This window comes from Helianthus annuus, chromosome 4, assembly GCF_002127325.2.
Source record: "Helianthus annuus cultivar XRQ/B chromosome 4, HanXRQr2.0-SUNRISE, whole genome shotgun sequence".
Taxonomy (NCBI): Eukaryota; Viridiplantae; Streptophyta; class Magnoliopsida; order Asterales; family Asteraceae; genus Helianthus; species Helianthus annuus.
The window spans coordinates 161,837,819-161,909,907 of record NC_035436.2 but is presented as its reverse complement, the minus strand read 5'-3'; the positions used below and the strand labels follow the sequence as shown (position 1 = coordinate 161,909,907).

The window sequence follows — 72,089 nt, the reverse complement described above, 5'->3', positions numbered from 1 at the left end:
CAAAAATTTCATCACAATTTTGAAATCAAAGGACCTGTTTTAAAATATATAATCATACAAAATGCAAATCTATTCTAGACTTGTAGTTTCGTATATATGTGAAAAACAGAAAATTACGAAACTAGAGTTTTGATTCTGGACTTGAACCTGATGAATATGATTCGAAACGAGAGAATCCGCCATAGATATAGTGCAACGGAGATCGAACTATGTGTTAACGCCGATTTGGTTTACTAAAATTAGACCAGAGATAAATGGTAAATGGCAACGGCGGCATCGACGGACGATCACCGGCGTGGAGAAAGGAATGCGTATGGGTAGAGTATCGCGATGTAAGGTCTAGAGGAAGCATCGACTGGGGAAGAGGGTAAACAGGGGTGCGTGTACAGTGACGTTACTCAAGTTACTTATTTAAATATCTTGAGTTACCAACATAAAAAAACAGGGGTTACGTGTAGATGTTCCTGGGTTTGTCCTAAACAATTCCTCGAACCTGCAGGATAACTAAAGGAAAAGACAATTTTACCCTCACATGCTATGCATGTGAGGGCATTTAACCAAGCTAACTAACGAGGTTAGTGATAAAAGATTAAACCCATACTAGAATAAAACTTAAAGGATGGTTTTGACATGTTTTAAACATAAAGGATAAAACCTGCAGATTTGATGAAACTTAAAGGACATTTTTTGCAGTTTACTCCCATTTTAATACAAAATACATACGTAATTGACGCCTAACAGAGACCCAGTAAGTGCCACACCTTTAGATATAAATATAGCTAGTCATAAGTAAATTATTTTTATCTATAACTTTGAAAATAATCCTTAGTTTATATTAAATATGAAACATAGAAAATCAAGGGCTTATCTATATAATGAGTAAGTTACTTTTTGGTTCTATGTATTTTAATAGCTTTAATTATTTGAGTTCAAAATAAAAAAGTTAACGTTCTAAGTCCCCAACCACTTATTTTGTAACAATTTGAGTCTAACTTTCAACACTTGTACTTTTTGCTTTGGACTTAAGTGGTTAAAATCACTAAAACACAAGGACTCAAAACGTTATAAAATGAACGGTTAGTAGTGACTCAAGAAGTTAAACTTTTTAATTTTGGACTCAAATAGTTAAAACAACTAAAAAAATTTATATACTATTAATTTTTAACATTATGGTGCATTAAAAGTGGTACTCTAAACATATATTCTTGGACAATGGTTTTTTTTTTTTTTACAAAACAACTAGCTTGTGTGGGTTATTGTTTTGGGCCAACTCTCTTTAATTGTACCGGTACCCACTTTCCCCGTTTTTCGGTACCGGTATCGGAACGGTACCAGCACCCACTTTTCCTGTTTTTGGATACTGGTATTTTGACCGGTACGGTTTGATACCGAACGGGTACCATGCTCATCCCTAATCAACATCAAGTATTTGTATTTCCCTCCACAAGACATTTGGAAACACAATGTGATCGTTTGGATATCTAACTTGATACAAAGATGTAGTAGTTAATCCTTAGGTTTGTGGTTTTAAAACGCAACGAACGGGTCGATAAAGAAGTATAAAATAGATTCACTGCGCCGTAATTTGTAAGGCCCTAGCAGTATAAAATAGATTCATTGTGTCGTAATTTGTAAGACCCTAGCCGCAATGCGACGGATCTTACATCTAGTTAAAATATTATTTTAGAGTGTACATGCTAATTTATATGAATTACATTATACTTTCTTTTAAACCTAGCCGCTATGGCCTAGCCAACCCAGCCAATGAGAGCCGGCCACGGAGGACCGCTAGGCATGCCCAACGCCCGGGTTGAAACTCCCGCCCAAATGGCCACGCCGAAACCCAAGCCCACCCGAGGTGGTAACTTGGGCATTTGTACCCAATCCACACCCCAACCCTCGCCCCATACCCCATAATCTAATAAATGAATATAACTTATTGCACAATATAAAAAAAGTCTCATAATAAAGAATTAAAAAAATCACAAATCACTAAAAATCTCATAATAAAGAATTAAAAAAATCAATAATCAGTGTTCATTCTGTTTTAATTTTATCATATACTAATAATAATTATATTATGTTTTCATGCATTTTATCTTTACAATTATCTAATCAAGCATTAAAATAAACGCCACACTTGGAATATAATGGAAGTTAAAACATTGAAGGATTGTTCCTAACGTTCGTAGTGTCCCAACTTTTCTTTTGAACGGCAAAAAAAAAAAAAAAAAAGAAAAATATTATTCCATCGAAACTAAAAAAGAAGCTAGAAACAAACAACTACCAAGAAAAAAATACTACATAACACAAAAGAACACCACACAAACTACCATATGAGCACAAACGCACCACCATACGACACCAACAAACCATCACACAAAACAAACCTAGAAAAACCCACTCGAATCATGGCGGGTTCACTTGAGGAAACATGAACACCAAAATCACAATGATCAACTATTTGTTTATTTATTTATTTTTTGTTAGTTACGTCGAGTTAAAAAAATGTGAAAATCCAGACTTATTTTCTAATCCAGCAAAAAAAAAAGTCGGTTATTATTCTAGTTCAGAGTTAAAAAGTAATTTAAAACCGGAGGAGCTATATATGTCAACTTTTAGAACTGAAATTAATTTTTAAATCCCTACGTGACTAATGGCTTCACCCCTACCTTCGGAATTACGTAGGCGACTTTTATAATAACTTTTACGGGATGGTCCTTCTAAATTTTTTAATATATTAATTTTAATTAATTTCAGGTGCGATGGCGGTTTATAGAAGCTTGTAAGTATGTATTGTCCGATTTCATAAAACAAAACTCATATTTGGAAGTTACTGGTTTATACTCCCACCTCATTTTCTTTATCTCACATGCAAAAAAGAAAAAAAAAATAGACAAAAAAAAAATAGATGCAAAATTAATTGTATGTCTTAAATAATCTAACATACGAAAAAATGTAGATGCGAAAGCGAAATTAAGAATGAGCAGCAAGCAAACAAATTAAATTAAATTAAATTATTATTGGGGTTTAAGGCCCAGGTCTCACGAGCCCAGATCAAGGATCTAACAGAATTTTGAATCTATAAACCGATTTCCATTACTATTTCTAAATAGAAAGAGAAAAGAGAGAGAGAGAGAGAGAGAGAGAGAGTAATGGTGGAAGAAGCAGGGGATCAAAAGACGACCGGTAAACACAAGGACGGAGGAGAAGAAGAAGAAGGAGGTAAGGACATTGTAAAACGGCATCCGCTTGAGCATTCATGGACCTTCTGGTTCGATAATCCTTCTGCTAAGTCTAAGCAGGTCGCCTGGGGTAGCTCCATCCGCCCTATTTACACTTTCTCCACCGTCGAAGAATTCTGGAGGTCTTCCTTTTATTCATTATGTTTTCGGCTTTATATTCCACGGTTATGGTTAAGTCGGTTACAATAATCTAGATAAACATTATTTCTAGAATCTAGCTTAAATAACAATCATTGATTTAATAATATCTTGTTTAGATTCTCTTCCCGGATATCTAAAAAGATCATTAAATTACATCTTGTTTATATTATATACATGATATATGTAACAATGCATGTATTCGAATAATGCAGCCTTTACAACAATATACATAGACCAAGCAGGTTGGCAGCTGGGGCAGACCTCCATTGTTTCAAAAACAGAATTGAGCCCAAATGGGAGGATCCCGTGTGCGCTGGTGGTGGAAAGTGGACTATGACCTTTCCCAAGTCGAAATCCGACACGTGTTGGCTATACACGGTACTAATTTGAGTGTTGTTCGATTGAGGGCTAATTTAGTTTTTATAATCTGATCTGTTTATATGTGATATGAAAGTTGCTAGCAATGATTGGAGAACAGTTTGATCATGGCGATGAGATATGCGGGGCAGTTGTTAATGTGAGATCAAGGCAGGAAAAAATAGCCCTATGGACAAAGAATGCTGCCAATGAGCCTGCACAGGTACACAAGATTGAAATGCAAATGTAAAAATTATGAGCATTGTTACATGATGATTTGTTTGTAGATGAGCATTGGGAAACAATGGAAGGAGTTTCTTGATTACAATGACATGATAGGCTTCATATTTCATGTATGCCTAAGATTTTTACAGTTAATACTGATCCATTTGGATATGATTTTGGACTCATACTTTGCATTATATACATCTCAGGAGGATGCTAAGAAACTTGACAGAGGTGCCAAAAATAAGTACACAACATGATGCGTTTTGTGTTTGTGTTTGTGTTCGTGTTCTGTCTACCCAAATGCAAGCTTTGTAGGGACTGCATGCATCCACTTGTTTAGTAGCTTTGCATGCATATCAACATTTGCAATGGACACCTCATTCTTATGTAGTTGATCCTAATAAATACCACTTATTTCGAATAAGAATGTCCAGCAGCCGCGAGCCTTCTTTTAGTGGTGGAATCATAACTTTTAAATCGGGTTGCAATAATGTTTTTGATTGGTTTCAACATGTAAAGGTGGGACACGCATCTCATAGGAAAACCATGAATGTTTCTATTAATAAAGGAATTTGTTGATGGTTCAAATATGGAAATCTGAATCATATGTATCGCTTCACAATTTATTATACATTTATACACATAAGCTAACATATATAAATATCACTAAACACTATTCACCTTCTGAACAATATTAATACATATCACTAAATAAATAATTACTTCCATTGAAAAGAAAAAAATTTTGGTACTAATATACAAGTACTCAATCTCATTATTATTTTAAAAACACATATCTTCTTTCTTATGTTACATCTTTTTATTTCAACATCATCACCACCTTTAAATTTTTCTTTCATAACTAAATTACTTCTAAAAATGTGTGTCACCCACACATTTATATGTAATTATGTATATGTAATATTTTTATTTAAATGTTCAAAATTTTTTTGCAAAACCTTTAAAAGTGATTATCTAGCAATCTGGTACAATGGAGAAAAAAGACATTACAAGAATACCCCACCTTTAGCGGCGCCACCGATAGCGGCGACATCTTATATGTCGCCGCTATTGCCTTTATCCGGACACGGTGTCTCTCTTGAAACCCTAGTCACACATTTCTTATTCTCATCCAACGGATAGGGTTTAACAGAACCAATAGCGGCGACATATAGATCAATAGCAACCTGCGGACTAGGGTGTAATGATTGTGAGCATATGATTGAATCGATTTGTATGTGATGCTAGGTCCAATGGCTTTCAAGTAATCACGTGAAGATCAGTGTGCATCGATTTTTAGAAAGTCAATTTCATAAAGTTTGTGTGCATCAGTGCATGTAATCAGATTTTTCTTTAAATGGCCCAATCATTCTATTGCATTCAATATGTGTTGTCATATCATCACATGAAAGGATTCCTGAATTGAAATTTTTTTTTTGAACGGCCGACAAAAATATTTTATTCCACTTGTAGCAAGGTGCTACCACCAACTATACAACAATTACATCGACACCAAGACAGTTACATGTTCGTTACAATCTAACCAAAATAAAAACGACTCCAAACCTCCCATGAAATAGCCAATTGTGACATCATAATCTCGATCCAATAGAATTGTAATAGGTTGGTGTTTGGTCAAATTAAAATCAAGACATGTGAAGTGATTAAGTGTATTGCATGAAAAATCTTGTCTAAGTGTATCGGTCCAATAATATTTGGATGCAATTAATAGATGTCGACCGATGTTAATCAGGGTTCTGTATGTTGCTGTATTGTTGATGCTGATGATGTACCAGACGAAAACACTTAAGTGTTTTCGCCAAAAACCATGAGTTCGATGAAAACCCCTTGGTTTTCGTCACATGTGATTTCGCCAGGCATGGTGTTTTCGCCACTAGGGGTTTTCGTCCAAAGCATTTTCACCACAAGTGTTTTCGCCGTGCATTGTGATTTCGCCCAGTGTCCGTGTCAGTTAACAATATTAATACATATCACTAAATAAATAATTACTTCCATTGAAAAGAAAAAAATTTTGGTACTAATATACAAGTACTCAATCTCATTATTATTTTAAAAACACATATCTTCTTTCTTATGTTACATCTTTTTATTTCAACATCATCACCACCTTTAAATTTTTCTTTCATAACTAAATTACTTCTAAAAATGTGTGTCACCCACACATTTATATGTAATTATGTATATGTAATATTTTTATTTAAATGTTCAAAATTTATTTGCAAAACCTTTAAAAGTGATTATCTAGCAATCTGGTACAATGGAGAAAAAAGACATTACAAGAATACCCCACCTTTAGCGGCGCCACCGATAGCGGCGACATCTTATATGTCGCCGCTATTGCCTTTATCCGGACACGGTGTCTCTCTTGAAACCCTAGTCACACATTTCTTATTCTCATCCAACGGATAGGGTTTAACAGAACCAATAGCGGCGACATATAGATCAATAGCAACCTGCGGACGTTGATGATGACATTTTTGACAACGATGAAGATGGCGATGACGTGATGTAGTTTTTCACGTTTTATGCAATTTTAGGATGTTATTGTGTGAATTAAACGAATAGCTTTCAAGTAATTTTAGTATGTACGTTCATATAATAATTGTGTTTATGTAGTTTGTTTGTGTGTTGCTGAAAACTTGAAATCGGTAGTGTATTTGTAAAAGCTGGGAAATATTGTAAAAGCAACAAAAAATGACTTTTAGCGGAGACATGTCGCCGCTAATGATCATCAAGTAAAAGCGACGAACAACTTTAGCGACGAAGTGTCGCCGGTAAAGGTGTTACATCAATAGCGGCGGCACGTACCTTAACGGTGACAATACGGTTATTAGCGTCCAAGCAATAGCGGCGCAGATCAGTATCATTAGCGGCACCAACTGTTGCCGCTATTGCCCCGTTTACTTGTAGTGAGAGTTTTCAATCAAATGGGTTACTCGTCACATAACAACAGAATATATCAAAAACATTTGTTTTGTTCTTACACTAGTATTAAACCCTTGCGTTGCAGCGGTTGTCATAAAACTGTGTTAAGTAGTAGCAATACTATATCATTGTCAGCGACCACAAACACCGGAAAAACTCGTAAAATCAAAATAAATAAAAACGGGAAAAAAATTACGCCGAGCGAAAAGCAGACGTAAAATCTTTGAATCACGCACGCTCGTTGCTGAGGAATTAAACCGAAACGTAAAACATATAAAAAATAACTAAGTCCATCCAGGACCCGCGTGTTGGACGCACTTGTCAAACGCAGAAAAATAGATGTGACGCGACTGGCCAGTCAAACGGGAAAAAAATATACGAAAAAATGTTGAACCCCACACGCACGTTGAGGTGCGTTAACTCACAAAATTTAGAACGAAATGAAAAACTTGGGAAAGATGAAAAGTATGGTGGACCAAAATTGAAAATAAAAAAGAGTTGGGATTATTGCAAAAGATAAAAAAAACTTTAGGTTAAAAGTAAAAAAAAAAAAATAACGGGTCTAAATTGCAAAATTAAAGTTATTTATTAATTTTAGATAAAGATAATGATAAAAATAAGTGATATCTATTAATATTAATATTAAAAGAAATTTATTAAACAAATATAAATAAAATTTATGAGATTGAAGAAGAGAATGACATGAGACATTATTTGCAGTCTTTTATTATAAGTTAGATAATTTGTGACACAACTAATGACCAATCTGAATTGTCACTTATTCTGATATAGTCTTCAAATCATTTAGTGACTAATTTTACTTTGTCACTAAAGAACTGTTGTGTGCTAGTAGATTTGTTTAGAGACGGTCTATATGTTAGCCACAGATTTCATCGAGTCCAGTCACTAACTAGTGATGATTTTGTTTCTGTCACAAAAGTGAAAGGCTTTAAGGGTTTTTCTAAGATTTTTCATGTGTATCAAATGATTCTTGTTTGCTATTACTTATAGAAACGCGCTGTGGATCAAACGGAAGTACGAAACGAAGAAATTGGTGAAATATATATATAGAACCCAGTAAGGAGCTGGAACAAAGCAAACTTATAACAAACACAAAACAAAGCCAAAAGGAAAATACGACATTACAACAACCCAATAATAATATCAAAATAAGATTATATGTGAATAGTCACAACCAAACCATCACAATTGGTAACTACCATATGAACCATCATGTGCCTTTGAATAGACATCTTTTATGAATAGTCATGTTGGATTATTGGTATCCACCAATTGAAATGTCACAAACCTTTGGACCATCACAATTACACAATCACAACTCTCTATGGAACCATTTATACGTTTCCCTCTTCTTATTTTTCCTAAGACTTAATTAACCAAAAAAAAAAAAAAATTACACATTAATTTGTTATTTTGAAAATATTCCCAACGGGTTTGTCGTGACATTATTATCGAAGTAATAACAACATAAACTTCATTGAGTAATTTCAAGGTAAACAATGATTAAATAGCTATTATACAAATTCTATAAGAGAATTGCAAGACTTATTTTAACTGAAATAGAAGAGTTGGACAATTGATCAACTTTCTTTCATGGGTTTCATCTTCAAGCTTTATTTTCTCTCGAGAAATGTCTTTCCATTCAGCTTACCCGAGAAGAATTGCTTGAGATGCTATCAGAAAACTGCCTACTTTGTGACAGCCAAATTTGTAGCAGATTTGTAGAAAATTGGTCTTACCTACAGATTTGCTACAAAAAGTTTCGTGCAAAATAAGCTTGTCGAAAATAAGGTAAGGTACAAAATTATGACAAAATTTCCTACAAATTTTCGACAAAAATCTATCGTCACAAACGTTGCCACAAAATACCTACAAACTGGTTTTTTTTATGTTTTTCCTACAATTCTTTCACAATTATGCCTATTTTTGTATTTTATTCGATGATATTTTACTTTTAAATTTAATAACACTAATGAGAATGCGGCAAATGTTTTATACAACGGTTGGTTTCCGGTATTCATTAGGAGGCTCTTTGCAGGTCCAACCTCAGCTTCAAGCTTTGGATTGAAGAACGCGGCAAATGAAATCCTCTTGTTCGTTGCATTTATAGTCGCCCTATGCAAGTACTGTTGTATATTTGTATTCACCATTGCTCATTATCTGTAAATCCATTAAAACAATATAGCTAGTGAATTTAATAAAGGCTAAATTGCACTTTTCGTCCTTATGTTTCAGGGTTTTTGCAGGCACTGTCCTTTAAGTTTAAAAATTACACTCTATGTCCTTTATGTTTGCAACCTATAACAGGTGGTGTCCTTTCTTATAAACCCAGTTAACTTTTTTATGTTAAAACCCCTCACCTTAACAACAGGGACCATATGTGTAACTTTGTAAACATGAGGGACCTTTAATGTTAAAACCCCTTGTCTCTCCCATTTTTCTTTCGGAACAAACCCTAGCCTACTAGAAATATCCACAGCCGCACAACTCAGTCTCTTCTCCCTCTCCATCAGATCCGGCGACCAGAGCCGGGTACGGCCATTTTTGTTTTCGGGTACATTTTTCTTTGGAAGGAGTTGCGGAATTTGGTTCCTGATGTGCGGCAAATATTGTTTTCAGGTACAGGGTCAGAAAAGAACAGATTGGCGAGCACATGTGGCAAATAAGATATTCGTAAGGTGAGAGAGTTAAAGGTCCCTCATGTTTACAAAGTTACACATATGGTCCCTACAGTTAAGGTGAGGAGTTTTAACATAAAAAAGTTAACTGGGTTTATGAGAAAGGACACCGCCTGTTATAGGTTGCAAACATAAATGACATAGAGTGTAATTTTTAAACTTAAAGGACAGCGCCTGCAAAAACCCTGAAACATAAAGGACGAAAAGTGCAATTTAGCCTTTAATAAATGTTCGTTATCTCTTGTATGCATTTTCTCATTATATATTTGGAAAATCAAATCAAATAACTAATATAACAATACAAAAATACACCTATGTGGCCAATTGTTTTCTTAAAATAAGTTCACAATCAACCACACACTACTAGAAAATAGGGTTTTTGTCACAACATATTCGGTCACAAAACGGTAGCAGTTGCCTTGTTGCCACCGTTTAGCAACCGAAAATGCGGTGGCAAAACACCCGTGTCAATTGCCCTAATGTCACCGAATAGCGACCATTTTGCTACCAAATTTCTGCCACCACAAAAGCGGTCAAAATTAAATAATCAGAATTGGTTGGTTATCGTGATTTTAGTTAATCGATTTTGAAGGTTATAGCGAGTCGGTTATGGGTGGTTAACTGTGAATTTAGGACTAGGTAAAAATAACTCAATTTTTTTAATCCTAGATTAAAATGTTATTACACATTTCTATACATTACTATATTAAATAGTATGATAAATACACATAATTAATAATATTAATACTGATTATCACCAAATATTCAAACAAAGTGATATGATATATTCATATAAATTCAAATAAACATTTAACCAAAACAATATGAAATAACCCCTAAATACTAAAAATATTCAATCAAAAACATCAAATATTAAAAAAATGGTGAAAAGTCCTAAATCCTACTAAGATTTACTATATGTTGGTTCGGTTTGGTTATGGTGAGTATGGAAGTACTGATAACCATAGCCGACCTGCTACTTTTAGTTTTCAGAAAAACCATTAACCGACCCATCAGTTGTTATTCGGTTTGGTTTTTTCGGTTCGTTTTGTTGATTAATTGGTTACGGGTTGGTTAATTTGGGATTTTTACACACCCCTAGCTAAACATACCCCCTTTGTTACATTTATTACCCTTTTTTAAAATCATCAATTTCACTCTCTTAATATCCTTATCATTATTAAAACATTTCTTGTATACATGCATCATCTATCTACTATAATAAAAGAAACCAACTTTGGGACATATTGGACCCAGTATGGCCTAAACAACTTCTTTTCACGTAATATGGCAAGTGATTTCAGTAGATATGAAAAAGATGTGTGGAAATGGAAATCAGACTTTCAGAAACAAGACCTACAGAATTATCAAGCTTATATCACTTTGAAACAAAATAGTTTACAAGGTGATTGTAAGATTATTATCTAATACAAATGAATCTTGAATTCTGTGGGTGAGAAGGGCAATGGAGTTTGTGTGTTGTATATGAATGCTAAGCTTCAAACTCAATTGTCTTCTGCTGGTTGGGCCTTCTATTTATAGAAGGCTGGGTACATGAATAAACAATAGTTTATTCATGTAACACCCCGAAATTGGAAATTTGGTAATTAAACCATGTTAATAATAATGAACGGGTAAAATACCGTTAGTGGTAAAAGTAAACCCGGTGAATATTGATCGGAGTGTCGCGCTCCAGTCAAAGATAATATTTATAAGCCTTAATTACCCTTAACAATGTGTTAGTGGTAGCAAGGGGTCGATCCACGAAGAGTATGTGGTTTGTGTGTGGATTCGATTGAATTAGAACAATTGTCACAGATTATGAAGCTTGCCAAATATTTTTGTAGTTTTGTTTAATTGAAAGATGTGAATTTGAACTAATGGGATTGATTTAATTAATTAACAACTAATGATTAACGATTGAAAGAAAATTGATTAGTAAACAATAATAAGAAAAAAGGGTTCACACCCGGTTTCGGTAATTGCCAACCTAAGGTTTCTACACGTTTTTAGATTCAACTCAATTGCATACGATTAGCGGATTTAGTGTACCGTGACTTAGGTGCCAATAACTATCAACGTTTCGAAAAACGGACAAGAATGCACTTTATAATCAACACAAGTAAAACCTAACCACGACAATGCACAATTACATATAACCATTTCGTAAAGTCATAACTTTTAACATCGTTCGACAATTTACGAATTCGCAACAAATGTAACACTATTATCAATGGTTTCAAAAATCAAACACAGTTTGTCACAAAGTTTAAGCAATAAACAGTTCGAAACCCTAAATTAAACAACTACCTACGCCGGGGTGAAACCGAGATGATTAGCCGCTCATGGTTGAAGAAGCTTGATCACCGGATGATTGGAACTTGATGGAGATCATCTTGAATCTTGAAGGATGGAGGATGGTGGATGCTTAGGGTTTTTGGTGAATGATGATGATGGTGGAAGGATTAGGGTTTGTAGATGATTGATTGGTGAGATGGTGATTGATGATGATCTTGATGTGATTCCGATGATGTTGTGAGTAGTAGATGGATTAGAGATGAATGATTGGTGAATGTTGGCTCCCAGATCAAAGTTCCAACTCCCCAAAACATGTAACTTACGAATTGAATGCCTCCTCAACCAATGAGAACCGATTTTAGCCACAAAACCCAAAAATTCGCGTAATGGAAATCTGCTACCCGTCGCCGACGGGTCCCACCCCGTCGCCGACGGGCTCTCAAAAACATAAAAGTGGCTGACGGGTTAATTGACTGGTTATGGATTAAATTGGCCGACAGGGTCATTTAGAAGCTGTCGCCGATGGCTTGGGACCTGTCGGCGACGGGCTCTCCAGCCTACTTCTCCGATTTCTTCGTTTCGTACTTCCGTTTGATCCACAGCGCGTTCCGGTGCTCCGGTTTTCGACCTGGTGACTCGTAAAGCTCCCGAAAAGCTCCTTAAACTTCATCAAACCTGCAAAACACATATTTGATTAAACGTAGGCTATCCGAATTTAAAACCCATGTAAAAACATCAGGTTATGCAATAACGAACACCGGTTTTCAACCACGTATCAAATATTAGGAATTTAATAAATAAACCTTATATTAAATAAAAAGTGAATAAAAGCTATTGAGGAAATAAAGATTATAAGAGGCCCGATTTAACGGGACTTAAAACAAAACAAAGTAGTATCTCCCAGAACCCGCTAAGTAAACTAGGAATGTTTAACTTAGTTAAAAAGGGGTAAATAATATTGAAAATAAGTAAGTCATGGCCTACTTAATAACTAACTAAACATAAGGCACCAAAATGGAAAACTTGGAAGTTTAGTTATTAAAAAAAAAGAAACAAAACAAAACACACACAAAGTGTGTGTTCTGGAATGAACGACCAGGAGAAGCAAAGGGTGCCAAACCCTAGTTGTTGTGACCGCCCCTATTTTGCTACCGAGTTGTGACGGTTTTTTGCCACCAATTTGTTACCATTTAGCCCACTTTAACCACCGCTTTTATTGAAAACTTACACCTTTTTATCACCCTTTTGCCACCATTTTGGTACCAATATTGCCACAATTTAGCCAGACTTCCATTACCATTTTGGTACCATTTTTCTATTTGAATTAAATAATTGCCACCATATTGGTGTCCCTGTTTTCATATTTTACAGTTTCCCGCTTTTCATGAAAACTACATTTCAATAAAATTACAAATTTATATAAAACATTCCATAAAATTACAAAATCATAAACTTCTGTTTCAGTTTTTCCTATTTCAAAGTCATAAAACATTAAAACAAAAATACAAACTAAAATATCAAATAATCGAAATTATCGTTATCTTCGAATCGAAACTTTAACATGGCTTCAATTTATGACATCCTATTGAGCATAACATCTTCATCCACTTTATCTTTTTCAGCCAACAATTTCATTTTACATTTCTTTTTCTTCATTATTTTCCTTAGCGAGCTCCTTGATAATCAAGTTCGACGTTTCAATCTACAAAACAACCAATGAATAGAATTAATAGGGCTATTACAATGGAGTTTATAAAGACTGGTTGCAGGTTTAATATGACAAAATAAAGGATTTTGTGATAGAGCAAATAGAAATACTTGCAATAGTTAGTTCCGGCTTTAACTTTCCCAAAGGGCACAGTGCTTACATAACTAATAGTTACCAACATTCTAGTAAAGAGGCTCATATTCATAGTAATCAACAAACAAACTTTTTTTAGTTATCATCATAATGGGTTAATCCAAGCACTTTAAATCAACTAAAAAACCAGATAATTTGTCTGAACAGTTGACTCTCTTTATGGTATTAAAATAAATTTGTTACACTTTGTATCCAACGAGTTGACGCTAACCCGCGCTTTGCCGCGGGATGTTGATAGCTAATGTTTTTAGTATCAATATATGATGTACGGAAATTGTTAAGTTTACGCAAAACATTCTTTTCATTATGACACCAGGCATAAAATGCTTTTAAGATTGTCCAAGTATGATTTTACACTAATTATACTGGTTTTATAAATCATCAAAATTAATCAATTAAAAAGAATATTATATTACCTTCTTAAAATTGTATGGATTTTACTAAAGACTTCAATTCTCCATCACTGTTGCCTGTTGGACTATGCTTCCATGAACCATAATGCAGCAAAGCTACTTAGTGAATGTATATAGATATAACATATTGATAGACAAAATCTTTAAATTTAGCTATGTTTCACTGAGTGAAAGTAAATAGATATAACATGCTGATGGCAATAAGTTCTGTAATGGATTCTTCAAAGAAAACTATAGCAATAGACGAACTTTCATCGAAAAATGTTTTATAAAGAAGAGTGAAACTTAGAAGTTAGTACCATGTTTTTCTTATGTATTTTTCTCCAAAATTTCAGTATGTGTGACTCAGTTTGTGTCTCTCATCATAACTTTCGAAAGTTGGGCTAGTCAGGACTTACATCAAGAGGCTCCGCTTTGTCTTGTGGTTTAATTGTTGAAATCAGTTTGCAGACCATTACAATCTTGCTGCAAAGAATTATCACATGAAAAATTAGAATTTCTTTTTTGGCCAGCCAAAGGAGAACTTTATTCAAACCACACTGGCTTAACCCACCTTAGGCCATGTGTAATGTGGTTGTATAACTTGATTGTAGAGGTGCCAATCTTGACCCAAAGGCTTTCAAGTGGGTTAGTTTGGATTGCTTTTAAAATTATATGGGTTTGTTTGCGTAAGATATTTTAACTAAACGGGTCACAACGGGTCAATTGAAATTCCATCTTGTTATTTTCGGGTCAAAGCGGGTCGACAACTTTAAAGAAATGGGTCCATGTGGGTTAGCACCTTAAAGAAACGGGTCAGATTTCGGATCGGGTTCGGGCCGACACGGGTTTCCGCACGGGACGGGTTTCGGATCGCAACGGGTTTTACGTCGACACGGTTTCAATATTTTCAGCTCTCCAACTCCCGCAGCTCACTCATTCCCTGGTATTACCTACACACAATTAAACCTTTATTTTACCATTTTGCCTCAAACAGTTAGATTTACTATGTATTGTAAGTAACTAATTGTTGTTATTCACTAGTAAATGTATTATGTAAAGCATGAGCTAAATTTGAGCCAATATTTAAACGAGCCGGCTCAATTAACTAGAGGTTTAATATTTTGGGGATGGAGTTATAATTAGGATGATGTTTCAACCTGAACCCGTTCCGACCCGAACACGTTTCGACCCGAACCAAAACAACCCTTTTTTTGTAATTGACAATTTGACGCTTTTGACCCGAACCCATTTTGACCCATGACCCAACCCGACCCGACCGGAACCAACCTGTTTGCCAGGTCTACTTGATTGTGTAGTGAGTTTATACCCCTTCAATTATGCATATATGTATGTGTATATATGTGTGAGAGAGAGAGAGAAACACCATAACACGCCGCTATGCATATCACGGAGAGAAAAAATTTTTGCCCTTAACGCCTGGGGGGCGGGGTACCCTGGCGCTATCCGCTATGGGGCTTGATGGTGGTCAAGGGCGCCATATAAGGCTCAACTAAGGGGTAGTCCCAACAACAAAAAAGTCTCACTGACTTGCAACCCAACAAAAAGAGACAGAAAAGACACAAAAAAAGCTTTCAGCTTACTTAACCTCATGTATAGTAGCTGTTGAAAGGCATCTCTAACTTAAGTTCTTCTAGAAAGAATTGTAGAAATATCTCTTAGACTCTTAGCATGGGAAAATGTTTGATGGTGTTAATTAGCATTTGTATTTGATATATTTGTTTTCCTTTTTAGCAAATGCAACCAGTTCTTCTATAGGCTGTAGCTAAATATTTTCATTCTTATGCAACTATGTTTCAAAATTTTCATATTTGTTTGTACGAATATGAAGTTATGCTTTTTAATTCATTCTCCATCGCCTTTCATGGGCAACCAAATGCAGATTACTTGCTTCCAACATCCCATCAAAAATAATTACGTATAGTTTATGGAATTGCAGGCAGATAACACATCATGTATTGTTGCAACGTGTGTCCGGATGCGCCAACCAGCCCATAGGAACCTTAACTCTACCATAAAACAAAACCACCACACCACCCTAAACAAAGAGACACCTACAACCATCAATAAAGAAAACACAACTCCCTCCTTATACCATCAGATCGTATTCAACCTAGTTTAGTCCAATATTATAAGTTTTCCAAAGACGTCTATTCACAATATTTTGTAAAACAACTGCTAATATATACACACTTAAATGACTAAACTGATGATGACAAAACATAATTTTAACAAATCACAAAACCTTAACGATTTACTACAAATCATATGTTCAGAAGGGAAACAAAACCTGAATATAAGCAACCCTAATTCCAGATTCTATATCCAATTCCTTTTCTTCTTTTCAACAATTTCTAACATCTCAACTTCAGTCCCAAACTGATTAAAAGTTTAAAAATCAAATTTCAATACACCTATATCTATCATTACAAAAAATTAATAAAAAATGATACCATCTAGAACACCAAACACTCTGAACATTCAATCACAGTTGCAATCAATTATCAGTAGATCAAATAGCAATTCAAAACAGGGGGGGGGGGGGGGGAACAACAACCTACTAGTAAAAATCCTAAATTCATTCTAGAAAACCAATAGATTTCAAATTAGGACCATAATTAACCATAATCAAAGCTAAAAAGATGAATTTACCCAATGATTGAGGTCGACGTTGAACTCGTAGAAGGTGACATGAGCAACGGTGATTAAGATCTCCTTGATGTACGGGTCCATCCTCTGGGGGACGGTGAGATTGAGGATCTTCGTGCTGTTTTGGTCTAGATTGGGCATTAATTTTCCAGTTTGAGACATTTTGGATGGTGAATTAGGGTTTCAGATCCATCGAAATCCTCTATTTGAAACCCTAAACCCAGGTCGATGATGAAATTGAAAAGAAAGCTAGACGTCGTTGATAACCATTGTAGCTTAAAGTTCAGATAGTGGGCATGTTTGGCTTAACTTATTTTCAATTTTTGGAAAAGTCCTTTTGGAAACAAAAAGTCAGGAAAACATGACTTTTGCCTTTGGAAAAGGACTTTTGGGCTAAAAAAGGAAAGGCAAACACCCAAAAAAAGGACTTTTGGGCATGTAAAAGGACTTTTTTCTTCAAAATAAGGAACCCCAAACATGCACAGTATATAGGTAAGTTTATTAAAGTTTAGAGGTGTAATATAAATTTGTTAGAAAACAAAAATATTTTCTTTTATTAAAATTAATGGGTCGTATAACAAATTTATTAAAATTAAAGGGTGTAAATAAAATTATGATGTAAAAAACAAAAGTCATTTACTACTTTCAACACATAAGAACCAAGATTGTACTCTATGATTATGAAATTGTAAATCATTATTAACAAAAGTTGATAAATGTATGTAGAGTTGTAAACGAACCGAACGAACACAAACGAGGCTTTGTTCGTGTTCGTTCGTTAAGAAATGAACATGTTCATAAAGTGTTCACGAATAGTTATCGAACAAGATTTCTTGTTCGTGTTTCTTAATTAAAGAAATGAACTGTTTACGAACACTTATCAAATGCAAATGAACTCAAACGAATGTTCATGAACATATATGAACACAGACGACGTTTATCAGCATAGATGAATACACACGAACATATATTCATTTAAGAATAAAATCTACATCTTTAATCACAAAACTTACAAAGAATCCATCAAAAAATAAATAAGCACTTAATATGATTATTCAATAACAGTTGGCATAGTTATTAAAAACACGATTAACACAAAAAAACTTAGAAGTTTAAAAGATGTTGAGGAAGACATATAATATAACTATGGTTAAAACTTTTAAAAACTAAAAACGAGCGAAATCAAATGAACATATTACCGAATGTTCACGAACATAAACGAACGAACACAACCTCTGTTCATGTTCGTTCGTGTCACACCCCGATTTCCACGTGTCACACCGGTGGGCCCGGTGGGGGATTACCGTGACATAGTTGGCAACAATATAGTCAAACCACACAATTATATGAATGCACAGCGGAAGCATAAAGATAAATATATTTCAACGTTAAATGTAATATCAAAGTATCACCATTGTTGAAATAAAATCCACAGGGGATCAATGATAATAATAATAGGGTATTGTTCAACAGACTTCAGGCATCTTAAGCTTGCGAGACTTCTAATGATGCTAAGGAGAAATCCCAGCCAATTACGCATAGTACCTGCATTTAGTCTTTTTGGGAAAATACGTCAGTTTACACTGGTAAATACATTCAATTGACATTTTTGTAAAATGTTTAATAAAATTGGTTTAAATGCACAAGGCATAAACTCTTTATAACTTGGGATAATTTATAATTAAATCTTGTAAAGAATTACATGTTTACTATGCGTTCGGTCGCCCGGGTCGTGCCGGGTTAAAGGTTAATAGACACGCCGCAAAGCATAAAGCCGTGGCGGGAAAAACCAACGGTTATTCCTTTAATTAATATAGACACAATGCCGGGTGTACGCCTACACCCGGATGTCGAGGTAGTGGCCATTTCGTAAAATGATGGCAAGGATATCCGGGACATGGTCATTAAGCTCCCAAAGGCGTAAAGCCAACAAAACAAGTTTTTAAACAGGTCACATTGATAATACCCAACTACTAATGAGTTGGGGTCAATTGCCCGACCAAGCGGTATTTTAAATACCGTAACCCAAGCCCGTATAACGGAAAATAAGTTAAAAGTATTTACCTTTGCAAGTATAAATCCTTAATCGAAATAAATTGCAGATAGCTTTTACTGGTCTCCTAATCTGGAACGAAGGTTTAAATATAACCTATTAGAATCCTAACGGGTCTTTAATTTAGCCGTAGCTTAGACCGGTCAGTTTCAACGGATAGTTACGGTTTAATCGCGTGAAAGGCGAAAACCGGGAATGGAATGTGATTTTGACCCAACAAGTTTGAAGACTTGTTTTATAGGGGTATAATAATCACACTCTGTATTTTGGGGTCAAAACAATATGGTTTGACCCGTTTCGGCTAGTTTATGTAAACTAGTTACATAAGCCGAACCGTGCGCGCAAAAGGCGCAACGGGTAACCGTAAGAGTCCTACACTGTTTTCCTAAGTCAATATGCTTTAAAGAGGTTGTGATATCAGTAGGATACCTTCCATAATGCCCGTAACGAGTTTAAGTTCATATTATGCCCCGTAGGGGTATTTCGGTCTTTTTAAAGATTATAAAAGAGGTTTCTGAGTTCTACAGGAAATCCGAGTTTCCCAAACAGTTTATAAAGTCTAAAATACTTTATTTATTATTTAAAATCAGTAGCAACTGGAATCGGGTCAAAAGACTTTGTAGAACTCAAGTTATGGCCGAAAAGGATATATTCGGTATTTACCGAACCGTTGCCGTAACCGCAGGTTATGAGCAGGTTAAAAATAATTAAAAATCTTTAAAAATCCCAAAATAATATTTTACATCAGTGAGTAAAAGGTTTGGTGTCGAAATCCGGTTTTAGATAGGCGTTATGCTAATTGCGCTATTAACTTACTAAAGTTTCCGTAATTTGCGCTATTTAGCATAACTCCTATTCTGGACCTCGGATTGACGTGAAATTTTAGGGACATGCTTAGAAATCAGTAACTAAGGTTATGATTCTTTCACATGTCCGAAATTCTCGTTTTAAATGAAAAAGGGCGTTACGGTCAACTTTTAAGCATTTAACGGAAATGTGTAAAAGACTCGGACAAACAACGAACCGGTCACAGAGGTTTATACCATCATGTAACCTGGTCCTAAGAGAGTCCTAAGGCATATCCGAATCAAACTTTAACGGGTCAGAACTGAAGTCAAAGCAAAAGTCAAAGCTTTTGCGACTTTCGGCTCCGAACCGGGTCAAAATAGTAAATGGTCGGATCAAACAAGCTTAGACTAGTTAATATACTTATTATCATGTTTTATGAGTGTTTAAACAGGTTACATATCATCTACATTACCGATTATGCAAGAAATCGCAAAATAGCGTTTCTGTTGACTTTTTCTAAGCACGTTTGAATCGACATTTGGACTAGTTAGAGTGGGAATCAGAGGGTGCCCTTTTAGGGGTTTAAAGCCCACATGATTACCAACATATAACTATCTTTGATTCGACAAACCACTGGACCATTTGTCATTTATCGCAAAGTCAATCGTTAATTACGACGGATTGACTTTTAAGCTAAACTAAGCAAAAACTAAGCCACAAAAGGGTAGACACACTTACTGAAGCTTGGTGCACGATTAGGGATGATAGAAGAATGGTTTAGAGCTCCAGAGATGGACTAGAATGCAGATTTGAGGTGTGTTTCATTTGTGCACAATGCCTTGCCTTTTATAGTGAAAAATTTGGCTTAGGATCATTACAACTCACCCTACAATGGATCATGGATGATCAGCAGGTGGCCCTGGGTGCTAGGGGTCATGTAGAGGGCGCCCATGCTTCATTAATTGCCTCAATGATCGTTCACAAGCTCAAACAGCAAGTATGTCCAAAGTTTCTGCATCTGGGGTCCTTACGCAGCCCGCATTAGGATCATGCAACATGGACGCGGGCCGCCTGAATCTTCATGTCAGTAAACGAATCAACAGGTGGCTCGCGGCCCGCATTAGCTTGCTTATTTCATCAACGCGGCCCGCCTGAGGTCTGATTTCCAAGATTTTCAAATCTTTTGTAATCATTAACCTGACCTTTCGGTTTCGAAAGGGTAACTTTGCGATTTGGCCCTCGATTATTTACGAATAGGGGCCTAGTGACTTTTACCCGTATTGTTAAGTCCCCGGTTAGTTTAATTACTATCCGAAAAGCCTTAACTTTTATTGTTGACGCTTTTAACCCCTCTCCTACGAATTTGATCATAATTTTCTCGTTTTAAAACAGAACTTCGCGAAATTTATATAGTATATTCTTGTGAGCGTATTTTACTGTTACAAAGCCTCGGGTTCGTCAATGGGTCAACCAGAGGTATAAAACATGTTGACACAATTAGCCCCTGTAGCTTGTAATCTCTCACTTTCTCCCGCGTTTCGCTCCGTACGATCCATGATTTATTCGTTTGAAGGTACGAGCATCATTTAGGGTTACTATACAGTATATTTACCCTTTGTTGACATTTATAACCCTCGAATTTACATACTTTCAAGGTTTGCCAACTTTAGTCCTTTATTTAGTATTTAATACCACGTGTAAACTCATGACACGTGTCAATACATTATTGGACACAAAATTTCGAGGTGTTACATCCTCACCCCCTTAAAATAAATCTCGACCCGAGATTTACTGAAATAAATAAGGGTATTTTTCTTTCATCGTGGATTCAACCTCCCACGTGAATTCGGGACCTCTACGGGCATCCCATTTGATCTTAACAATAGGTACATGCTTCCTTCGAAGCTTCTTTACCTGTCGATCTTCAATCGACAAAGGTTTCTCCACAAATTTCAAGCTCTCATCTATATGCACATCTGTATGGGGTATTACCAGTGATTCATCAGCGAAGCACTTCTTTAGATTGCAGATGTGGAACACATTGTGAATTCCATTGAGCTCCTCCGGTAAGTTTAACTTATAGGCAACTGACCCGACACGTTCGATAACCTCGAAAGGTCCTATGTATCTCGGGCTTAGTTTGCCTTTCTTACCGAAACGCATCACCCCCTTCCAGGGTGATACTTTAAGTAACACTTTTTCACCTACTTCGAAGTGAAAATCTTTACGCTTTGGATCTGCGTAACTCTTCTGCCTATCTCGGGCAGCTTTGAGACGGTCTCGAATCTGGACAATCTTGTCCGTCGTCTTGAAGACTATATCTGGTCCTGATAATTGGACATCTCCAACTTCCGCCCAACAAACAGGCGATCTACACTTTCTACCGTATAATGCCTCGAAGGGCGCAACCTTAATGCTGGTATGGTAACTATTGTTGTAGGAGAATTCGATTAGTGGTAGGTTCTTATCCCAACTACCACCCAAATCGATAGCACATGCACGTAGCATGTCTTCCACCGTTTGAATAGTACGCTCACTCTGACCGTCTGTCTGAGGATGGTAAGCCGTACTAAAATTCAAACGTGTGCCCAAAGATTTTTGGAAGCTTTTCCAGAAATGAGACGTGTATCTAGTATCTCTGTCAGAGATAATAGACACAGGTATGCCATGTAAGGCTACAATCTTATCAACGTATAACTGGGCTAACATGTCGGAGTTATAAGTCTCCTTGATGGGTAAGAAATGAGCTGACTTAGTCAGTCTATCGACTATAACCCATATTGTGTCATTTCCTTTCCTTGTCTTGGGTAACTTGGTAATAAAATCCATAGTTACACATTCCCACTTCCATTCGGGGAGTTCAGGCTGTTGTAGCAAGCCTGATGGCTTTTGATGCTCAGCTTTGACTTGCGCACAAGTCAAGCATTTGGCTACGTAAGCGGCTACAGACTTTTTCAAGCCTATCCACCAATAATTTGCCTTTAGATCCTGATACATCTTATCAGCTCCCGGGTGAACAGAATATTTGGAACTATGGGCTTCCTGGAGGATAACATCTCGTAGTCCTCTATAGATCGGAACCCATATTCGTCCATTTAATCGTAATATTCCGTCCTTGCTAAGAGTTAACTGCTCCTCAGTTACTCCCAGCTTTTCTTTAGGATAGTTAGCTGCCAACACAGCTTCTCTCTGTGCAGCTAACAACCTTTTAATCAAATTATTCTTCACTTCAATGCTCTTGGCATTGATTCGGATGGGTTTCACCCTTTCCTTTCTACTCAGGGCATCAGCGACTACATTTGCCTTGCCGGGATGATATCTGATTTCACAATCATAATCATTTAAAGTCTCCATCCAATGGCGCTGCCTCATGTTTAATTCCTTCTGATTAAACAGATGTTGAAGGCTCTTGTGATCAGAATAGATCACAAACTTGATACCATACAGATAATGCCTCCACAGTTTTAGTGCGAACACAACGGCACCCAGCTCCAGGTCATGGGTGGTGTAATTCTTCTCGTGCACCTTTAACTGTCTCAAAGCATAGGCAATAACCTTGCCTTTCTGCATGAGCACACATCCCATGCCAGTGTGTGATGCATCGCAGTAAACTACGAACTCTTCGGTACCTTCAGGTAATGTCAGCACAGGAGCGTTGCTCAGCTTTTGCTTCAGAATATCAAAGGACTCTTGCTGCTTAGGGCCCCAAACGAACTTTACTTTCTTCTTGGTCAAAGAAGTTAAGGTGCAGCAATCCTTGAAAAATTTTCAATGAATCGCCTGTAATATCCTGCTAACCCCAGGAAACTACGAATCTCTGTAGGCGTCTTTGGCTCTTGCCAATTCATGACAGCTTCAACTTTAGCGGGATCCACTTGGATACCACGCTCGCTGACAACATGTCCTAGGAATTGGACTTCTCGAAGCCAGAATTCGCACTTAGAGAATTTGGCATAGAGTTTCTCATGATGCAGAAGTTTGAGAATACAACGAAGGTGTTTCTCATGGTCAGCTCGGTTCTTCGAGTAGATAACAATATCGTCGATGAAAACGATGACGAATTTGTCTAAGTACGGCTTGCAAACGCGATTCATGAGATCCATGAACGCAGCCGGTGCATCAGTGAGCCCAAAAGGCATCACTAGGAACTCATAGTGACCATAACGAGTCCTAAATGCGGTTTTATGTACGTCTTCATCTCTGACTTTCAGTTGATGGTAGCCTGACTTCAAGTCAATCTTCGAGAAATAACTTGCCCCTTGTAACTGATCGAACAAATCGTCGATCCTCGGCAAGGGATATCTATTCTTTATCGTGACTTTGTTAAGCAAGCGATAATCGATGCACAGACGCATCGACCCGTCCTTCTTCTTGACAAACAGGACTGGCGCTCCCCAGGGGGACGAGCTAGGTTTGATGAAACCTTTAGCTAGCAGTTCATCCAGCTGGGTCCTCAACTCCTTCATTTCGGTTGGTGCTAGCCTGTAAGGTGCTCTAGCAATCGGTGCTGCTCCAGGGATGATATCAATCCTGAATTCCACTTGCCTATCCGGTGGCAAACCAGGTAGATCTTCAGGGAAAACTTCTGGATATTCCGAAATGACGGGAATGTCTTCTATCTTCGGTTTTGGCTCTTCAATAATCACCTGTGCCATGTAAATGACACAACCCTTCTTTAGACATTTTGAAGCCTTGAGCATAGTCACTTTCTCAGGCAATCCGTACTGGGTATCTCCCCGAATGGTAAGCGATTCACCAGACGGAGTCTTTATCACCACTTGCTTTCTGTTGTAGACGATTTGGGCCTGGTTGTGAGATAACCAGTCCATACCCAATACTAGGTCAAAACCGGCCAATTTAAAGGGAAGTAGAGATAGAGGAAAATAGTGGTTCTTAATGGATATCACACATCCATCTAACACAGTGGAGACGGTTTCTATGGTGCCATCTGCTAGCTCTACCTCGTAATTCACATTTAAGGTTTTGACAGGCATGTTTAGCAATTTGCAAAATTTATGATCTACGAAAGACTTATCAGCGCCCGAATCAAAAAGTACTCTTGCAAAGATATCATTTACGAGAAAAGTACCTGTGATCACGTTATCATCTAGCACCGCTTCTTTCGCCTCCATCCTGAAGACTCTTGCATTGGTCTTCTTGGCTTCTTCAGGCTTCTTGGCATATTTAGGGCAGTTGCTTTTAATGTGCCCTTTCTCGTTGCAGCTGTAGCAGGTTGCATCCTTTATCTTTTTGCAATCCACGGTCTTGTGGTCCTTGGACTTGCATAACCCGCAAGCATACGACTTCGACTGAGTCTGCGAGTTTGATTCGAGTCTACACTTTCCAAAGTGATGTCTCTTGCAATTCTTGCACTTGGGCTTCTCACCAGACTGTTGCCCATCCTTCCTTGACCCAGACCCTCTCTTGTTGTCACCGTTTCCACGGTGCTTCTTGCCCGACCTTCGTGAAGTATCATATTCACGCTTTCTCTTCTCAGCCTCTTTGTTCCTCAGCGATCTTTGTCGGACCGCATCAAGAGTAAGGGACAAAGATATGTCGGCTACAGATCTAAAGGTCGCTGGCCGAGAGGCCTTCACGCTTGCCTTTATTTCGGGGGCTAACCCACCGATAAAACGAGCTATTCTCTTTGGCTCCGGGGTTACCAGATACAGAACCAACCGGGACATGTATTGAAGCTCGTGAGGTAAGCTTGACAGTCAAGGTTCGTCATAACCAACGATAGAAAGTCGGTCTCGATCTTTTCAACCTCATGTTGAGGGCAGTAATTCTCCTTGACGAGAGAAATGAATTCCTCCCATGTCATGCTGTATAAAACAGACTTCCCCGAGGCCTGAACCAGAGACCTCCACCAAGCCAGGGCCTCGCCCTTAAATGATTGTGACACAAACTTTACCACATCTTTCTCTGCGCAACCACTGATGTCCACCACGGTGTCCATCTCATCTAACCACGTCATACAATCAACCGCGCCCTTCTTCCCGGTGAAATCTCGGGGTTTACAAGATACAAAATACTTGTAGGTACAGCCCTGGCGCGAGATGCATCAGTATACACTCTTTTTGGACGGACACTGTTTTCATTGGATGAGTGATTATCATCGTCCTTTTTGGGCTTAGACGGTGGTTTGCTGTGAGATTTTGAGTGGGTTTTCGGCTTTGAGTGTGGTTTGGATATGGTTCTGCTCCGGGATTCAGTATACTCCTCGTATTGTCGATCCAGGGCTGCCTTAACAGCATTGTCGACAAGAGCTTTTAATTCAGTGCCCGTCAAATGAACCTGGGCGTTATCGTATCCGTCTTCTTTCGTATGACTATTCTCCCCACTAGGATCAGCCATGGTAACTTGAATCTGCTACAGAAGATAACGAAAAAAAATTATTTAGGAGTTTATTATGGAATTGTCTTTTATGGCAATTCATTAACCATGGTAAACAGAGACCATATCTGGTTAATTTGTTACTCACTTTTATTTAGGATTTGAACATAACCTATCCTAATTACAAACAATATTGTTAGTGGCATAAAAGCCTAGTCACGAGGACGTTTTTATTATATTAGCCGGGATTACAGAGAATCAAGGCATGAAGGTTTGAACCATAGTCCTTTTCCCTTTTCTGACAGGGAGTCATAGACTACCACTGCCTTTTGTCTTATATGACAATAATTATGGCCTGTAGGCACGACATCACTAATGGATGTTTTAAAATTTGGCCCGTAGGCACGACATCGCTAATGGATGTTTAATAAGTTTGGCCGTAGGCACTACATCGCTAATGGATGTTTAATAAATGATCATCTTTATTGATGATTTAACCCATGATTTATAAATCATTAATTTGGGCTTTGGAATCCTTAGAAGGATTCTTATACAAGAATGACGCGTGCGATTTTAACGAATCACATCTGCCATGAATGTTAACATGATTACAGAGGTTAACAGGAAATCCGAATCTTTTAATCAGGTCTTACCATCTTGGCCGGATCTTATAAAGACACCTGGCTAGGTTTCACTCCTAAGATTCTTTATTTAGGCAGATTTAAATTTAAAAGGAATGATTTTTGATTTATTTCATATATAGTAATAACAAAAATGTGTAACATAACATTCCATAAACTTCAAATATGATTACACGCTGCCCTAAACGGGACTTTTTAAATAAATATTTACCTACGCAGAGGCTTATAGCAAAACATATCCACGCAGGGACCAAATACAAGATAGGTGTCCGCGCAGGGACTAAAAGATAAGTCCGCGTAGGGACTGAAATACGATAAATGTCCTCGCAGGGACTAAATTGTAAATACAATAATACATAAGGAGACTAATGATCTCGTTTCTTCCTCCCTTTTAGTAGGTTTGCTAGGCCCTTGAGAAATTCACGATTACTCTTTCGTTCTTGTTCGAAGTCTCGTTCCACACGGTTTAAACGGTGGGGTATTTCTTCTTGCTCCGGCGGAGAAAAACGTGGCTGCAGCGACGGTTGCTGAACCGGAGGTCTAGGAGGTATTGGATACCCATGAGCTGAGTAATCTGGTCTCCAAGAGGTTCCATGGAGGGCATTGTAATTAGCCGCTACCACATATGGATCGGCATCATAGTTATAGTTGTAGTGCGTGTGAGTCGGCTGCTCAAACGGATTGTACGCCGTGGAAGCGCCGTACGCTGGTATCGGATTATCATATCCGAATGGTGGCGGAGGTGGTGCAACTGGTGTAGAATTCACCCCTGCAGGGTGACCAGAAGGTTCCCCAAATTGTGGTTCTTCTTCAGGCACTGACGGAAAGTGACCAACACTCGAGTGGCGAGGGGTGCTGAAATGGAATTCCCCTCCTCGGGTGGACATCCGTGCGCCTGATCTTCTACGCCTTGGCGGATCTGGAATTACTGGTTGAACCGGTGGTGGTGGTGGTGGCGTAACGGCCACAAACCGCGAATCCTCAGAAGGATCCTGTTGTTGCTGTTGGTCGTGAGGCGAGAAATGATGTGAAGGTGTAAAGTACCAATTACATTGGTCAAACCTCGCCTGGTAGCTGTCGGGACCTTGATAGGGTGTCACATGAAAGGATGACCCATCAGAAATCTCGATTGGATGGTTGGGAGTACCCCTTGCAGGTTCGACAGGGTTTGTATCCTCGTCCATATCCACTGCATTATCTTCAGAAAAGTGATCCTCTGGTCCTAAAGGGTTATACCCTATCGGCTCTTGGACATAATCCGCCGGGTTAAACGGTCCTACGAAGAAAGGTGAAGGATCGCCATAAGAACGGTGCGAAGCAGATCGCTGAAGAGGTATAAAGGATGGTTGAGGGTTATTGGGATTGTTTTCCGAATCTGGTACAAATGAATGACGGTATGAGGGTGTTGAGCTATGCGAGGTAGAATGTCTCGCAGGTTCAAAGAGGTTTCTTCTTCGTCTCTGTGGTTCTTCACTCCATGTACTGGAAGGAGCTCGCATGTTCGAAGGTCCAGCCTCGTGATCATTGTGAATAATGGTCGTCCCTTTTCCTCTTCCTCCTCTTCCTCGTCTGATTGCAGGTGGCATATTCCTGCTTTCAAAACTTTAAATAACAATAAACAATAAAAAGACAATCTGGAATAACAATTCGAATTTGTCCTTTGTTCTTGTCTAGACTCAAGTATGTGCAATTGTGTAATTGAGATTAAACACGTAAGGATAGTGTTTAATTCACTCAACGTTGGCTCTGATACCAACCTGTCACACCCCGATTTCCACGTGTCACACCGGTGGGCCCGGTGGGGGATTACCGTGACGTAGTTGGCAACAATATAGTCAAACCACACAATTATATGAATGCACAGCGGAAGCATAAAGATAAATATATTTCAACGTTAAATGTAATATTAAAGTATCACCATTGTTGAAATACAATCCACAGGGGATCAATAATAATAATAGGGTATTGTTCAACAGACTTCAGGCATCTTAAGCTTGCGAGACTTCTAATGATGCTAAGGAGAAATCCCAGCCAATTACGCATAGTACCTGCATTTAATCTTTTTGGGAAAATACGTCAGTTTACACTGGTAAATACATTCAACTGACACTTTTGTAAAATGTTTAATAAAATTGGTTTAAATGCCAAAGGCACAAACTCTTTATAACTTGGGATAATTTATAATTAAATCTTGTAAAGAATTACATGTTTACTATGCGTTCGGTCGCCCGGGTCGTGCCGGGTTAAAGGTTAATAGACACGCCACAAAGCATAAAGCCGTGGCGGGAAAAACCAACGGTTATACCTTTAATTAATATAGACACAATGCCGGGTGTACGCCTACACCCGGATGTCGAGGTAGTGGCCATTTCGTAAAATGATGGCAAGGATATCCGGGACATGGTCATTAAGCTCCCAAAGGCGTAAAGCCAACAAAACAAGTTTTTAAACGGGTCACATTGATAATACCCAACAACTAATGAGTTGGGGTCAATTGCCCGACCAAGCGGTATTTTAAATACCGTAACCCAAGCCCGTATAACGGAAAATAAGTTAAAAGTATTTACCTTTGCAAGTATAAATCCTTAATCGAAATAAATTACAGATAGCTTTTACTGGTCTCCTAATCTGGAACGAAGGTTTAAATATAACCTATTAGAATCCTAACGGGTCTTTAATTTAGCCGTAGCTTAGACCGGTCAGTTTCAACGGATAGTTACGGTTTAATCGCGTGAAAGACGAAAACCGGGAATGGAATGTGATTTTGACCCAACAAGTTTGAAGACTTGTTTTATAGGGGTATAATAATCACACTCTGTATTTTGGGGTCAAAACAATATGGTTTGACCCGTTTCGGCTAGTTTATGTAAACTAGTTACATAAGCCGAACCGTGCGCGCAAAAGGCGCAACGGGTAACCGTAAGAGTCCTACACTGTTTTCCTAAGTCAATATGCTTTAAAGAGGTTGTGATATCAGTAGGATACCTTCCATAATGCCCGTAACGAGTTTAAGTTCATATTATGCCCCGTAGGGGTATTTCGGTCTTTTTAAAGATTATAAAAGAAGTTTCTGAGTTCTACAGGAAATACGAGTTTCCCGAACAGTTTATAAAGTCTAAAATACTTTATTTATTATTTAAAATCAGTAGCAACTGGAATCGGGTCAAAAGACTTTGTAGAACTCAAGTTATGGCCGAAAACGGTATATTCGGTATTTACCGAACCGTTGCCATAACCGCAGGTTATGAGCAGGTTAAAAATAATTAAAAATCTTTAAAAATCCCAAAATATTATTTTACATCAGTGAGTAAAAGGTTTGGTGTCGAAATCCGGTTTTAGATAGGCGTTATGCTAATTGCGCTATTAACTTACTAAAGTTTCCGTAATTTGCGCTATTTAGCATAACTCCTATTCTGGACCTCGGATTGACGTGAAATTTTAGGAACATGCTTAGAAATCAGTAACTAAGGTTATGATTCTTTCACATGTCCGAAATTCTCGTTTTAAATCAAAAAGGGCGTTCCGGTCAACTTTTAAGCATTTAACGGAAATGTGTAAAAGACTCGGACAAACAACGAACCGGTCACAGAGGTTTATACCATCATGTAACCTGGTCCTAAGAGAGTCCTAAGGCATATCTAAATCAAACTTTAACGGATCAGAACTGAAGTCAAAGCAAAAGTCAAAGCTTTTGCGACTTTCGGCTCCGAACCGGGTCAAAATAGTAAATGGTCGGATCAAACAAGCTTAGACTAGTTAATATACTTATTATCATGTTTTATGAGTGTTTAAACAGGTTACATATCATCTACATTACCGATTATGCAAGAAATCGCAAAATAGCGTTTCTGTTGACTTTTTCTAAGCACGTTTGACTCGACATTTGGACTAGTTAGAGTGGGAATCAGAGGGTGCCCTTTTAGGGGTTTAAAGCCCACATGATTACCAACATATAACTATCTTTGATTCGACAAACCACTGGACCATTTGTGATTTATCGCAAAGTCAATCGTTAATTACGACGGATTGACTTTTAAGCTAAACTAAGCAAAAACTAAGCCACAAAAGGGTAGACACACTTACTGAAGCTTGGTGCACGATTAGGGATGATAGAAGAATGGTTTAGAGCTCCAGAGATGGACTAGAATGCAGATTTGAGGTGTGTTTCATTTGTGCACAATGCCTTGCCTTTTATAGTGAAAAATTTGGCTTAGGATCATTACAACTCACCCTACAATGGATCATGGATGATCAGCAGGTGGCCCTGGGTGCTAGGGGTCATGTAGAGGGCGCCCATGCTTCATTAATTGCCTCAATGATCGTTCACAAGCTCAAACAGCAAGTATGTCCAAAGTTTCTGCATCTGGGGTCCTTACGCGGCCCGCATTAGGATCATGCAACATGGACGCGGGCCGCCTGAATCTTCATGTCAGTAAACGAATCAACAGGTGGCTCGCGGCCTGCATTAGCTTGCTTATTTCATCAACGCGGCCCGCCTGAGGTCTGATTTCCAAGATTTTCAAATCTTTTGTAATCATTAACCTGACCTTTCGGTTTCGAAGGGGTAACTTTGCGATTTGGCCCTCGATTATTTACGAATAGGGGCCTAGTGACTTTTACCCGTATTGTTAAGTCCCTGTTTAGTTTAATTACTATCCGAAAAGCCTTAACTTTTATTGTTGATGCTTTTAACCCCTCTCCTACGAATTTGATCATAATTTTCTCGTTTTAAAACGGAACTTCGCGAAATTTATATAGTATATTCTAGTGAGCGTATTTTACTGTTACAAAGCCTCGGGTTCGTCAATGGGTCAACCAGAGGTATAAAACATGTTGACACAATTAGCCCCTGTAGCTTGTAATCTCTCACTTTCTCCCGCGTTTCGCTCCGTACGATCCATGATTTATTCGTTTGAAGGTACGAGCATCATTTAGGGTTACTATACAGTATATTTACCCTTTGTTGACATTTATAACCCTCGAATTTACATACTTTCAAGGTTTGCCAACTTTAGTCCTTTATTTAGTATTTAATACCACGTGTAAACTCATGACACGTGTCAATACATTATTGGACACAAAATTTCGAGGTGTTACAGTTCGTTAACTTAACGAACAAATTTTTTTGTTTCCGTCTATTAGACGAACGAACATAAACGAACTCTCTGCCGAACGATTCACAAATTGTTCGTTGAATGTTCAGTTCGTTTACAACCCTAAATATATGTTAGTTAATTTCAGGTCCGATGGCGGTTTATAGAAGAAGCTTGTATGTATTATCCTCCGATTTCATAAAACAAAACTCATATTTGGAAGTTACTGGTTCATACTCCCATCTCATTTTCTTTATCTCCTTTAAATTGAAGTAATTCTAGACGTTATATTTGTTTTTTTTAACGGAAAATTTTCTTTTACGTTATATTTGTTTTACTCCTATGATTATTAGATAGGGTTATCCTTTTTTTTTAAACGGCTAAACTTATTTTTCTCATACTATTCTGAATTACACCTCTTTCAAGGATTGAACCTTGCAAGATGCAACGTGAAGCTTATACATTACAAAATATAAAGGAATCTATTTACAACAAAAGTTACAGTGAGTATTGTAGGAACTTATTCGTACTTGCAGCGGAATTGAGAGGGGAATTTGGTTTCATGTTCATGATTGAGAATAACAAGTATGTGCAGGAAAACAAGAGAGTAAGAAATGGACAAAATGAACGATATTCAGAATGTCTTGGTACCGGCAAACGTTGCCGGCAAGTGTGACTATATACATAAGTTATGACGGTTACACGGTGGTTTATTTTGGAGGGAACCACGGCCATTTTGAAACGGTGTCACTAACCAACACAACCATCCGCTAATTATTAACATATATATACATGACCATAAGTTTAATTATCCTAAACATACATAATACATATAAGATTAATTTTATATTCTAATACACTCCCCTAAACTTGATTATATTTGTAAGAGTGCATCATGACACTTCGGTTTGCTTCATCTACCACCTACTCCACTTGCTTGAAATCAAACTTCCTTCTTTTCTGCAGCTTTTTCAGTCCATTCCAGTCATTACCAGCAAAGAATGCAAAGTGCTCTCCTTCTTGTTCATTACTGCACTGCCCACTGAGTTCCTTTCCTTCCGACCAACAACAGTCCCTTGTTGATCCTCATGACTCCGGCTTCGTCTCACATCTAGCACGTTCTTCACTGTCTCTTTCTCAGATACATTCTGCTGTGTTGTTTTAAACTTATAGTAATAAACAAGAACATCAAGATACATTGCATACATTAACCTCATGAATTCACCATCTTGATAATCGAACCCCATGTCTTTAGCAATCACAGCCCATAAGTTGTTTGTAGTAACACATCTGTGTCCTCCTTCCCTTTTACTAACATATATAATTCAAGTAGATTGACTTTTCGATTATCGGATGCATATGCCGGAATAGGCCTAGTTGATATTTCCAACTTCTTTGTTAAAAACCAGTCTACCATTTCATCAAATTTAACTTCCAGATTAAATTTATATTTGCTAACATACTCAACATCTTCTAACTCGAGCAAGGCTTTACAGTCTTGAAATTCATTAAATGTCATTGCTTGAAGAATCATGATGTTCCAATCAGGTTCACTCGAAGACAAATTGAGATTTTCGAAATATTTGTTCAAATAATCTGTTTTGTATTCTTCATGATCTGATTCAAGGTTAATTATTGATTGTCTTTCTTTCATTCCAATCTCATCTTCCTTTGTTAACCGGAAATTTCATTCCTTTTATTCAAGACGGGAACACTAAAAGTGGGAAAAATCCTGCATTTTTCTCCAATGATCTTTACCGTATAACCTTGAATCACTAATTGATCCAGACTTAGAACATTCCGATCTAATTCAGGGGTGTAGAACACGCTCTGAATTCGAAATTTATCATTTCCTGACATCACATCTACGACCCCAATCCCTCTTATAAAGAAGAAATTATTTTCACCGGTTTTGGTTTCTACTCTGAACATGTTTTTAATTCTCTTAAAGACATATAAATTCCCCGCGTAATGATGTTTAAAATCAGTGCTAACATACCAGATCTCAGACCACAAGCCTCCTTCTGTACCGGTGACTATGAATTCCATGCTGAGATCTTCGTTGGCTTCTTGTTGTTGAATACCGGTATTGATGGCTTGACGGATCAATTGGGTTGCTTCGCCGTTCTCCTTTGTTTTACATGAAATGATTTGATGACCGGGCTCATTACAATAGTAACATCTTGTGAAGTGAATTCGTCTTCCGTCGTTCCTTCTTTTCATCAGAGCAATGCTTGCAGGGCATCACAGATGACGTCGGTTTAAGATCATCATCATGTTCAAGCGTGGCTCTGATACCACTTTGTAGGAACTTATTCGAACTTGCAGCGGAATTGAGAGGGGAATTTGGTTTCATGTTCATGATTGAGAATAACAAGTATGTGCAGGAAAACAAGAGAGTAAGAAATGGACAAAATGAACGATATTCAGAATGTCTTGGTACCGGCAAACGTTTCCGGCAAGTGTGATTATATACATAAGTTATGACGGTTACACGGTGGTTTATTTTGGAGGGAACCACCGCCATTTTGAAACGGTGTCACTAACCAACACAACCATCCGCTAATTATTAACATATACATACATGACTATAAGTTTAATTATCCTAAACATACATAATACATATATAATTAAGTTTATATTCTAATAAGTATCAGGCTCAAATCTCATATCAATCACCTATCATGAATATAATACAATCTACTATATATAAATTAGGAAAAGAGAAGAATCAACGGACACTGGTCATGGGCGAGGTGGCTATGAAATCCGTGGCCGAGGGAGAAGCTGTGGATGCTCGAATTACCAGGGAAGAGGAACCAGCTGAGATCTTGCTAGTTCATTAGGTAAGCAAGCTAAAACTGGTAATACGAGCCGTGACATATAAAAAAAACAGTGTTTTAGTTGTGATGAATATGTACACTTCGCATGGGAATGTCCATCTTCTAAGAAAAGAAAATGAAGAGACTTACTTAACCCGAACCGTGGATGACCAACCCACACTCATGATGACTGTTCGAGTAAAGGAAAAAAAGAACTAGTGTATCTAAACAAGAAGGTAATTCTTGCGAGGGACGTTACTAATCTAAACAAGTAGTCCATTTTGTATTTAGATGATGGAGCTTCAAATACACATTTCTCAAACCTTGACATAAACGTTGGTCGCGAAATGCGTTACAAAGATGAGTCATATGTTGAAATAAGGGGAAGGAGACCCGTCTTGTTGGATTAGTATGCCCGAACGAACACTGATAATTAAAGTTGTTAATAAGCTACGATAAAAAAAAGTTACACTTTAAACAACGAACAACAAATAATTTAAGGGGTTAAAAGTTCTTACACGAAAATTATGTGATTTGGATAAAAAATTATTAATTGAATACTTTATCCAAGTTAAAAGGGTTTGTATGTAAATAAATAAAATTTAAGGGACATTAGTTAGGCTGCATGGTGTGAGATAAATCCTCTAGGGGCTTTATTATGTCACATAAGCTTTGGGGCAACATTGACGCTCCCCTTTAAAATTGACGGTGTGAAATAAAGCCCATAACTATTAACTAAAAACACAAGAAAAAAGAGAAAAAAAATTGATTGTTCAAGAGAGACCCCCCCCCCCACCAAAATCAACCCTTAACGGGTTGGTGAGGGCTTGCATAGCGGGTTGTTTTGGCGGAGGAGAGGCGGTGCTAGAGGCGTCACCCAGTTGAGGTGGCTAGGGGCGTTACGCCACACCGTGTGACCTTAAAAAGCTAATTATGGAATTCAAATTAATTATTATTCTTTGTTATAATTACCAATTACCAACTTGAATTTAAATCGTAACTTGATCCCAAAGTGAAGAAAGGCTTAGAGTTAATTGAGAAAGGGTTAGGGTAAACTGAGAAACCTGATCACACACAACCCTCTCTCTACGCCGGCTAGCCTAGCCGCCGTATCAACCATCGACAACCGACCTCCCCCTTCCACCACCGTTGCCTAGCCGACGACCACCGCACTCGCTGCTGCCTACCTAGTGTTAAAAACAATGGTATGATGATGAATCAACAACAATCAAGAAAAATGAACACACATATAGCGACAAAACAAAGTGACAAAACTCTTATTAACCCAAACCGGAAAGATTTACCCCCCAAATATCCCAATGATCTTACAAAAGTAAGATCTGAGCAATACAAACAAAACAAACCGTCTTGATGATCATCAACAAATGATCATCTATACCAACAACCACAATAATCTCTCTAACAACAGATGAGAGATATGAAGACGATATAGAGATGCAATAACTTGCCACAAACCCTAACAACTCTATAGAGAAGGTGAAAGTGAAACAATGAGATGAGAGAGAGAATGAAGCTTCCGGAACCAGCCATTTATACCAGGTCATAACCAATTTACACTTTGGTCCAAAAGTTCTTTCATAGATGATCGCAGTCCCTCAAAGGTTTCATAACACCCCCTGAACTTCCAGTTGAATATAACAACCACAACAAACTACAAAATGGTTATAACAACTAATGTAAGCAGCCCAACAGTGAATAGGCCCAAACATACAACTGAGCCCATAACCATTTGAATGATAAGAGAATAGCCCATATATACTTTTCAACATCCCTCCTTCATTCAAATGGTTTAAACAGATCTATCATACCCAACCGTTTACAAAAAAACATTATGTTGAGTAACACTCAACCCTTTGGTAAATATGTCTGCAAGTTGATCCTCAGAATCAACCTTTTTAGTATCTATAAATCCAGTAGACAGAATTTCCCTCAAAAAATACAAGTCAATCTCAAAGTGCTTAGTTTGTTCATGAAAAACAGGATTTGCAGCTATAGATATAGCTGCACTACTGTCACAAGACAACTGAACAGGTATATTACAAGTTACATTCAACTCATTAAGCACATTCATAATCCAGACAAGTTCACAGGTGGCTGAGCACATAGCTCTATACGCAGCCTCTCTTGTTGACCTAGAAACAGTACTCTGTTTCTTACTTTTCCAAGAAACAAGATTTTCACCTAAAAATATGCAAAACCCAGTGACAGATTTCCTAGTACCTAAACACTTTGCCCAATCTGAATCCGCAAAACATGACAGATCAAAACTACTACTCTTTTTAAACAATAAACCTTTACCTGGACTAAGTTTAAGATACCGTAACAATCTCAAAGCAGTTTTAAGATGAACAGACAATGGCTTATGCATAAATTGACTCAAATATTACACAACATAACTTATATCTGGACGAGTCAAAGACAAATAGATCAATTTACCAATTAACTTTTGATAATCTGTAACATCTATTAAGTCTTCTTTATCACTAACAATTTTCTTATTAACAACATGGCTTAGTTCAATCGGAGTATTTACTGGTTTACACCCAAGATATCCAAACTCAGCCAATAATTCCAAACAATACTTTCGTTGATTCAAACATAGACCTGACTTATCATACACAACTTCCAAACCAAGAAAGTATTAAAGAACACCTATGTCTTTAATTTGAAAACTATTACTAAGTAAACTTTTAATTTTACTAATTTCTGAATCATTGTTACTAGTTATTACTATGTCATCTACATAGATAAGTAATACAATGAACATAGAAGATTTAGACAAAATATATAATGAATGATCACATGAACTCTGAACAAATCCTACACTAACACATTAGTCAGTTTTTCATTCCACTTTCTAGGGGCTTGATTAAGTCCATACAAAGATTTTACAAGTTTGCAAACTTTAGACTCATTTTTAGCATAATAACCTTCTGGAAGGGACATATAAACAACTTCAGAGATTGAGCCATATAAAAATGCATTATTAACATATAATTGATATAAGGTCCAATTGTTTTGAACAACTAAACTTAAAACACATCTAACTGTAACCATTTTCACGACTGGTGAGAAAGTTTTACCAAAATCTAACCCTTCCCGTTGGTTGTACCCCTTGGCAACCAACCTAGCTTTATAACGCTCAATTTCCCCATTAGCCTTATACTTGATTTTATAGATCCATTTACAGCTTATGGGTTTTCTACTATTAGGCAAATCAACAAGTTCCCATGTTTTATTACGCAACAATGCTTCCATATCTAAGTTCATAGCTTCGACCCACTTAGGATCTTTCAAAGCTTCACTATAAGTACTAGGTTCAGTTGATTTACTCAAACAACTAATAAAACCAACATTATCAGCAGACAAACAAGCATAACTAACCACTTTATTAATATCATACTTCACACTATAATTAAGAACATAATCCTGAAATTTTTTAGGAATAGAAACATTCCTAGAAGATCTTCTAAGACCTACTAGGGTTCCCTCAGATGGGTTGATCTCATCATCTGATATAGCAGTGTCCTCCGCCTCACCAGACTCCTCTCTGTCACTACTTTCTACACTAGATTCTAAACTATGACCTAAGTCAGTTTGTCCAGGAGTGGCAGATGCAGAGGGAACTGGCTGCTGATCATCACTGACTGTGTCATGAGATTCAGTAGCATCCTCTTCATCATCGGGAATAGAAGAAACTTCAGGTGTATTTGTTTCATATATATCAAAAAAGTTTAACAGATTTAAACTCTCATCATACACAATATTATCATTAATTTGTTTTGATTTAAAAGGGTACACATGTTCATAAAACTTACCACCCCTTGAATAGAAAACCTTTTTTTCATCCAAATTCCAAAGTTTATACCTTTTTTTACATTTGAGTAACCTATCAAAACACACTTATTAGCATGATAAGCAAATTTGTCAGGTTCATTTAAAATGGTACTAAAACAAAGACACCCAAAATTTCTAAGATGAGACAGAGAGGGTTTAAATTTAAACATAAGCTCATAAGGACTTTTCCCATTTAACACAGAAGATGGCAGCCTGTTAATAATATAAACAGCAGTTAGCACACAGTCACTCCAAAACCTCAGTGGTAGGCCACCTTGAAACATTAAAGTTCTGGCTATATTTAAAAGATGCCTATGTTTACGCTCAACTACCCTATTTTGTTGTGGGGTATATGAACAAGAAGTTTGATGTATAATACTTTTTGTTTATAAAACATAGTCATTTGATTATTTATGAACTCAGTACCATTATCACTTCTAAACACTTTAACTTTCCTTTTAAACTGAGTTAAGATTAGTTCATAAAAAACTTTCAGATTTTCAAAAACTTCCATCTTATTCTTAAGTATATAACACCATACAGATCTAGAAAAGTCATCAACAACAGTTAAAAAATATTTATACCCTTCATAACTAGAAACTTTATAAGGTCCCCATAAGTCTAAGTGAATCAGATCACCTAATTTCTTAGACTTATGATCACTCAAAGGAAAACGGACTCTAACTTGTTTAGACCTATGACAAATCTCACATGGACCATGTTCAACAGATTTAACACCCAAATTATCTTTTAAAATAGCCAAACTTGATCTGAAGGATGGCCTAACCTACTGTGCCATAAATTTGTTCTAACAACACTATTAAAACACAAATTCACAGAATTACCATCTTTTCCTACAAAATACAATCCATTTTCCTATTTACCAATAACCAGGATTTTCTTTGACCTCAAATCCTGTAACATACAATTATTTTCATTAAACAAGACTATTATTTTATTATCTTTGGCTAACTTGTGCAGAGATAATAGATTAACACTGTATCCATGAACATAAAACACATCTTTTATAACAACATTGTTAATTAACCTAAGTTCTCCAATTTTTAACACGCTAACACTTGTCCCATTAGGATGACCAACCTTTAACCCACACTCAGAAACATCAATACAATTAAACATGTCTTTATCACTTTTAATCATGTGTTGGTTAGCAGCAGAATCAACAACCCAATTATAATCATGATTAAAACTCACACTGCTAGAACAACTAACAAACTCAGACACACAAGCAGACATACCTGCCATATTAGACTTCTCCTGATCTCCCTCAGACTTATCACCAACTAAACTCATTAACTTTGAAATTTGCTCAGTAGTAAAAGGTAAAGCAGACATAGCAGAACTAGAAGGACCAGATGACATACTAGATTTATTAGTATTATTACCACTATTGTTTCTTATAAAAGACCCACTAGTTCTCTTTTTCATACCAGGTGGATAACCAATTATCTCAAAATACCTATCAATAGTATGACCTAACATATTACAATGAGTGCATTTTAAGTTTGGGTTAGGTCCCCTAAAGTTTCACCTTGATGTGTTTTGATTAGATTGGTTTGACTTAGCCACAAATGATACAGATTGACCCTTTGACCCACCACTTGAGAGTCTATGTGACTCTTCTCTAGAAATCAAGGCATAAGCAGCCTTGACAGAAGGAAATGGTTTTCTTGTCAACAAATTTGTCCTCACAGGTTGATATACATCATCAAGACGCATGAGGAATTGCATTAACTTGATTAAAGTGGAAAAATCATTGTAGTCTTTGGCTGCTTGACAAGAACATGAAGGCGGATGCACCATTGCATCAAACTGCTTCCACATAGTTATCAACTTGTTATAATACTCAGCCATTGAACTACCACTTTGAGAAATACAGTTGATTCTTTTATATAAATCATAGACATCAGAACCATCTACCTTATCATAAGTTTCTTTTAGGTCTGTCCAAACTTCAGAAGCAAGTTTGGAAAAGACATGCCTTAAAAATAACTCTTCAGACACAGAATTCAATAACCAAGTTAAACCCACAGAGTTGCATCTATCCCATTGGGCAGCTAAGACATCATCATCATTAGGTTTTTCACACTTTCCATTTATAAAACCAAACTTATTTTTAGCTTGTAGTGCAAGTTTCATTGCACTAGACCAAACAACATAATTCTCAGTGCCCTTAAGTTTTATCGTAACTATGGTCAAAGCACTTGAGTCACTAGGATGCAAAGAAAGAGGGTTCCCTATGTCCAACTTGCTAATAAGAGTAACAGAAGTACCTTCACCATCACCCATAATGACAAACACACAAAGAGCGAACAACCAAACAAGAACAGTTCACAAAAGTTATCAACAGATAACACCTAAGATATAAGGCAACCAAACAAGAACAACCTAGGGCGAAGCTGAGTCAGGGACCAGATTCCAGGTTCGCCACTCACAGGTGCCTGGACGAGCCTTTACTTAGGAGTCACACCTAAAACTAAGCAATAATAGATAACAACACAGAACAGAAGAAAAATAAGACAAGATACAACAAAACAAGCCTAGACAATGCACCAAATAGCAAGAAGACAGACTCCATCAAGTGCCGGCCCGACTAGTCCGGTAAACAGGGGATGCCTAGACACAGACTGAATATGATGTAGAAACAAAAAACAACAGAGACAAGGAATAGGAACGAAGTTACAGTGGGTGCAAAAGCTCCAAGAGATATCAGATTAGTAGTTTTCAAGAACTACTAAATCTGATATAGAAGATACCCTGAATAACACTTCCGGTTACTTTGCTCTGAACCTTCTAGGGTTACAGAGACCAACACAGAAGACAGATCGGAGAGATGGTCAGAAGACAGCAAACCCTAAGTTAGGGTTTCGTCCAGCACCAACAAGTATGTCACCAAGAACAAACAGATCTAAGCAGATCTGCCACCAACAAAAGTTTCCGAGCACAGAAACCCTAGACAACAATAACAAACAATCAGAGAACACAAATACACAGCGGATATTAACAAATAGATCATCAACAAGAGCACAATGGCTCTGATACCATGTTAAAAACAATGGTATGATGATGAATCAACAACAATCAACAAAAATGAACACAAATATAGCGACAAAACAAAGTGACAAAACTCTTATTAACCCAAACCGGAACGATTTACCCCCCAAATATCCCAATGATATTACAAAAGTAAGATCTGAACAGTACAAACAATACAAACTAATTTGATGATCATCAACAGGTGATCATCTTTACCAACAACCACAATAATCTCTCTAACAACAGATGAGAGATATGAAGACGATACAGAGATGCAACAACTCGCCACAAACCCTAACAACTATACAGAGAAAGTGAAAGTGAAACAATGAGATTAGAGAGAGAATGAAGCTTCCGAAACCAGCCATTTATACCAGGTCATAACCAATTTACACTTTGGTCCAAAAGTTCTTCAATAGATGATCGCAGTCCCTCAAAGGTTTCATAACACCCCCTGAACTTCCAGCTGAATACAACAACCACAACCACAACAAACTACAAAACCGTTATAACAACTAATGTAAGCAGCCCAATAGTGAATAGGCCTAAACATACAACTGAGCCTATAACCATTTGAAAGAGAAGAGAATAGCCCATATATACTTTTCAACACCTAGCCACTGTTCCATGCCGCTGGCAAAATCGATGGTGAACGATTTTGGGTTGTGTCGCGAGTTAATTTTGAAGGTGTTCGATTCACGGGTGTTTTGTGTCATTGGATCTAGCGGCCTGTTCGTTGAAACAAGGTGTTATGACTTGGTGTGTCACATTCTCGAAAATGCATGTTTTCGTAAAACACCCTAAAGTTGTGATTTTATATTTATATTTGGTTTGCATTTGGACTCCTGGTGGGCGCTCCAAATGTCAGTTTGGATTGGTTTGTACACACGTTTCCGCTCTTCTGACTAAAGTATGAAACCCTACACGTCTTACTTTAATGTAAAAATGGAGAATATTAGGTACTTGTCATATCTTCAAAGTAATATTTTAAGTCTAGGCAGCTACTGAAGGACAATGCGAGATGTTCATGAAAGATTAGTTTTAATTGATATTTTAGAGCAGTGGAAAACTCCTTACGAAGGTAAAAAGACAACCTAATCACTTGTAGAAAATTCATATCAAAACCACTGCTTCTCTTATTCCCACATCAAACAAATAATCATCCACAGAAGTTTTAGAATTGGTTCATACCGACTTGTATGGAGCCATCCCTGACTCGTTCGTGCTGGGCTGGGCTGGATTGGTTTATCATATATATAAATTATTTCATTTTTCATATTTTGTATACATATTTATAGTTAAAGTAAAAAATAATTAAATTTAAATGAAATAATTTATAAATATTTATGTATTTTATAAACATATTAAACTATAAATACTAAGTATATAAATATTTATATATTCTTAGAATTTTATGAAGTAAACTTATAATAAATATAAACTTTAATAACTAATATTAGTTTTATAACAATAATCTATAAAATAGAGCACCAATCGGTTAACACAAGAAGTTTCACGACTAATGAAGGGTAACAGTGATTTAGGAGCTATTATACAAATTATACATAGGACAATCGGGTAACTTATTTTAATAGAGTAATATGCATATTTAAGAGTTGGATATGTGATCAAGTTTCATGGGCTTCATCTTCAATCTTCATTTTCTCAAGAAATGTCTTTCCATTCAGCTTGTTCAAGAAGAATTCCTTAAGGTACTGCTCCATTACGAGTGTTTTATATAGCGGTTGGTTTCCGGTATTCATTAGGAGGCTCTTTGCAGGCCCGACCTTTGCTTCAAGCTTTGGATTGAAGAAAGTAGCAAATGAAATCCTCTCATTCATTGCATTTACAGTTGCCCTATGCTCAATACTGTTGTATGCACCGTTACTCATAATCTGTAAAATCCATTTAAAAAACTGCTTGTGAGTTATTGTGTGTTTGTGCGTTTAACAAAGTTCATTACTTCTTTTACGCATTCTCTCTTTATTAATAAATAAAACCGAATACCTTATATAAGAGTGTGTGTATATATATAATGCAGATTGTTAATATAAGTTCGTAATCAACCATGTGACTGGACCACGTCTATTCAATCGACCGTTTGAAAGTACACTCAAACGATCGTTTGGTCATTATGGCGAATATGATGTAAGCACTACAACAAAATGGTTGTCCCATCAAACTAGAATGACCGGCTAATTATTAAAATATATTAGAGTTGATTTCAACATGTATGATGTTAGCCCTTCTCTTAAACGACCGTACTAATTTTACGCCAAACGACTGGTATACCTTAACAAGCTTGTAGGTATTCCTCACACGACCATTTAAGATATATAGATCCTTTGGTATGGGGTTCCATGAGATTTAGGTGAGATCATTATTCATGATGTTGAACTTTACAACCTTTGAAGCAACTTGGAAATTCAAGACATTTGTTAAAGGTAAAAACACTTCGATTTGCTTCAATGTAAAACGAGAGATATGGCGAAACTAGAAATATGAGATTCAGGAGGTTTACACATTTTGAGGAAATGTCAATGGATTAGAGATTTAGGTGATTATTAAACAATAGGTGACACCGTCACATACCAATCTGTCGAGTGATGGATTTGGTTGTTGCTACGGTTAGTGGATACCAGGGATCATATAGATTTAAGCTTATAAAATTAATATTTCAAGCCGATGAAATGTAACATTGTGTTTATGAACTTAACTCGCCCATGGTGTATAAAACCTCCAAGCTTCTTTGCAAGGAATCCCCTTGATTTAAACATAAGTGGTGAGGGAACCCTTACAGATCGATGGGTGAGCATCTTTGTTAAATTCAGAGGAAGACTTTTAACATACATTATCCATCACAATGATATTGGCAGTTAAAGAAAAAAAGCACTAAGATTTTCTTCAGCGTATAACGAGAGAAAAGGTGAAACAAAAAACGTAGGACTTTACACCATCACAGACCATGTTGGACTTTAATTGTGTAAGGGGCTGTTTGGTACCCTCTTAATGATCATTCAGATGCTACCTCTTAATGGTTTAAAACCTCTGAATGAATAAGAGGTAACCTCAAGTCTGAATAGTTAAGAGGTAACCTCTGAATGGTAAATCATCACATGTCACATTCTTCTACATTCTCATTGGTAAAATTCTTAATGGTTCCATTAAGAGGTAGCCTCTTAATGACCATTCAGAGGCTACCAAACAGCCCCTAAGTCTTTTTTATCAAGTTTGATATGGGTCAGAAGTGCAATTAGTTAATAGATAAGTTTATGTTATGTTTTGATTGGTTAAGTTAGTATAAGGATTAGAAGCGACAAGTTAGAAACTCTATAACTTACATACGAAGGGATACGACGTATCAGATCATACACATCGATTGAAGAGGCGCCAAACACAAGCAGACACATCAATTGGAGGACAGGGTCATGATGATTCTTCAAGAGACGCAATGGTTCAGATGCATCTCTTCAGTATGTATAAATAGATTGGTTTCCGTTTGTTTTTGTACCTTAAAACAATCAGATTCAATAGTTCAGTTTATTAATACGATTGTGTATTGCGGTTAATCCCTCTCTTCTTGTTCTTTGTTTGATTGTTATTTTGTTATTGATTGATGGGTTGAATTCATGGTCTCCTAGGATCTATATTGGTATCAGAGCCAAGGCTCAAAGAATCAAGATCATGGTCTGCAATCAAGGCAAAGGTTCAGCGATTTGGAAGAATCATCTGAGGGAAGGCATGAAATCATCAGGCGAACCTAGCATATTGGTGCGGGTCTGAATGTTGGAAAGAGCAGCCAGGGCAGCGGAAAAGGTAAACAGTACATGCAAGGGAAGCCATCCTTCGTTCATGGAAATCACCAATTAACAAGTTTCCCAAGAAGTTGATCCCAAAGTCGCATATGGTTGAAGACACCGGTTTCAGAGGATTGCCCAGGAAGGAACATGAAGATTGGAAGAACAAGACTTAAACAATTAGGGGGGAATTGTTGGACTTTAATTGTGTAAGTCTTGTTGATCAAGTGTCAAAGAAAAGATACGGTTCAGAAGTGTAATTGGTTAATAGATAATTTTATGTTATGTTTAGATTGGTTAAGTTAGTATAAGGATTAGAAGCGACAAGTTAAAAACTCTATAACCTACATATGAAGGGATACAACGTATCAGATCATACACGTCGATTGAAGAGGCGACAAACACAAGCAGACATGTCGATTGGAGGACATGGTCGCGATGATTCTTCAAGAGACACAGTGGTTTAGACGCACCTCTTCAGTATGTATAAATAGATCAGGTTTTCAGTTTGTTTTTGTACCTTGAAACAATCAGATTCAATTGTTCAGTTTATTAATACGATTGTGTATTAGGCTTAATCGCTCTCTTCTTGTTCTTTGTTCGATTGTTATTTTGTTCTTGATTGATGGGTTGAATTCATGGTCTCCTGGGATCTATAGACGAGTCTATCGAGTTATGGATTTGGTTGTCACTACGGTTAGTCGATACCTTGGTGACTAAGGTTGCTCATTTGGAATCATTGAAGTCTTTAGTATGTTTAAGGTGGACAACTACCCATATAGAGTCACTGACTTGGTCGATGCCTAACATAACTGGAATCAACCCACGTTCAAAAACTATGTTTGAAATTAATATTTAAGATTTCAATTCATTGGTGTTGTGTTGGCCTCACCTCAAGAACGTCCCCAACATTTACTATGAAAGAATCTGGAAGGAAATTTACGGGGATCCACACACCATCTTTTTTAACTTGCAAACCTCCAACGTCATTGATTTGGAGAAGAATGGTAAGTCCAGTACCATCAGAATGAGGGGTAAGACCGACCACCCGATCTGGTTCGGGGCATGGAGGATAGTAAGTCATCCTCACCGATTGTAATCCATCTTCAAAAACATCTGTCATCTCTTTCTGGTCAATATCCACTGCTTGGCCAATTAAGTTGAACAAAGTCATGGCAAGCTTTTGGAGTTCTTCCAAGTACTTTTCCATTGTATCTCTGTTGGGAAAAAAAATTAAGATATTAAATGGAATATATTAGTTAGAGTTTATTGTAATTTTTCCCAATACCACAATTAATAGACATCATTTGATTAGATATCTTTGTAATTATCCTTATTGTATACCATGTATATAATAACTTATTCTGGAGTTTTATTTTTTCTATAGATGTATAAATATTGAAGGTAACGAATTGTGAACAAACAAAAAGGGGGTTTTTTTCATGTAAATAATCTCAACACATTAAAATTTGTTTTGTCCTTTAGGAGCACCTCTACTACTATGGCTTTGGCCTAAACTACTTCCTTTGTGCTATATATATATATATATATATATATATATATATATATATATATAGGTAAAGGGTACTGTATAAATTCTCTTATCGTACATTACGTACGCTACAATCTCAGCCGTCAGATCATTTTCCCGCAATGAAAATCGCATGCGAAATTGTTACAAAAAAACATGCGATTTTCAACGTGGGAAGATGATCTGACGGCTGAGATTGTAGCGTACGTAATGTACGATAAGCGCATTTATACGTTAACCAGCCCCTATATATATATATATATATATATATATATATATATATATATATATAGGGGACCGCTAGAATGAGAACCACCTCGAGTTGTAATAACCGCGAGAACCACACCGTACGGGGCGAGGTGGACCAAATTTTTTTTTTCAAAAACGTAGATGCATGTATTATAAACACATTCGTAAAAAAAAAAATTTAAAAATGCCGTGCGTGTAGTTTTTTACACCACAAGTTTGTGGTTTACGAGTTCCGTAAATTTACGGAACTCGTAAACCACAAACTTGTGGTGTAAAAAACTACACGCACGGCATTTTTTTTTTAAATTTTTTTTTACGAATGTGTTTATAATACATGCATCTACGTTTTTTTAAAAAAAAAATTGATCCACCTCGCCCCGGATCAAGTAGTTCTCGCGGTTCTTACAACTCGAGGTGGTTCTCATTCTAGCGGCCCCCTATATATATATATATATATATATATATATATATATATATAGTGGAGGGTTCAAATGAGAAGAAGTTTTTTGTAAGAAGAAAAAAGGAGAAGTTTCAACCAATAAGAATGCTTTATTTTACTTCATTTAATATTTGCATTTAATTTTAATATAAGGGTATATTGGTAAACTTACAAAAATCATTAATTTTTATTCTTTCCCTTTAATAACTAACTAAATTAAATTTGTAACTCCTTTTTCAAAATATATATTTTTTTTTCAAAATTAAAAAAACAATTTAATTTAAAGCGTAGAATAAATTACTAGTTGTGTAAGATAAATTACGAGTTGTGCAGTATATATTTCGAGGTGTGTAAGATAAATTTCGACTGTGTAGGATAAATTTCTATAATGTGTAGGGTATATGTAGAAAAATTTTGATATGGGTAGGTTTTGTAGATTATATGTAGGATAATTAATGATTAGTTAACTAATTAATTAAAGAGTTAAAAATTAATGATATGAGTTATAAATGAAATAGGATTTTACTAATATGCCCTTTCTTCTTTTTCTTCTCATATTAAATTTCTTCTCAAATGAACCTTCCCCTATATATATATTACATATCTTTATTTGTTTTTTCTATCAAAGGGAATATCAAATATTATCACTAGTCAAATGTGTTTATTAATCTATGCTAGGTGTGACCAGAACATGCAGGCATTCTGGATGGATTCCCTCCTGACCTAGCTCAACTAGAATTTCTAATAAATATGGGTTGGTAAACGTCATCGAAAAAGAATGAATATTAATTATGTAACATTTGCAAGGTGAGTTCTTTTAGCACAATCGTATGAGGTTCCGTGCTAAAACAAATATATCCTTTCTTGTGGATGAATCATGTAAATTTGTTGCATGAAATCATGTAAATTTGTTGCATGTCTTCACATGCTTGTTTACTACTTTCTTTTGTGCAATATAACAAGGAATGACTTGGTTACGATTGAATTAAAAGTACTTTATCTTCTAGACTTTCAGGTTCGTAATTCTAAAAACTAAAAATAAAATGATTAGTATATATATATATATATATATAGCGAGAGAGGGAGAGAGAGACGGAGACCTCAGTGTTGGAGGAAGCTGAGGAAGTAAGTGCGATTTTCTCCTATGAAGAGGATTGGTGATCATATAAAAGCGATCAGCCCAGTCAACTTTTTGATCTTGAGTGTTGACTACGGTTTGACCATAACCTTCATACTCACCTGCCTTCAACTTGTACCTCAGCTTCTCTTCCATCGGCAACTTATAAAATTCTACCACCTCCTTCTTCAGTTTCTCCACCAATAGTTTGTCAACTCCATGATTCACCAACTGCAAAAGAAATTCAATATCTTAGTCACATCTTGCAAATATTCAACGGGGATTGAACATTTGAGAACATACAATGAAATACATGGAGTCACTTTACCTGAAATATTCCCCATTCATGACATATGGAGCGCAGATTTTTCCATTGCTCGATATCGGATTCTTGCATATTGATCAAATCTTTCAGGTCAATGAGTGGGATAGAGGGCAAAGGCAAAGAACCCTCAGAGACAAACGTGGATTCTTGTTGTTCCTGAACATAGCGGTCAGGGACAACTAGCTTGAGCTCTTTTGCAAGTTCTTGAAGACTCTCATGGTTGTGTTGCAAAGAAGCCATTTCAGAGTATGTTGGAATAATTCTGATATGTTACGACATTTGTAATGGTGTTTGGGGTACGAGACACAACCCTAATTTGTTGCTTTAAATAGAAAAAAAAAAAAACATGTATGTTGGTAGTTGCTTGGGACATAATTATTTTTTAAAGAGAAGATAAATAATAAATAAATAAGTAGAAGAAAAGTTAGCAACAGACTAGCACCTCAACTACAAGAAGAAGGGTGCTAATTCCTAATATTATATGACCTTCATATAAATTTTATAAAGGAATGGATATTTACAACATATGTGTGTGTATATATATATATGGGAAGTTTAACGTGCAATATTCCTTAACATGCGATACATACGATACTAAATCACACATGAACAAAAACACATAATCACGCATGAACAAAATTAGAAACTAAAATTAAAAAAAAAACAAACAAACAAAACCAAACTCCATACCAGTTATGGTAGTGTAGTACCACTTAAAATACCAGAAAACAACCTGTATCGAAACTGAAAACCATAAAAATGAATATTTATGTCGGTACCGATGATGTCCGGCTGGTATCAGTTCGTTACGCTACTATCAAAACTCATTTATCGAAAACCACAAAAATGAACATTATCACCATTGTTTGGTTGAAATCGATTTGGTTTGTAACGACACTAGTACGATATAGAGACAAAAAACACTCTACTTTGTATACAACTATATTTTCAAGATTCTTCGGTCAGAGGCACTGCTACGTTACTAACAGGAGCCAATTTTGAATATGGAAAGGTAGATAAAAAATATACAACAACGGTATATTCGAACTTTGAGAAAATTATATATTGTTGTAAAAATGAGTGTTACATAACACCACGTGTTGTGGAGGGGTGTTCATGTGACGAGATATCTATAACGCTCGGTTAGAAAAAATACATGTCAAGATGTAGATAAAATTGAATCACTTTATATATAAAAGCAACGAAACTGGAAGTATATTTGATGATTTGTACATTTGTGCTATGTCGAAACGTATGATTAGAGTAGTTAAATACATCCCCACTAAAAAAAAATTGTACGAACCTCAATGTGCAAAAGTTAAATGTACATTGTAAGTTTAGGGGATAAACTATGTAACTTTATAAAAACAATGGAATAGTAAAGTAGTTTTGATGTCTTGTATGTTTGTGCAACATATGATAAGAGTGGTTAAAAGTTTTATCATATTAAGAATTAAACTTTAACGGGCTTTAAGTTAATTACTAAAAAAATAGAGGTCAATATGAAACAGATAAATAAAAAGTTTATGGTAAATTTGGCAAAACATAAAACTTTTAGGAAATGTGAGTTGATATGTGTATCTAGGCACCCTGTGTATCTGTATATAAATATATAAAACTGTAAAACTCTTAGATTCCTTTTCAATTTCAGACATATGATAGAGTGGTTAAAAGCTACTAATTATACCTTGCTCTTACTAGTTGTATCCCACTCTTTTCGCATACATAAGGGTGAGGCCCACATTTTTTTCTCTCACAAGATGAGTACAACTAGTAACGAGACTGTACATTTAGAACAAGCCTTTTAAAATCTTGATGACTTGGGGCTCAAACACCTCTTGCTTCTCCTCCCCGCCATGCTCCGGAATTGGACAATTTTCTGATTTCATAAAGCAAAAAATTCAGCTTTGAAATTTATTGGTTTATACAATCATACTCCCACCTTTTTTGTCGTTATCTCTTTGAAATTATGAGCTATAACGATGTGTTCCCAAGTTAAGGAGAGAAGAGAAAATGAATTAAGGAGAGAAAAGAAAATTAGTGGAAAGCAAGATATAATTAAATATCGTGTTCATGAGTTCGAGAGAAGTGAAAATAAAACTAAAGATTTTATGTGTTAAAAATGTTTTCCTTCTAAATCTCTCCAATTTGGAAAGATTTAAAATGAAAGAAAATCACTTGAGTTTTCTTTCAATTTCTCTCCATTTCCTTCTTTTAAAAAACTCTTGAACACGCTTTTTTTTTTAAATTCCTTCAAATCCTTTCTTTTCTTTCGTTAAATGAAACTCGTGAACACAGCGTAACTCTACATTTTACTATTTATGATTATTAGAATGGTTACCAAAAGTGTATAATTAAATATATTAGATGTTTGTGTTGTATAAAGAAGATTCAAAACAGTGTCCTATTTCCTATTTTGGGTTTTTCTGCTTACCTCTTAACTTGAAGTTTACCCTTATTAAATAACATATATTAGTTGAGGTTTAATAGAATTATCTATGGTGATTAGGAGATATGATTTGATTAGCTTTTCTTTTGTAATTGTATTTTGATTAGGTTTCCTTGGTAATTATCCTCATTCTATATGACATTAGATCCTTAGGGTTCTTGCCTACTTTCTTTTTCTGCATCACACCTCTCTGGGCTTTTGCCCCTAGATATTGATTGGTCATTGGTCGTCTTCACCCTTGTCCCCTTTGTGTGACAAGTTTCTTGCTCCGCGTATCCTTCTCATCCTGCCACGTGAATGCAATGTACATATATATTGATTACTATATGTTATTTACTCTTCCCGTCATCATGCCACCGTGGAAACAACTCATTCTGTCGTAGTCGCAACTCTTGTCATCATAGCTTTGTTGCTGTGCCTCTTATTGTCATCGTTATGTCCTTAGATCCATTGTCACCATTTGCTTGCATGAAACAAATTACAAACTAGACACCAACGAGTTATAAAAACAAGAACAAATTCAACTCAAACATTGGCTCATCGCTGTTGTTTGCTGCCATGTAGCAAGCAACAAATTAGGCAATCAGGCACGGACCTTGATTTTTTTTTAACCCAAAGAAGTTCAAATTAGGTATCAACCGTGTTTTGCTCTTAATTTTTCCCCTAGTTTGTATGTTTTCTTTTTATACCTTCACTATATTCACTTCTTCTGAGTTTCTGATTTTCTCTCACCTCAAGTGTGGGGGAGTATTAGATAGAATCAATTAGACCGCCCGTAGTGGAGCGTTTTTTTTAAAAAAATTGCGAAATAACGCCTTATAACGCCCACACCCCCATTACAGGGGGCGTTTTGGGGCGTGATTTTCGAAAAAAATTCCCTCCGGCGTTTTGATTATAACGCTTAAAAAAGAGAGGGGGCCCACTTGACTGTTTGACAACGGTAACATTCTTTATTTATTTTTTTTTAATTTAAAATATTCCCACTATAAATATATACCCCACATTCACTCCTTTTTTTATAAAAAATCCACTTTCTCTCCCACTTTCTCTCCCACTTTCTTCTAATTTTTATAAAAAAACCCACTTTCTTCTATTTTTATACAATCATGCATCCATACCGCCCTCCTTTTGGTGTCCCCGCAAGACCCACGAACCCGAACACAACCCAACCGCAAACCCCGTACAACCGTCAAGACATGGACCTGAGCTTTTTAACTTACGCGGCTTATTTGAGTGGCGCCCCTCCGTTTGTTCCTCCCACTTTCGGCTATGGTCAAGCCGGCGGGTCTCAACCGTCACAACCCGAAGCCGAACCCGATGTGGAAGTCGTACCGGAGACGCAACCCGAACCGGTGCAAGAAACATCGAAACGCGGCAAAAGGTCGCATAAGAAGAAGGAAAAGGACGCACCGCGGCGTACAAAAAATATCATTAAATGGACGAAGGAAGAGGAATTCGCGTTGACTCGGGCGTTTGTCGACATTTCGGAGGACAAAGAGACCGGTAACTATTTTTTTTATATAAATATTATTTTACTTATTTTGTTACTTTAATTTTTAACATACAACTTATTTTTTTTTTTTTAGCAAACTTTCAAACGGGCCCGGTTTTTTGGGATAGGGTTCGTGCACTCTTCTTTAGCACGTGGGGTCAAGGCGAACATCGGGACAAAGATTCCATTTCTAGCAAATGGACCGACATCAACAACAAGTGTCATGGGTTCCAAGAAGTCTTCCAACGTAACTACGATAATCGGCCGAGCGGTGAAGGTGACGTCGGGGTTTTAACGAAGAGTTTGGAGGAGTACGAGAGGACAAAATGCCCTTTCACGTACTATAAGTGTTGGGAGCTACTACGAAAAAGTCCAAAGTGGGCGGTAGTTAATCCAATGACGTCTAGTAGTAGACGTCGGGCTAAAAGGTCAAAAACATCATCCTCCGTTGACCCGTCAACTCCGACATCGGATGCCCGCAATGTTGATTTAAATGAGGCGGTGGACGTTGACGAGGGAATTCAAGAAGAGCTGGTCCGACCCACCGGTAGAAGAAAGGGAATCGGGAAAAAAACGGTCGAGTCGTCTTCCGATCTCGAGTTAAAGGAAGATTTCGAGGAGATGAACCGTCGTCTCCAAGACATTCGCGACCTCGGCCACCAACGTTATGAGATCATGAAGGAACGAGTGGCCGAAACCAAAAAATTTAACGAGATGCAAGAGGCGCGGCAAATGGAAAAGGACATTGAGTTTTTGTCCAAACCTATCGACCACCTACAAGGCGATGCGTTGATCCTTGCGCAAATGCGTCGCCAAAAAATTAGAGAAAAATATGGATTCTAGATCATGTTATTTTTTTTAGTTTATTTTTTCTGTTTTTTTTATTTTCTTTTTTTTATTTTTCTGTTTTTTTTTCTGTTTTTCAGTTTTCTTTTCAGTTTTTTTTTTTTCTTTTTTTTCAGTTTTTTTTTTATTTTTATTTCAAGTAATGTAATTTTATTTTTAAATTAATGAAGTTTTTTTATGTTTTAAATTAAAAAAAATAATTGTGAAATGATTGAATGGGGGTTATTGGCATAATGCCCCACTACGCCACTTTTGCTATAATGCCCCCTTGCTGACTAAGACGCCACATGTCGGATAATGCCCCATGGGGAGGGCATTATAAGGTGTTACCACTACACATAGTCTTAGTTAGGGCTTGTTGTAGTTATCTCATCTCTCACCCTGATTTCCTTTCACCCAAAATTCCTTTTTAATTAGCCTTACTATATCAATATATATAGTTGATTAACATTACATAATACCTTACCAGGTTTTCATTATACTATACTTCTTGTTATATAATGATTAAACCGACTTATTATCTTCAGATTCCAAGACTTTCACAAAAGAGAAAAGAGAGAAGTTGTCATTTATATCCTAAGGGTGCTCTTGGCTAAAATTTTACAAAAGTTAGTATGCAGCTTCCTTTGATAAGTAATCTTTCTAACATCATTATATTATTATTACTAGGTTAGAACCCCGTGTATTACACGGGTTGAATAAATATAACTTTATATACTAAGTAATAAAATAGTTACATCTTTTAAAAACTCGTGTATTGCACGATTTGAATAAACACATGTCTTACACGAATAATGTAATCCGTTAAAACATTTAGTCATCAAGATGTGTTTTCTAACAAAATGAACTTTGAGGTACTATTTACTTATGGTAACATCTCACTTTATGTTTATTAGGTTAGAGAGTTGTGTATTACATGGTTTATAACATTTTACTTTGTTTTTTATTTATTATTAGGTTAGAAACTTACGTATTACTTGATGTTGGATAATCAGCAGAAAAAAAAAGAAATATTTTAGTAAAAAATATTAAATACACAAGAGATAAGTTGGATATTATGATGTAATATTAATATTTCATTGGAGTGTAAAACGGGATAATGGGATCCTTTATTAAAAATAGGATTCTAATTATACCACATGTATAAAAAATATATATGTTCTACATGTATTGAATAAATCATTTCAATGAAACAGTTGATTAGAATAAATATTTTTATTTTAATATGTGATTATCAGTTATCTTTGTCCTTATCATCAAATATAAAAACAATTAAAACTACTAATTAAATAAATCTTTAACTTTATAAATATTTTAGTTAATTACATAGTTGGTCCCTATGGTTTGCACAAAGTAACATACTTAGGAACTAATAGTTTAAAATCACATTGTAGGGTATTAACTTTTCATTTTGTAACGCTTGAAGGTATTAACGTTATTTGTAGGTTTAAAATCACATTCTATTACTACCTAAGTATGTTATTTTACGCAAACCATATGGACTAACTATGTTAATACCCTAGAATTAAATACATTCAAACGTTACAAAATGAAAAGTTAATACCCTAGAAGGTGATTTTAAACTATAATTATCTAACTATGTTATTTTATGTAAACCACAGGAACTAACTATGTAATTAATTCTAAATATTTAAAACGCTGATATATTTTTTTAGATTTTAATAATTAATATATGATTATAATAAGAGTTAATTACATAGTTAGTCCCTGTGGTTTGCACAAAATAACATACTTAGGTACTAATAGTTTAAAATCACCTTCTAGGGTATTAACTTTACATTTTGTAACGTTTGGAGGTATTAACTTCTCGGGTATTAACATAGTTAGTCCCTGTGGTTTGCAAAAAATAACATATTTAGGTACTAATAGAATGTGATTTTAAGCCTAGAAATAACGTTAATACCTTCAAATGTTACAAAATGAAAAGTTAATACCCTAGAATGTGATTCTAAACTATTAGTACCTAAGTATGTTACTTTGTGCAAACCACAGGGACTAACTATGTAATTAACTCTTATAATAATTAATATATTATTATCAGTTATCTTTGTCTTTATCATTAAATCTCTTCCATAAATTTTAAATTTTAAATTTAATATTATCAATAATTAAATTTCCATAATCTTTCTATACTAATAAATAAAAATCCTTTTTGGACACACGTCATTCTCGGGTAATTTCTAACCCTTTAATTTTTATTTATCTCTTTTATAAAATAATAATAACATTAAACATCAATTTAACTAAATCTATTTATCTCTTTCGTTTTCATAATTTGAAATTGATTTCTTTTTTAACTCTAAAGTTTCAATCTTTGCAAATTTAAATCTAAAATTTCAATCTTTGGCATTTTAACCCCTTTGATTAATTTGGTTTTTCACTTCTAATTTCAAAAGTTTTCATCTTTTGCAATTTAACACCAATAAATAAAAATCCTTTTTGGACACATGTCATTCTCTGGTAATTTCTAACCCTTTAATTTTTATTTATCTCTTTTATAAAATAATAATAACATTAAACATCAATTTAACTAAATCTATTTATCTCTTATGTTTTCATAATTTAAAATTGATTTCTTTTTTAACTCTAAAGTTTCAATCTTTGCAAATTTAAATCTAAAGTTTCAATCTTTGGCATTTTAACCCCTTTGATTAATTTGGTTTTTCACTTCTAATTTCAAAAGTTTTCATCTTTTGCAATTTAACACCTTTAATTTTTTTTTACTTTCGACCCAAAGCTTTTCATCTTTTGCAATTTAATCTCAACATTTTTTTTACTTTGAACTTTAGTCTCTTATATACTTTCATCTTTCATAAGTTCTCCGTTTAATGTGTCGTTCTAATTTCCGAGTTAACACGCCACATCGTACGTGTGGGGTTCAACGCTTTTTCATCTATTTTTTTCCTGTTTTAAATGTTCGTCGTAGCGCGTCTACTTTTCCCCGTTTGATAGGTCTGTCGCAACGTGCGAGTCAGAGATCGACTTAGTTATTTTTTTCTCGGATTTACACACAGGTTCGTGATCATGAGATAAACATTTGCCTTTCATCTAACATGATATATAACTAATGAATCCCCCCGCCGTAAAAGAAACCACTTTGGGGACACATGTCGCTTAGATGAGGTGTTCTCAATTAAAATTTATAGAAGAGATTTTGATGATAAAGATAAAGATAACTAATAACCATATATTAATTATTAAAATTAAAATATTTTGATGATAATAATAAGGATAAATGATAACCATATATTAGTTAATAAAATTAAAAACTATATATTAATGTTTTTATTATTTATAAAGATAAAGATAGTTTTAATTATTTATATAAAAGTTTATAATCTTTAACTTTATTTACTATCTAATAACCGATTGGTAATGAAATTGATGACGAACCGGACTCAGTTAAGAATTATTTCCAAATTCTAATCAATCACAAGTACTTCAAAAGGAGCAAAAAAATTATTTGTTGTTAATTTCTCTGCTACTACTATACTAACCTAATCAAATATGAAAGTAAAACTATAACATCATACATGAAAATAAAAAAAAATAACATTTTTTTCTTTTAACGTTTTCTTTTACTTTTTCCGCTTATTAATAACTATTTAATTGAAAGTTTAATCGATTAAACCATGCGTAATACACAAGTTTCTAACCTAACAATAAATAAATAAAAAACAAAGTAAAATGTTACAATACATCAAAGTTCATTGTTTTTCAAAAACATATCTTGACGACCATATGCGTGAAAAAATTATATTATATTTAATCAACTCGTGTAATACACGTGTTTATTTAACCAATGCTTTAAAGATATAATTTTTTTTATAAAGTTATATTTATTCAACCCGTGTAATACACGGGGTTTTAACCTAGTAAATATTAAAAAAAAAAAAATTAAGAATGCCTCATAGAGCGCCATGTGTCCCTAACATGGTTTCTTTTATTATATAGTATAGATTTCAGTTTATCTATTCTGATTCTCTTAATAGATAAAGATTAACATGATATGAATCTAGAGTATTTGATTTGAATGTTAGTTAATTTGATTTGGACAAAGATATTTGTTATGGATCCATTCTAGTATAATAGTATTCACCTCCAAAACTCAAAACATTTGATTACCCGACTCGATTCGGCAAAAATTAAAAAATGAAAAACAAAGTTAGGTAAACTAACCCCCAAAAAACCCTTTTCATAGTTAGACAAACACTAAAAAAACTATGACATGGTGAAAAGAAAATTCTGGATTTGGCCTAGACTTTGGCTTAGCCACGTCTATAGTGGTTAGATTTGAGTTTTAAACCCTCTAATTTAGATAATTTCTTCAGCTTTCTTTAGTAATGTAGATCAATGTTTCTCTTCTTCTTTGAGTGTCGTTGACAACCATGCGTCGCTCCTCTCAATCCGGCCAATAAAAAATTTAGTCATGCAGTAGACCCTACAAACTAACCAACCCCACAATCCACAACATCCATAGGCTTGAGAACAAAAAATTTACTGTGAACCATGGTTAGTCCGCGATTGTGTGACTTGTCATAGTGATCATACAACCTATATAATAAACTCTAACGATTAACCCATGACTTGAGTGAGACGTGCAAATGGGTATCATCACTTCAATTTAAAGCTCCATAAACATGGTCTGTTCAACTTATCTGATTATTATTATTATTATTATTATTATTATTATTATTATTATTATTATTATTATTATTATTATTATTATTATTATAATGCATGCTAATTTAGTTTATCTAACGTGTTTGACTTGGAATTCATTATTAATGAATCCTTCTATCGCTATTATTGTGCATTAGAGTGCATAGCTCGTGACTAAACATGTTAAAAAGTGGTTTATGTTTGATTACAAACTTTTGATCCCAGTTTTAAATATCAAAATTTTATCTTGATCCATCCTCTTTTAATATACGTAGTTTAGGAATTTGTTTTTCTTCAACATATTCAATCGTATCTTTTAATTGGTTCGTTAAAACCTCTTTAACTACATCCACATAATATGTTAATAGAGTGCCATAAAAATTAGTAATTACAGAAACAGGTTTTTTGTTGTTTTATATTCACTTCATGTTGTAATTATTAACCATAATTAAAAAGCATATACCAAACCTTCAATTACTAGAAGAATAGTATCCTCTGGTAATTCGCGACGGATTCCACTATATCGAAAAAAGAAAGAAAGAAATTTTCGTGGAACAAGCATGACACTAAATAAAAATTGTCTTTCGAATATATTTAAAAGGTTATATACATTATACAAATGTAGTTGATAAAAAAACAAACTCTAATTATTTAAACATTATTACATATATGCGTTACATGTAGCATTCTTTTTTTATTTAGATACTAGGTTAGTTCCCCGTGTGTTACACGGGTTGAACAATCTAAACTATATAATAAATATTTCTTATAAATGCAAACCAAAGATGGAGACATTTATATATCAAATTGACATAAATGAGTTAATATAAAGATGATGTATGTTACTATTATAAAATTCATCAAAGAAACATGTAATCTTTGAAAATGATACAAAAATACATATATTAGTTATAATAATAATATGACAAACAGATTAAGGACCTAAGTACGAACAATCAAGTTATATATTTAATTTAATAATAATAATATAACAAAACAAATATTGAACCTAACAATGTATAAATTTCTAAAAATAAACTAATAGACAATAATTAAAATCCTCATAATAAGTAAATAAGATATTTGAGTGTGTTCCCTTCTCATCAAACGAATTTTAAAATTTAAGGTTAGATAATTTATTAAAAAATATGTTTCATTAATAAATAATTATGAATTTTTTTAGAAGAGATTAAATTATAATTAAACTAAATAATAATTATCTATAAGAGATTAAACTAAATAATTTAATACGATGGTTATCTATAATTAATTATTAAAAGAGATTCATTAAACTAAATAAAAATTATCTATAACACATGACCTAATATGATGACAAGTGTCCCGTAAATGGTTTCTTTTATTATATGTATAGATTTATAAGAAAATTACATGAGAGCAAATTAGAATACCCATATGTTAATTTCATTGGTTAAAAAATATTGGTTTATTCATGCTATTTGCCTATTTCCATGCTAAAAAGTCAGTGAATAATTTGGCGATAAAATACGTTAACATTATGTCGCAAAAATAGGTTACCCGTATCCTGATTTTCGACGATATTTCTGTCACTACACATATACATACAGATTGAGTCGTCGATGATACTAATTTAATTTTTTATAGTGTTTCGTAAGGTAATAAAAAAAGTCAATAATGAAGATCCTAGGAAGCAACATGAAACATGACGTGAAGGTTATGGTCACTAATCTTGTTATCCTACTTACCAACATTGAATAAAGAATCTTTATAGGCACCACGAGATTCTCTAAACCAAGTGATTTAACTCCATTAGGCCTATAAACGAACCGAATGAACACGAACATAGACATGTTCATGTTCGTTCATTTAACTTTAATCGAACACGAACACGAACATATAATCGAACACATTTTTTTGTTCATGTTCGTTCATTAAGAAATCGAGCATGTTCGTGTTTGTTCATGTTCGTTCGTTTAAAAGACTAAACTAACAGTTCACGAACATTAACGAACACAAACGAACATAAACAAAAAAAATAACTGAACATATTTGAATAAATATAAACAAACATAAATTAACATGATTGAACAAACAAGTCTAATATATTACAATTCATCCGAAAACACATCCAAATTAGAGTTCATAAATATATTAATTAGTCATATTAATATAAGTAGTTAGAAAACCTAATATTTATATAAATCTAACTATTTATGTATTTACTAAGATATAAACGAACGTTCATGAACATAAATGAACGAACACAAACGAACGTTCACGAACATAAATGAACGAACACAAGGTGTGTTCATGTTCGTTCATTTAATTAAACTAAACGAACAATTTTTTTTTGTTTGTGTTCGTTCGTTTATTAAATAAACGAACATAAACAAACTTTCCGCCGAACAAGTTCATAAACAGTTTATGAACGTTCGATTCGTTTACAGGCCTAAACTCCATGATCTGGCATGGTTCTACATTGTCATCTTTAACTTTTATAAAAAAGAAAATCAATATTTAGATAACAAAACTAGTAGAATTTTCATTCAAAAGTCTATATCTTATAATTTAACTAAAAAATTATTTTCTTTAAACTTTGTTTAGTTTTTAAAAACATCTTATATCCCACTTTTCATTTCTATCTTACACACAAATATTTATTATATTGTTTTTTTTCTTGGTTTTAGACACTCACATACATCTACTACCTATTAAACGAATAAAATATTACACTTATCACCACCAGATTTCACATTTCCAATTGTTTTCCCTCTAAATTCCTCGATGAACCTAAATAAAAAAAGGGGTGTGATAAATACACCCAAAATATGGATTAATATACCAAATTAGTCAAACTTGGTAATGATTAAGTACTTTAATACATTATTTTATTCTAAAGTAAAAAGTAATAATTATGTTTTTTATATTATTTTATTATATAAGACTTTTTTTTAACTTTTTTATATTTTGTTATACTATTATTAGTATAGTTCTAGGACCCGTGTGAACACACGGGTAGGTATAATAACCATCGAAATCAAATACTAAAAATAGATTATTTTGTCACCGCTAACGATCAATTAAAGGTTTTCTTATTTACAACACCCGTCGCGATGCGGCGGGGGCATAACACAGTGCCAAGTAACACAGTGCCAATTAAAGGTTATCACCCGGGTGGCAACTCGGGTTGGAAAATATAAGCGTGAAAAGGATGTGAAAATATAATTTTGTTTAAAATATACCATTTTTGTGTGGGTCACAATTAAGAACACAGGTTAAAAATCTGGAAAAAAAAAGAACATCTAACTTTTGGTGGGCATTATCAAAAATAGGGAGTGTGAGCCTACATTTAGTAAAGAAGAGAACGACTAAATACATGTTGGACCTCACCTCGATGTACCCCATTCATTTTTTACAATTAGATGTCTAAGTTCAAGCCTTGAAGCAACCAATAGTGGGCCGGATCAGTAATGGGTCAAAACATGTAACTTTTGTGTGTCATGGGTAGGTTGACAAAACCTTTATTGTCGAATATGTTTAGATATTATAAATAATCAGGGTGTTATATATTATCACAAAAAATGTGTTATTTGAGTAGTTATTTAAATGTTTGAATAAAATGATTCAAGAGGTTTTAGGCTTTAAAATACATTCTCGGCGACTTTTGACCCGTTTCCTTTTACGGTAAACTTTTTTTTATTTTTCATCTGTTAATGATACGGCGTAAGCCAAATTGATCCATTCATAAGTAAAAACTTAATAAAAATTTTAAAAATAAATAATTTCTTCCATGGTTACTGAAACTATAATCATAGATTCTAGCTTACTTGTTGGCCAATAGTGTGAAGGGAGACTTGTTGTTAAGACTCATGTATAAATGCACCCTAAACGCAAATCTTCTTCTAAATTCTTCAATATCAACTCCTAGTAGACATGATTAATAGGATCAATAGTGATCCACGTATTTAGTTACGAAAGACATTAAACATTCTTTATATTCCAATTGTATGTGTGTAAATTTGAAAATGTTAATATCATGTAGTTACAAAAGACTTTATTGTGATAACATTAAGAGTATCAAATGTATCCACTGCTATGACTTACTATTAGTTTATTACAACTACTGATCATAAAGAGACAAGATTGAATTGTAAGAACATAAAACAAAATCGAAAAGGTGTTGGACGCACCATTTAATGAAGAAGGGGGCAGACACGTGATACTGGCAAATAGATAGAGGCGTTATTGACCAGATAATGCATCCCAATGAATATCAAACTGCAATCAATAAACAAAATATTAGCCCCAAACCCAATTGACTACATTAATGAGACGCAATTGCCCTAAATTATTAATGTTCACAAAAAAATGAATAACACACAAATTAAAAGTAAATAGCAGTGGAATTCACAATACCTTTACGGCTATTGGTTTGATGACGCCTGGTTGCATTGTCTCCAAACAAACGCTCATTTCAACTGCACACCTTTAATTAACCAACCAAAAACATCAATTCACAAAATTTCGTAACAAAAACAGTTAAAAGTAACCTAATCAATGTAATCCCGAAACCTAACTCATCGAATAGGAAAAAAAACTCACCAAATCAAAACAGCGAGTATTCCGGCACCGTCTCTAGTGTTCATCTCACATAATTGAAACATGAATCACAAGTTCACTTATTCTAGGATCTGCATAATCAAGATAGGTGATTACTCACATGAGGGAAATAATTTGCGATACCCTTAACAATCCCAATATTGATGTTGAAAAGATCATTGGAAGTCATACCAGGCTTCCTCGGTTCACCAGCTACATCAGTCCATTCTATTCTGATGCCTTCTAAGATTTTATTCACCCTTGTAACCAACTGCCTATGTAATAAAACACCAATAATACACGTAAAGCATCGATTTTAACTACAATTATACTGTAGTATAAACTGCATTTAAAAGGGAACGTACAACCATATAAGCAAGAATAAACCAATGATGTCTCCTCATTTTCTTGTCAATTATCACTTAATCAAACCCCATAAACATATTAAAAATACACTTAAAAATATCAAATTTAAACACAAACATAAATCTAAAACCTAAAACCTAAAAAAAACTTGAAAATATCAAATTTAAATCCAAAACGTATCTTCTTCGTGTACAGCTTGATCATTGACTGCAGATTTAGAGTGAATATCTTGTGATTTGATGAGTGAATATCTGGAGAAAGCATAACAATTAACAATTTGAATTTCGAAACTACATAGCATATTCTAGAAACCAGCCAGTTGTAATATGTTTGTGAAATCAGTATAGATACCATTTTCATCATCAGAACACTTGAGAAAACATCAATAATACAATTGTCAAACCATGTATTTATCATTCCTAAAACAATTATAGTCTTTTAAACTAAGAAAAATATGCTCACCTGGAAACATCGTTAAAAGGGCCATGATTTCCGAAATTTTAACAATAAATTGATGTCCTTGTCTGAAAATCTACTTCCATGACAACATGATGAGTCCTTCAATATCTTGGCTATGGCACCTAATCAGTAAACAGAACAAAGGAAGTAGAAGAATCAATAAACCGATTCAAACAAACAACAAATAAAAATATACAAACATAAACCCTAAAACATCAAACAATCAGTACGGGTAGACTTACAGATGGAACTCAGTACGGATAAACCCTAGATCTGAGCGAATCCACTGAAACTGAAGATTTTGAGAGGTGAAACTCGTTCGATCTGCCGTCGTATAGGGAGATCTGGTGTCACTAAGAAAGGGATATCTTGAATCGCCAGAGAGAGAACAGAGGATGAGAGGTGGTTGAGAATGAGAAAATTTAGGTTTGAAGTTTGCCCAAATTGCTACTTTGCGGATCTGGCTTCTAACAACTCAAGAGCAACAACTGATTTTGAAATGAGAAGAAAGTGTGAAGAAAGTTTGAAATGGAATCGGCTGGAATTTTGAATGAGAAGAAAGTGTAAAGAAGAAAGAAAAGAGACTTGATATGATAACTTCTTACAGGTGCATTAAATGCCAATTTCTTCTCCCCATGCATTTCAAAATTCCCTCCTAAACAAAACCAATTTTATCATAATAATAAAATCCTATTATATTATTTAGATTAATATTTTTATATATAAATATTCAAAACGGAATTACGACATCAGCATGTACATGTGGCATAGCTTAGGAGTTGACACATAGGCAGATTTACATCAGCCAAAAGTCTCTTATTATAGATAGTATAGATTAGTATTAATATCAATATTAATAAATAAATAATCAAGACACTTTATTATAAACACAAAAGTGAAAAGGTTCATTATAAATAAATAAATAACGAGTCTCTAATAAAAAAGTAAACATTATGTTTTTTTATATTTTTATTCTATAAGACTTTTGTTATTTTTTATATTTTGTTATGCTATTATTAGTATTAGTATTAATATCAATATTAATAAATAAATAATCAAGACACTTTATTTTAAACACGAAAGTGAAAAGGTTCATTATAAATAAATAAATAACGATTAATCACCTAGATCGACAAAATCACTTTCACGACGATAAAGTTGGGTATATAATTATAGACGCCACCCATGCATTGTCTCTCATCCGGCCGCAGACATACTAATGTTACTTCATATATGTTTTATAATTAATAAAGACATTTGTCTTATTTTTTTTTCAAAGCACCATAGCTTTATAAATGTTATTTAGAATTGTTTTTGATGATACGAAGCACCATAGCTTTATATATTAATCATCTTAAATTAAAAAACTAAAACATTTATATGATAAACTGTGTGTTATAACAAAGATTAAGAAAACTCATTACATAAAAGTTTGATCGTATAAAAAATACTTTATATTCACTTAAAAAATAAAATAAAAAAGCTAAAAACTAATGATTGTAATTAATAATTAAAAAATAAAATAGAAATATTAGGTACTTAATGCTTTGGGTAATTAATGCCAGCTCTTTTCTCTCTCTTCCCCATCCTTCTCTCTCCTGAAGGTTGACTTTTGGGTGTAATTAACAACACCAAAAGAAAAAATATTCAACAAAATAGGAAACGGTGATATTTATTTTCTTACCCATAAAAATTCACTATTAATTATGAAAGGATTTTATTCTTCACATAAAAACCGTTACGTTATATCATAATTTTATAATAATTTTTTTTGAACGGTAAAATTTTATGATTAATAGAAGAGGGCCAGCATATGCTGTAAAAACCCGAAGAACAATACAAAAACAAACAAAACAGAATACAAAGTCTAACACACCCAACTAAAATCTACTATCTTACTATATCTCGAATATTAAAATCCTCCCATCGCTCCCATACCACGTCTCTGAATTTAGACCTACTTTTTAACCAAATAAAGCTCTCCACCATTATCTTTTCTACTATATCATTACTGTTACGAGTGATGCCTTCGAACTCCTTTTCATTCATAGATTTCCATATATTCCACATGGTTGTTTGAACCACAACGCTTATAATTTTCTTCTACTCGTTTGATCCTATTAATCCGTTAGCATACTCTAGCGCTTCCTTACACCCTTGAAGATCCGTGGCCGCCGGCAACTTTAGCCAAACGAATACCTTTTCCCAAACTTCTTTCGATGATAAGCAACCACATAATACGTGATCTATAGTTTCCTCTTGTGTCTGACATCTTAAGCATGACTGGTTTATAACCGGTATCCTTCTCCTGATGAGTTTCTTCTTTACTGGGATTCTCCCGATCGTCGCTCTCCACGAGAAATAGTTGACTTTCGGTGGTACCCATCTATTCCAGAACTTCCATTGTTCCTCAACCCCGGCTCCGTCTTGTTTAGTAATCTGTTTCCTGATGTCTGCAACCGAGAATTCGCCCTTGTCAGCCGACTTCCACTTCCAACAGTCCTCTCAAGTTCTGAATTTGATGTTGTTTAATTGTTGAAGCATGTTACTCCATTCAGCCCATTCCTCTTCAGAGCTTGGTGGCCTTGCCCATCCTATTTTCCACTGATTTTCATTTACAAGTTTGATTACACAATCTGCAACTTTCATTTGTCTATTCGTGGCTATCTTGAAAAGTGCTGGATATCTCTCTTTAAAAGTCTTACCGCCACACCAGTTATCTAACCAGAACTTCACTGTGTTCCCTGTTCCCACTTCTGCTACAATCTCTTCTGTTGTCAAGATTCCAATAGCTCCAAGTTCTTTACCTGCAGTGACAATGTCTTTCCAAATACCTGCATATTTATTGTTAATAGGCATAATTTTATAACATCTATTAGTGTCGTGTATAGCCTTTATCACTTTTGTCCATAGTTCCTCTGGTTTCGTTTTATATTTCCACCACCACTATGCCATAAGTGCGAGATTTGCGCTTCTCAAGTCGCCCAGTCTAAATCCACCTTGTTGTCTCGGTTTTGTCATTTTTCCCAGGCTATCCAACATATTTTGTATTTCCCAGCTTTTCTTCCCCATATAAAGTCTCTTCTAATCGCGTCCAAACTTTTATAACCTTTTTTGGGGCTAAATACATTGAGAAGAAATAATTCGGAAGGGCCCCCATCACCGCTTTAGCTAATACCATTCTTCCTGCGAACGATAGACTCTTAGCTTTCCAGGCTGATAATTTCTTGTTGAATTTATCGATGACTATCTTCCAGTACTTCTCCCTTTTCATATTTGCACCAATCGTTAATCCAAGGAAGTTGAACGGCATTGAACCGATCTTGCAATTTAAAATTCCCGCCATTCTTTCAACCTCCTCTTCCTCTACCCCGACTCCAAACAAGCTTCACTTTTTTAGATTTACCTTTAATCCTGTACACAACGAAAAACATCTCAAGATACGATTAAGATTTAATGCATTAGACTCTGACCCATTCTCCCATGAATAACACATCATCCGCATAGCACAGATGTGTTATACACGGGCCATCGTTTGGCGTGCTAACTCCACTATAGACACCTCTCCTTACTGCCCTCTTCATGATGACATCTAACGCCTCCATAGCTAGTATGAACAGAAATGGTGATAACGGATCTGCTTGACGTAACCCTCTTTCCAGTTTGAATTCCGACGTAGGCGGTCCACTAACAAGCACCGATGCCCAACTTGACTTCAGACACACACCTACCCATTTCGTCCATCTACTTGGAAATCCCATTGCTTTCAAGTTTGATAAAAGAAACTTCCAGTTAACTGAATCATATGCTTTTTCGAAGTCCACTTTGAAAATAAACATCTTTTTCTTGCTCTTTTTTGCCCAAGATATGATCTCGCTTGTGATTAATGGTCCATCAAAAATAGATCTGCCTTCAACAAAAGCCGTTTGCACCGGATTCACTAAACTTGGGATCACCTTCTTTAATCTAAAAGCCAATATTTTTGCTATTATTTTATGTATCAACCGATCAACGAAATTGGTCTGAACTCCTCTACTGACTGCGGGTCTTTAACTTTAGGGATCAATGCAATGAACGAGGCGTTACATCCTCTTTCTATGAAAGCTCTCTCATAGAAATCATTTAATACGCCGCCAAATTTTTGTTTTAATTGTTCCCAGAATCTTTTGATGAACTTGAAAGAGAACCCATCCGGGCCCGAAGCCCTATCACTACCACACGCCCATACTGCCTGTTTTATTTCTTCGCTCGAGAATCGTTCAGTTAATAGTGTTGCATGTTCCTTTGTAATCTTCGTAAATCCCCTTCCATCTAGAGTAGGCCTATTTTTTATTGGTTCCGAAAATCGTGACATAAATCTTTCCTTAACTTCCTTCTTGATTGCTTTCGGATCCGTTACCATGACTCCATTGATCTTCATAGCGTTGATGCGATTACATGCCCTTCTACAATTTATGATCCTGTGAAAAAATTTGGAATTCTCGTCCCCAAGTTTAGCCCATTTGAGTTTCGCTTTTTGTTTTTAGTCCTTTAATCTCTTCCTCTCATAATTCTTTATTTTCCATTTACCATGAGCCCTTTTTTCCTTCTCTGTTTCCGTTAATCGTCTGATTTCCGCCGTCTTCTCTATGTTCTCCACATCTTTTATCGCATCCTGAACTTCTTGTTCCTCCTTTGACTTCACTGTCCGTCTCCATTCTTTGATACCCATTTTGAGACTCTTTAGAATATTTGCCATCTCTCTCATGTTACTAATCCCGCTACTAGATTGTTCCAAGACTGCCTTTATCACTTCGCCTATATCATCATCTTCCAACCAGCTGTTATAGAACCTAAACGGTCTCGGCCCGAAATCGGCATTAGCACAAACTAAGATAAGCGGGCTGTGATTCGACAAGTGCTTCGTTAGTGCTTCAAATCTTGTCGCCGACCACTTATTCATAAAGGAATCACATACTAGTATCCTATCTATTTTACTAAGACTCGTCCCATCATCCGTCATATGCGTGAATTTATGACCTCCCATCTGATATTCCACTAGACCCGCCTCAGCTATAAAATTGTTAAAAACCACTGCTCCTTGACTGTCAAATATAGAGTTCATCCTCTCTTGCTCATCTTTACTTCGTTAAAGTCGCCCGCCATTATCCATACTCTTTCATTTATTGACTCTTTAGTTTCTTTTAGTTCCTCCCATAGTGCTCTTCTTCTCATAACATCACAAGGGGCATACACATTCACTATATCTATTTGTATGTTACTTCCAGCCAGGACCCCAATGGTTAGTAAGAATGAGTCATGCTTAACGACTCTCTATTTTGAAAATACTCCAGGATCCCAAGCTGAAATCAGACCGCCTGACCTTCCTCTTGCATCTACTGACTCCCATTCCAAATCCGCTTTACCCCAATATCTACCTACCATTACTTGATCTACATTTGATACCTGCACTTCTTGGATGCACAAAAATGAAATTTTATTATCGTTAACTAACTTACTTATCCAAATTGGCTTTTCCACACCCCCAATTCCTCTTATATTAACGGCCAAATAATTCATGGTTCACCATTAGTCACCAAATCCTCCCTCACAACTCTTAGTACGTCCTGCCTATTTTTGGACATCCTTATACCAATTGCCTTCCTAATTGCTATCGTAGCCTCTGTTTCTTCATTCGGATTCAAATTTGGTTCTTTATTTAAATCAAACGTTAAGTCAATTGTGTCTAATACCTCGTCATTTAAGCATGACCGACATCTACCGCACCAGCCTCAGTTCTTATTCTTTTATTAATTGAGCTCCCTTGTCTGGTGAACGTGAAGGATGAGTTTCTTTTTTTTCTTTTAGTCACTGCCTGTCTTTTGCCCCAAATTATCTCGTTCAAATTGAAGGGGTCATCCTCTAGTTCATCGACATAACCTGTTTTATTTGGACTGGGCCTACTGCCCTTACCCAATTCTGCATTAACTAATCCAGGCCCAGCATCATTGACTTCCCCCTCATTCCTTAATTCAGATTGAAAAGTAAATATATCACCGGCCCCACCCATTTTAACGTTGAAGTTGATCTCACCTCTTTGCATCGATGCTTGTGCCACACCAGACTTTTCATTTCCCATGCATTCCGCGAAGATCTCTTTCCAGTTCCCACCGAAATTTATTTCATTTGTACTGTTACCGCTATCGCCGTCTATCGTTTCATCTACCTGCTCATTCGTCTTCTCCGGTCCATCACCGTTATTCAATTCCTCTTCCTGATCGTACCTATTTTCCGGTCCGTCATCTCTAGTCATCGGATTTTCATTGTCACCGTTATTACTCTGATCCTCTATTCCGATGATCTCTTCACCATTCCGACGATCATCGTGTGTAGGGTTCACCTCCTCCTCATCGTCGTCTGTGAACGTAGTGTCATCAGGAATATTGATGAATACCGACTCATCTTCAACGAATTTTGGTGCCCAGTTACCTGAAACTTCTGCAACCCAACATTTAAAAGTTGTGTTTTTAAATTTTACTATAATCTCGTCATTGAAAACTTTCCCTGTTCTAACTATGATTCCAAGATGGGTGCTTGTTAAGTTCTTAACCTCTTTACTGACTTCAGCCTCTCTTACCACTTTGCCCAATCTTTCTCCGATAACATTGAATGTTTCCTTTTTCCTTAAGCTGATCGGAACTCCACATACCCTAACCCATGAAAGTCTTTCATACCAGGCCATTTCTTCCTTCCATAGCTTTATATCTAAGAAAAATTCCTCAAACTTTTCCTTGTCTGATGTTAGGATTTCTTCAGCTACCATTTGAGAACCTACTGTTACCAGAATTCTCAAGCCAACTGCATACCTGACCTCCATTGTATGTGTGCATATTTCTCCTAACAATATTTTTGATCTACAAAGGATCTCCATTGATTTAGCTTCCATACTTATGGTTCTCTTATTCCAATCCTCCATGTTGTCTTGGCTACTATCCGGTAATACCACTATTTCCCCTGAATCCTTACTCCTAACGCCAATTACTGCGTCCAAATACGACCTACCTTGTCCAATTTTATCCCCAACAAAAGTCCCGGAACTAGTACCGAACTTCTGAACCTCTTCATAGCCGATGTCGCTATCCTGTCTTCTTGCCCAACACGTGTTTACCGTCTTGCCCCATGTTCTTCCATACTCTTTTCTACCTCCTCCCCCTCCTTATACTCTTCCCTTTCAAACTTAGATATGTTTGCTTTTATCTTCCTCTCCCCGATCCAGATGTTGTTTAAAGCCTGCAACAATTTGTCCAAATCACGCAATCTATTAAATCTAACAAACGCAAACTTGTTGCCCTTCAAGTCTCTTTTGAATGGTAAGTATACGTCCGTGATATTTCCGCATCTCCTACACTCCAGCCAGATCTCTTTTCTTGAGATATCTTCCGGTAGGTTGGCTGTGAATATTGTGGTGCTTGGTTCGTCTTCGACCATTTCCTTTCCTTTCCTTTCTTGTTCTTTACCTTCTCCCATTCTTCATCATCTCCTGCTTGAGCACTGAACTCCTGCGGCTTTTCCTTGACCTTCCATCTATGCGTCTCTTTGCCTCCCCTCCCTCTCCTCTCCATATCCATGTTGATTATAAACCAGGGCAACCACAATCCTAGTCGGCGAAAGGAATTGTCGGAAAATCGAGGTAGGGTGGAAGGTAAGGTCAGTACCACAATCAGAATGTGACACACTACGTACCTCACACGCTATCACAGATTCCTCCTCTTCGTCAAACCATCGGCGATTGTTCCCCAGCAGACAGCAGTTTCTATTGTGAGACGAGTCCCGACAGCGAATGGAAGGTTTGAAAGTTCAGGTTAGGGTTAAAGGTCAAGCCGGATATCTCAGCGACCTCGAACGCTAACTCGCACTTCTCCCCTTCGTCGAGCCTCCGGCGACAGTCGATGTTCTCTCCCTGTCCCTCTCAAACCACCGGCGACGATTGGTTTTCTCTCGCTCTATTCGCCTTTTTCTTTATTTCACTTTAAAATAATTTTTTAATAATTAATTTTTAATTAAATTTGTATCAAATTTATTAATAAGAATAACAAATCCAATGATACTAAAAAGTTATTTTTGTTTACTTTAATTAAAGTTATATTTAAAAGGTACATAATAATAAAAAATATTATTTATATACATTATTATATGTAAAATGTAACCCGTAACTATATATATATATATATACACGTATTTTATATTTTTTTAGTATTCAAATCGTGTAATACATAAGCTATGGTGTTGCTTA

General features: G+C 35.6%; 2 protein-coding genes and 1 long non-coding RNA gene across 6 annotated transcripts; 1 reads left to right on the top strand and 2 right to left on the bottom strand.

Annotated features, from left to right (window-relative positions):
- The first annotated feature begins 3,130 nt into the window (after nt 1-3,130).
- Nucleotides 3,131-4,507, top strand: LOC110937205 (eukaryotic translation initiation factor 4E-1). The gene is made up of 5 exons (XM_022179598.2): nt 3,131-3,367; nt 3,599-3,764; nt 3,841-3,966; nt 4,031-4,096; nt 4,178-4,507. The coding sequence occupies exons 1-5, from the start codon at nt 3,156-3,158 to the stop codon at nt 4,226-4,228; spliced, it is 621 nt and encodes a 206-aa protein (XP_022035290.1). The 5' UTR covers nt 3,131-3,155; the 3' UTR covers nt 4,229-4,507.
- An 8,803-nt stretch (nt 4,508-13,310) lies between these two features.
- LOC110937206 lies at nt 13,311-17,314 on the bottom strand. 4 transcript variants are annotated; one of them, XR_004890392.1, is made up of 4 exons: nt 16,841-17,314; nt 14,488-14,653; nt 14,192-14,253; nt 13,311-13,616 (listed from the first exon to the last, which is right to left on the bottom strand). It is a non-coding gene; the product is annotated as an uncharacterized LOC110937206 (long non-coding RNA). The 4 variants fall into 4 exon arrangements; XR_002590643.2 differs by having other exon boundaries at nt 14,587-14,653; nt 16,841-17,312; XR_004890393.1 differs by lacking the exon at nt 14,192-14,253 and having other exon boundaries at nt 16,841-17,312.
- A 25,609-nt stretch (nt 17,315-42,923) lies between these two features.
- On the bottom strand, nt 42,924-49,205 carry LOC110933860 (protein SRG1). The gene is made up of 4 exons (XM_022177062.2): nt 48,948-49,205; nt 48,603-48,850; nt 46,176-46,500; nt 42,924-43,381 (listed from the first exon to the last, which is right to left on the bottom strand). Exons 1-4 carry the CDS (start codon nt 49,182-49,184, stop codon nt 43,115-43,117), a joined length of 1,077 nt encoding a protein of 358 aa, XP_022032754.1. The 5' UTR covers nt 49,185-49,205; the 3' UTR covers nt 42,924-43,114.
- Between the last annotated feature and the right edge of the window lie 22,884 nt (nt 49,206-72,089).

Coding starts and splice junctions, on each gene's coding strand:
- LOC110937205 (XM_022179598.2), top strand. CDS start 3,156: ATGGTGGAAGAAGCAGGGGATCAAAAGACGACCGGTAAACACAAGGAC. Junction 3,368..3,598: donor ACCGTCGAAGAATTCTGGAG/GTCTTCCTTTTA, acceptor CGAATAATGCAG/CCTTTACAACAATATACATA. Junction 4,097..4,177: donor TGATAGGCTTCATATTTCAT/GTATGCCTAAGA, acceptor TATACATCTCAG/GAGGATGCTAAGAAACTTGA.
- LOC110933860 (XM_022177062.2), bottom strand. CDS start 49,184: ATGGCTTCTTTGCAACACAACCATGAGAGTCTTCAAGAACTTGCAAAA. Junction 46,501..48,602: donor CAGCTTCCTCCAACACTGAG/GTCTCCGTCTCT, acceptor TTTTCCCAACAG/AGATACAATGGAAAAGTACT. Junction 43,382..46,175: donor ATGTTGGGGACGTTCTTGAG/GTGAGGCCAACA, acceptor TGGATTTTACAG/ATTATGAGTAACGGTGCATA.